Source organism: Argopecten irradians, chromosome 4, assembly GCF_041381155.1.
Source record: "Argopecten irradians isolate NY chromosome 4, Ai_NY, whole genome shotgun sequence".
Taxonomy (NCBI): domain Eukaryota; kingdom Metazoa; phylum Mollusca; class Bivalvia; order Pectinida; family Pectinidae; genus Argopecten; species Argopecten irradians.
The window spans coordinates 46,837,477-46,909,565 of NC_091137.1; the positions used below are offsets into that span (position 1 = coordinate 46,837,477).

General features: G+C 32.6%; 1 protein-coding gene across 1 annotated transcript; it reads left to right on the plus strand.

Moving 5' to 3' along the window:
* Window positions 1-25,103: 25,103 nt before the first annotated feature.
* Window positions 25,104-52,053, plus strand: LOC138321839 (homeobox protein Hox-A7-like). The gene is made up of 2 exons (XM_069265833.1): window positions 25,104-25,836; window positions 48,614-52,053. The coding sequence occupies exons 1-2, from the start codon at window positions 25,203-25,205 to the stop codon at window positions 48,922-48,924; spliced, it is 945 nt and encodes a 314-aa protein (XP_069121934.1). The 5' UTR covers window positions 25,104-25,202; the 3' UTR covers window positions 48,925-52,053.
* Window positions 52,054-72,089: the final 20,036 nt, after the last annotated feature.

The following is a 72,089-nucleotide window of genomic DNA, read 5'->3' on the forward strand; positions in this document are numbered from 1 at the left end:
ACTCTTTCATACCAAAAGTCATCCTCGATACTCCAGGGGTTCCGATCACATACGATCTCTACACCCCTGGTCCAGTACTGTTAGACACACCGACAGCCAATGTTTGATGTCACAGAGCTTAGAGTCAGGTTACTATGTAAACACTGGACCACCATAGATGCTCTCATTAATTTCCTTGTCAGACCTACCCGATGCTGTGTCGGGAATTTACCCTTGTATTGTCTGTCCGGCCCTTAATCTTATATAACACCTGTTCCCACCTCTCGATGTGGTCCCCATGTCATCCCCCCATGATGATACCTGTCGGGTACGTACAGGAAGTACACAGGGGATAATTTATATGTACTTAAATTTACCTGTATAATTAATTATAGGTGGTCACATTCCTTAACAGTTCACTCACTTCGGATTTTCTAAACAGGTGTACACGGGCTAGATGGTACCGCGATACGAGTACATGTGGTTCTATTGCTTAGGAGTAAGAGCCTGTCCTGGCGCCAAGCAAGATACATTATAGTACCGTTTGTATCTTATTTTCATCATTGGAATTTCAGTGAAACACTTATACATGGACGTTAATTAGTTGAGATGTGTATGCTATGCAGATTTCGGAATTACACAGTCAATTCTGACTCAGTAAAGTATTCTCATATTTGTTTAAGTAATGCTTAATCAGTTATTGGCAAGTATGGAAATTGTGACTTTTCAAGCAACCACTATCTTGAATGAAAATCATACATTCGATGTTTCTTGCTATATTTTCAATATCTGGTTTTGGAATGTTGTATTGTTGTATGGATAGCCGTGTCTTCAATATGCTTTATTTTTCCAATAAAATGGGCATTATTGATATTCCCCCAAGATATAGTGAATGCAACGATTTCTTAGTACAAGTGTATATACTGTGATGCTAGGAGCTTCAGCCATGACACTATAACCGTGGACAGTGTTAGAGTTCGGTAAACATTGCCAGTCAGTTTGATAATATCACTATGGTACCAGCTTCGAACGTGGATGTCAAACCGTGTAATCCTTAGGCTAGACTGGACTGAAGGCCATTGACAATTCTGACTTATTTACAACTACCGTCCACTACTGACGCGTGGTTCGAATATCTTGTAAACAAATCAACATTGACCGTCACGTGATTTACAATGACAGTACCGCAGTAAATAATTCTAGAGCCAAACGTCATAGATGACTGTAGGCTAGCATTTGACGTCATGGCGAAGAGGGAGTTGAGTCTATAAACTCCAAATATTCTCAGCTGGCTGGAGTTTGGAAGGTTTATGATCTGGCGCTAGTATATATATTTTTTTGTAAGTTGACAGGTTGGATACCGTGGTCTGCCTAGACAACGTTTGTCTGTAGTCCGGCTAGGAGATATATCCATCGGTATAATAGAATAGACTAGCAGGACAGCTATAGGGGATAGAGAAATGGTTCCGGGCTCCATGATCAGAAAATAGCTGAAGGGTAGATGTTATGCTATGGGTGGGATTATAATCGTCAATCAGGACTCTAGCACGGGAGGGCTCGGAATTACACAAGGACGGATATGGAGGTTTGGCAGTTGACCTGAATGAGGTTTTATTCATGTATAATATTATATGGCATATATTTCGTCGGTGTCGGGTTTTATATTGTATCTATAAAAATGCAAACCCTTAATCATAATAAGGAACTAATTTCATATTCTAGAATCCATTTTCAGTAATTTTGATTTAGAGATTAAATGACATAACTTTATCTGGGTGCATAATGCAATATGATGATAATTTAGGATTAAGGCAATTAGTATAATATATTATGTCTAACTTTAGCTATGAAAAATACTAGTGAAATATGTTGATGATATTTACATATTGTGAATAGATTTTGAACGTAAACAGTTCTACACACACTACGGCCAATAAACTGTAAAGTACAAATTGAAGAACTTTCATTTAACAATACGTCATATAAATATATAAAGTAATACTCTGGAAACATTTAGCAAATCTTTCGATACATAAAACGTTAGTGATCCCCCATTTAATCAGCTTCTGTTTTGAATAGTTAGCATTTGTTTACATTTGGAAACAACAGACAACGTTTAACATCTCTTTTACGTGAACAGGTCATGTATTAAATCAATAACACTGTTACATTGTAGATGGTAAACTGAATGAGGGCTTATTTTTTATGATATATGTTATCAATACTGTATTGATATTTCTGTACACAGTCGATCATAAACTATTAACAAGGCACGATTTTAGTACAGAGGGTTTACGCCACAGCTTTACGTAAAATCAATACTAAAACATTTTGATTCGTATACATAGTTTATCATTAAACAATAACAGGATATAATTATGTACTTGTTTACTTGATGACGATAGATAAATCAGTATTAAATTGACGATAAATGTTTACAAACAATGTATTGATAAACAACTTAGATAAAGTGGTACATATGTACGATGATTCGTTTCTTAGCATCATCGTAAAGGATGGCATCACTTCAAATTACAAGTTTGGATATTTTATAAGCAATACGTTGTGATACGTTTGCAATTCCATTGTTTTATAGCTTTGTACCTGTCTATACCTACATTTCATTTCATTTGGAAGAACAATGGGGGACCAGTTTGAATTATTTTCTACTATTTGTAGATACGCTAGTCGCTTGAGAACCGACAACACACTGACTTGTACTTGACACGGAATTTTTTTATTGGCAAACGATTAAATATCTTTATATGAAATGTCGAGGCGGATAGTTTATGGTTCCCAAGCTAACAACAGTTATTGTTGAACAATTTGGCTCTAGGTCCCGCATGTGTCGTCAACGAGATCGCGCGCCAGTCATTATCTGTGTCGCTCACATTCGGGTGAAAATGTTGACACTATAAATCATTTTTTTCACACGATCACATGATGATAATTTCAAAGCATCTATATCGTCCAAAGATTTAATCAATGATATAGACAATCGATTTCTTAGTGTATGCAATATTACACTTCGTCTTCTGCGGTATCGCAGTTAGATATATTTACTCTGGGTAAAATACGAGAGGCTTTAACTCATTCACTGATATCAATTCAATTTACATTTTAATTAAAATGTCTCCACTAAGGATTTATCGCCCTCTTCGAGTACCTTTAGACATTGAGGGAATGCAATCTACTATAGTAGAATTTACAGTCAGACATTTGAAAAAAAAACCTGGTACATAAAGTTGCAAATTCGTTCAGTGCACTGTACGGGCCCGTTGAACGGAATTCTACGAAACTAAAAAAATATATTTCCCTCAAATAACCGAATCGCTGGTTATTTTACATAAAAAATCCTTAAATTTATGAAAATTATTCGTAAAAGGCAGTTTTACTAGAGATTAAGATCAAGTGATTTTATTCGTATACAAAAATCGATGACGTCATCAAAGTTTGTTTATTTTCAGAATTACGGTCTAGGATACAGACTATATAATTAATAATCTCGTAGTGTCAGCTTCGTTTCCTCCGGTCATTGAAAGCAGGTCAATTATACGACCGAATACATCCTCCGCCCAAGTCAGTTGTGTTTCATAGCCCACCAGAGATGCTAATTAAAGGTTATAAATCCGTTCATACCAGGGACCGAACTTTTCCCCAAGGATTTTAATTGGGGGCAGACTTACATCTACAAGTTTATCTCCCGATTTGACAAGTTTAATGTTCACGAGACGTGATGCCATTCCAGCCAGACCAGACACAAATATGCTGTGGTCAGTTTGGGGCGGTTACCGAAGCTGTTGTCCACCATCCGGTCATTATGTGTATATGTAAATTCGACCTCCCTAAAGAATAATTATGGGCATTTACATGCTTCATTTCTTTCTTATTTCGGCCATTCTGTCTTTCTTTGTTTTGAAATCAAAATTGAATAGAATAGATGAATAGAAAGAATATTTTGGGAAATTATAGTATTTTTCTTTGTTTCTCCCTTCCTTCTCTTTCTTTGTTTCTTTCCTTTCTTCGTTTCTTTCCTTTCTTTCATTCTTTCTTTCTTTCTCTCTTTCTTTAAAAAAACAACAAGTCGATGACCCTGGCTGTTAATAGGACGTTTATTTAATCACACAAAGATAAACAAACTAAGATTATTTGGATAAATGATAATATATCATCTTTCATCTGCTTTAAATTACTTAAAATGTCCAACTAAAAGTCAAACACTAGGTAATATCGAAATGAATAAATCTGCGGAAACACGTTTATGTAATCAATGAAGAAATTATGAAATCTTATTTGAATATTCTAATTACCTAACTGCACATTAGAGTACGGTTGTAAGCTGTTTGTTTATTTTGTTTTCATTTGTTTTACGCCATCTTGTTTTTGTACCTGAAGCATGCAACAAGTAAATTAATTCTTATATTTTGAAGTCTATTTTTCCAAATTATAAACATGCGTGCATTTTTTAACCACTCAGAAGACGAAATTTTAAATATCGTCTATATAGTAATTATTTCTATTCGGAAATTTAAAAATATTTCCGTATTTTGCAATAGATTCCGTATGCGTTTACGGACGTAACGTCTGAAATATAGCGTACATCTATTTAAATTCTTTTTTATCAAGAAATATTCATTTATATTTTCAACTTCGTTTCAATACAATAAATAATTCAAATTGTATATGACTAGGTAGGAATTTATACACACCTATCATGAACAACTATTGGGTTAGAAAAATAAACAAGCATATTTATTGGTAAACAGAAGAAAATATATACCTTGTTGTCACGATTTGCAAATGCTACAGAAAATAAAATAATAAAAATCCCGCATATTGATAAGTTCCATTTACGCGTACTCGCTTTCCATCAGGCACACACATTGCAAGTAAAAACTATATACACATACGGTGAATCAAATGTTTATTTGAGTATGTTCGTTTGCATATCAAAATTAGAGTCATGTCCTGCATAATTAACTTTCTATTTTGAGCCAATCAGAATGTCTGTTACTTCCAATTATGGCATGTCACCAAGGGGAGGTAATTTTGATTTGACTACCTGTGCGATATCTTGAGGAAGTCCATCAATCATTTTGATACCACCTGTCATCCGGGGACTTTGATCTCCCGCAGGTATGACTGCTATATACTGAATTAGTATTGTAAGTATAAGATATATTTATACGTATAGATTAAGACCGCAATACCGGCTTATACTATTGGTATTTGTCCTGATAAGATAGCTTTGTCACTGCTACGGTATTGTGTCCACCTAGCATTGTAGGCTGAAACCGTGTTTATCATCAGGCTCAATGTAAATTCATGTTTTTCGTTTCTGTTAGTATTTTCACCGAGATGTAAGTTAATATACTTTTTTTCTATTTTTAATTATTTTCATTATTATGTTGATGTTATGTTATTTTATTCATATTTTTTTGATAATTGTATAATTCATAAACATATAAAAACAACCTGCCTGAAGACCTTATGAACATGATGTAAACTATTTTGACATTAAATGTTGTATGTTTTTTCTTTTTGATATGAAATATAACTTATCTGCATACACATATCTGAGTTAATCTTTCAATGAATTTGTTCACATTTTCCTTTACATAATTATTTCATGTTCTGCAAGTCATGATAAAACTACTGTATATTACAAATAAAGGTAGTAAATGAATCTAGATGTAAGTTTTTTTTTATCTTAATGTGCTTATAAAACCAAAAGTTTAATATCATATTTTTAACCCTAAGTTCAGATGTCTTCAAATTAAGAAAACGTTCTTTGGTTATAATTCCGCTTTCTGGATTAGCAATAGTTTCTTTCATGTAAATGTTATCAAAAGGTGCAGTATTCTTACTTAATTTTAAAAAATGAGTACACATATATGCTGATTATGCAATTAAGTTTATGATTGGATATGATTCATCATAATTTAATTATTTTTAACAATCAAGATGTATATATCAATGTATCATAAAAATAAACTAATTAACTATATTAAGACTTTGCAGAAATGACATTCCATTTTTTAGACTAAGGACTGTTGTATCTATAATCTTTAACTATTCATCATAACTATATATAATTGATATTTGTCTTGCATAATTATATATTGAAAATGTTTTTAATACATTTTGCAGTGTAATTTTAAGGTTGATAAGCTAAACACATCTGCACAAATAATTGGCTCATAATTCTTGTGGGCTTTTTTATGACACTCTGTTTTAACAATTATGTTGTGATGTTAGCTATGAAACACAAATTCTTTTTCAATGCAAAATTCATGAAAAATTATCAGATTTATTTTAATGTCTTATTAATAACATTTATAATATAAATTATTCAAGTAGCCTATCGGAATATAGAAACACTATAATACATGTACGACAATTTCTCCTGGATTGTATTTTTTTTTCTAAATATTTGGTTTTTAATGGGAAAACAATGTGTGATATATATATTTTTTTCGAATTTAAATTACTTTGTCATCCAGGTACATTTCAAAACAATATTTACATACTGGCACAGAAATGATCAAATGCATTATCATTTTGCTCTGTTTTTCCAACAGTTGTATAATTTATAATTATAATTGTAATGCTTGATTATAATTATAATGCTATTAAAAATGTATAATACTAAATCATTGCTATCTAACCATATATCATTATTTATTAAAATTCTGTGAAAATGAATGGTTCCTTTCATATATTACTGAAACTTCTATAAAAGACTATATCCACACTATATATGTTTACTTTATTAATTATTAAGTACTATAAATTTAAAATAAGAAATAAAAACAGTAAACAAAAAAAACCGTATTAAATTAAGACATAAAAGTGTAAAATTGATACATTATTAGAGAATGAAAAACATACTAAATAAAAGCATTAAATACATATAAATATTTATAACATGTCTGCTTGTGAGTACTGACAAAAGTCCCGTTAGTTTGTTTACCTTTTGTACGTTTCGCCGTGTGCGATATTCTGTGGTATCCATATTTCATATGGTTGCCAGTTATTAATATCTTTGGTAACACTCTTAGCGCGGAGTAATCGGTGTATGTTATCTACAACGGTGGGACGATAGGACCACAGTCTAGGTGGTATAAATCTTCTCAACTGACCATGGCAGAAGACAGGGACGATCAAGGATACCGGGTTTCGATGGTTAAAGGCTAAACTAAACATCAGTATTATATTATTTTGTGGACGAAAGCTAAAATGATATGAGTGAAATGTCAAAATATGTTTGCATTATATAAACAAAGAGTCATAATAGATAAGAAAACAAAAATTAAATTCAAAATAATAGTTTTTACCCTTGTTATATTATTGGGTTTTTTTCACAGTACAAATATTTTATTCCCCAAGCTTAGTTATATGATTTCTTTGTTCCTTATCATTACCTATCCTTTAAGTGATATTTGTCCAATGGATATGTTATTGTTATTTACTTTTATCATTAATATTATAAGTTTTAAGCATTATTTAGTTTGAATGTCTATCATTTATGTGCTTCACACTAATTTAATCTTTGAAATTCATTCATTTATTCATGGTTGTAATAAATCCATATATAGTCTTGTCTTAAAATGGAAAAAAAAAAGTCATGTGTTATATATTTCCATTCTCGTAAACGAACAGAAAAAATATAATTATTGTTTTGTGTTGAATTGATAAATAATGAATAGAGCGCAGACTAACCAGTCAATCCTACATCAACACCATTGTAGTTATAGCCCTAACGAATTGTCATCCGAGGCGGAATAGCGAAAATAGTTTATTTTTCGTTTAGAATTGAAAAGGGACCCTCACTTCGTGAAAACATTTTCCGCTACGGCCATTTTAGATATTACTTTAGTTGCCATTCTGACAGCAGGTCCCTTGGGACTCCTCTTAATAGCTATCTATGATTATTCTGAAATGTTGACCTAATGAGAACGAAATCAGCCCCTATGTATTTAGTTCTGTTTCGCTGAACTTTGGCGTGCTTTAACTAACTAATATTAATTCTAAACTAAAGAAATTAGCGAAGAACAATGGGAAGTGGTATTGCTATATTTCTGAGTGACTGTACTCTTAAGCAATATGGCACAAAAGCACAAATACCATCCATAATACTAGCTAAAATATATCTTTTCAATTTTAGTTTAAACTTTTTTTTTTGCTTTAAATGAAATTTTGAAATATATATATATATGATGAATAATTTTAACAGAATTAAATTAAATAAAAAAAATAACAATGATTTTTTAAGAAAGAATTTATTCTAATTGAATATATATTATATAGTTTTTTTATTTTCCCTTTTGCTTTTAGAACAAATTTGATGATATGTTTATATTGCTCATTGATTTCTTAACAATATACTGAATTGCGTGTATAATTATTTACATTTATAGATTAGAGATAGAGAGATAAGCGTACATGCGGGTCGGTACTGAAGATAAAGATAGGGTGATCGATAACCGACTATGCGGGTTATTTAGAATACCTAGCACTAAACGAAAGACAAAAGACATTTTGTTACATTTTTACTATGTTTTAATATAATTTCACTGCTTTTTAAAATCATGGTACTGTGTCTATATCAAGTTATCTTGTATAAAAATAATTCCTTCAAGCCAGTTTATTCGTTTTGAAAGTTAAACTGGCATTTATAACCAATTATCTCACGTTATGGTAGTTTTATCGCGACAATGTTTTACCGTAGAATTGGCCTTTTACAGTGTCGAGATAAACATAGCAGAATATAAACATAAAAAGCGACTATGATCAATCTGCGGCCATATCATGACAGCTATTTGCCGAACTGTTACAAGCCGCGTTTTGATTGGTCCGATATCTTACTACGCGGCCTAGTGAGAAAGTAGTTCGGTGTTCATTGAAGTAGAGAAAACGTGTGTATGATTGTTATAAAGAACTTAGAGATCGCGTCCGTCTCTAGTTACCTTCTGAAATCTGAGACTCCTCAAAATAACTCTTTATTCTCTAAACGAAACAGTGAGGCGTAAGTGGCTATGATTCTCACAAGGAGAACCAGTGCACCTTACCACTCAATACAGTTTTACACTTAGTGTATAATCTGTATGTAGTGTATTAACACTACAACATTTATCTTTATTCTTATAGAAATAATATATCATCATTTATTTTTATTTTTGTAACACTGGCTGTATTGAGACGTTATTTAATATAACGTTATAAATGCAAATATCAATTGATTTAACGATGATGACGATGATGATGATGATGATATATATATATATATATATATTAAGCCAAAATTATGTATAAAAAACGTTTTTTTTTAAGTTTTATTGTTATTTTAATTAAACAATGATCGAGTTTTTTTCAATGCCTCGAGGGGCCTTGTTAGCGGTTGAGTCACAGGTAAAAGTTAGCTAATCGATAAATCTGATTTAAGCCATTAATTATCAGAGCAAAAAGCATTGTTATCAAAATCTCTGGAGTAAAAAATGTGTTATATTTCTTCAATTTACTCCAACGTGATAATATCACAAGTGATTTGTTAACAAGGTGCTATAATCAAGTACCCATCTTTACACTGTACTTGTCATTAGATATACAACTTGAATATTTTTCCTACCATCATAAATGAAAAACTAACATCATACATTGTAAACTGTCATTTTTTATATAAGTAATATATAAATCCAATATTTTATTTTCTATTTATAGAATACTATTGCATACTTATTTTCACTCGTAATTGTCTTTGATATTTTATTCGCATATCAACTATATAACAGGACCATAACATCAAGGTAACTGTCGTCACACAACAATTTACATTTATTTATAATTTAGAAAATAATATCGTTTTTTTGTGTTAAATTTTAATGTATATCTGTATGTTTAGATTAACGTGTATGGCATTAATCACCCTCACATAATTAAACGTTCAGTATTTGCCCAAAACATCAATCAAAGTAGACATATTTGATTATATTACATATCTCGTTTACAAGATTGTGAGATTTCGTGTATATTTTAACTTGTTTAAGACACCTAAGCAATAATATTTCAGTTGAAGTGAGACCTTTTGGTTTTATAAGAGTATATAGAAATTCCAATAGATTACAATGTTTTATGATGTGGTAATAAATACATTAAATTTGGAAGAAAAAAGAATACAATACTAGGTTCTCTATTAATTTGCAATTTTAACCAGTTGTAACATTTTTGCTTTTTGTTTGAGATTTAAAATAGCATATGTTATATTTGATATATAGATATTCCTGATTATATAAATTTAATCAACATCAGTTTGGGTGCTTATGCTGTCGATACCCATGGGATGTTTTTTTTTTAATTTAGATAAACATTTCAAAAAGGTGGAAAGCACTGATTTGGATATATAGGAATTCTCCAAAAAATCAGTAAGCACGTGAGAGAGATAGGACTCAGAAACAAAAAAAAATGAGCGAGGATAAACCAAAAAAGCCAGGAATCTAAATTCTCTGCGTGAGAAAATTGGACAGCCGTACAAAGGCCCCTAAAACAGCTAGAAGCTAATAAATAAAGCCAGCCATATCAACCCGTCATGTCGCGATTCCAAGCGGCCATACTCTTGGTAATGTTAGAACTCTTCCTACAGTGAAAACCATAAAAATATCTCTAGCCAAGCACGAGCTTACATGTATTGCCAGTATCGCACTAGAAATTAAATTGATCTGTGTAACAGGCAGGCTGTTTTGTGCACTTAGTATTTATCATAATTTCCCTTGAAAATATCAATGTAAATTTCCTGTTCTGTTGTAGAATTTCAAGATATTTTGATTATTTTTTAAAGAATTAAATTGGCGAACAATGTGAGAAGGTTTCAGGTGTAATTGAACAGCAAATAACGACTTGAAACAGCTTATAAGTGTATAGAGAATGGTATTGTTAAAATAGTATAATTTACAGGTATCGGATTTGATATATCAGGTTAAGAAAATATAAATATTAGTTTTATTGTATAGAGGCAGTTATTCTATACCCTTCTTGTGTTGCAAAAAATACTTGTATTTAAAGGAAATTAATTATACCTAGTCAGATATCATTTAAAAGGTTGAATTTCACCACAGTTTTGACATATTGTGAGATAGGATTTGCTTTCATCACCTGAAGATAGATGTAAAAATATCCACTCAAAAATTGGTTTTCAATAACAAATAAATGAGCGTTCTGTTTACTAGACGTGAAATTAGACATACATTAAATCCGCTCACTGCATTGTAATTCATTGGTAACTTTGAAGGAATGCTTGGCGTTCCTAGAAGTAGATAGCGCCAAAGAAAAAAGAAAGTTATCAATTTTGTATACATATTTGCTTCCAACCTCGCACGTTTTAAATTGTTTGTATCTGTTTTTCAGCTGAATTCATACACAAACAGGAAAGATCAAAGGGCTAAGAAACTGTATATGTTCTAAGAACAGATGGTTAGCAATGGAATCGCATTAATAACGCTATTTCGGTGACGGGGAAGTTTTGTTTATTTTCACTGGTGTGAAAGACATGTTTGCAACATAGACTCTTGTCTGCGAGAGGAAACTGTAAGGCGACTAGACTGGCCTTATCTGAAGCCAGAGATCTCTCTGTTATTGTTCCACGATAATTGGCACAGAGTATATTTCTGCTTCTGTGAATAACGTTATATAGTTTACAAATGAGAGCGATCCCTTGAATGGCTGCGTGAGATGGGAACACAGTTGGCTAAAGTTACAGTGTTAATAGCACCAATCATGCGAAAAAAATAATTAGGTTGAGATAATTGTTTACAGATAGCGATTATATAATTTTAGACCATTATCTAAGCTGCCTAGATTATATCGTGCTATATATATATTTCAGCGGGGGGTTTTATTATTATTTATTTACCAACAGTTATATTATCTATATACACATTTAATGCAAATATGTAGGTAATGCCAACACAATAAATAACTCTTTTTATCGAATTCCAACCCATAAGTGTTAAGATTTTTATGTCATCAATTAGATACGAACTACATTTTTATGTATTGAAGTATAAAACAATAATGATTTAAAATTTAATCTTTCATGAAAATTAATAATTCTACATCTGTTTTAGTGGGAGTCAAAAGGGAAAAATCAATAAAACGTAATTACATTTTTTTAAAACTGTAAGCGTATAATTATTGTTTATTAAAGTAAAAAAAAAGATAGATCGAGGGGAAATATACATTCATAACATTGTTCAATGTGTTGTGATAACAATAAATAATTAATATTTGTTAATGGGTTTTTTATTTTATTTTTTTATTTGAATGCAACTGAATTTTAAACTTGATTTGAATTTGAAAGGAGGAATAAAAACTGAAAAACAGCCTGGTATATATTTGTATTTCTAGTGTATTTACTTCCAAATAAATATCTTTCGTATTTATACTTTTTATGTAAATAAATGTAAAGAATGTAAAATACTTACATTGAGTATTAACATCACATTCTACTTAATACAGATAATATTTTTTCATTAGTTTTAAAAATATAAATGACATTAAAATACACTCAGTAAATATATATACCAAAGTTCTGTATATGTTCTTCAAGTAGGATTTATATTAAGATGGCATTTATTGTTTAAAGTTTATTGCGTTTCTATTCATTTATGGTTTTGTCCACATTGTCTCATTCGGATGCTTTATCAGATCACTGAAAAGTGTCCAATAGTGTTTATGTACCTTTTGTGCTACAAACTGTGTAGATGGTAGTAAAAAATTCATGAAAATACAATAAAATGTGTAAACAGAATTAGACGATACTAAGCGATGTCGCTTCTTGTTAAAGAAACTCGCCTGAATGCAGATGTAAAATAAATCTTTTATAGCAGTTCAGTAAATAAAAATTGACTCGAATAACCAAAAGCTGATTTGAGTATGCAATAAAGTTTTGCCCTTAATATATAAACGTCAGTCGTGTACATTCGTCAGTCCTGTAAGTATATCTGACGCATTGATCACTTTTCTAAGACTGCAATGCAACTAGAGGCTCCCGTTGGGGAGGGTTACCAACAAGTCTTCAATATATGGGTACCCACATAGGTATCACATACCTTCAGTGGCTCGTATTATCATTTAAATGTGAGTATTTTGCGAGAAAATTAAGAGAAAATCTGCATGCGAAGGACAAGACCATTAGTGGCATACACAGTGATCACCAGCAGCGATAAGAGTCGTTTACACCACTCTGCTTCACTTGAGAGAGAAACAACCATTACAGTGCCTCGAGGGACGTACGGCCCACCTGTATTTTCTAAGCTTACCGCACTACTTTCTTTCAAATATCGACGGAAAACTGATGTTTTTGTCTCTCTGATTTACTCGATGTTGATTTGACGCTACGAATCAAAACTCGCGAATCACACGCGGATAGTATGCGTCTTTCACGCCTACTTCAAAACCAGGTCAGTTGTGGAATTTTTAGAGGAGAATTTAAAATAAGAAAGCAACAAAATTATACGTGTCGATTTGTTGATAGACTTGACCTGTTTTACATACATTAAAGTGTAGTTGTAAGCGTCCTGGTGTGGCCCGGTAGGGTTGGAGAGACCGTAGTGTTATAACTACACAACGGTACAATATCATGTGTAGCTCTTGACAAAGTGTTAGAAAAAGTAATATTAATGTTGTATTTTTATTGTAATTAATCGTTGATGACAGGCCTGCCTCATCGGGTCCCTTCTAATATATAAACCACCATTTCTGGACACTTACCTGACACAAGGATACATCTGCTAGGCTTAGTAGACGAGAAAGGGGATGTCATTTAATGTTTTTCTGTCTTTCTCTGTCCGAACATTGTATATCGAAACAGTGTTGACCTAAATAAGAAAGCCAATGGGGACCCAGCTAGAACAATGTCTATCAAGCATCTCTATCCAAAGTGCTCTAAGGTTTACTGTAACACGACATTTTACTTTTTGTACATTTTATTCATTGTATATGTTTTGAAGAATTCCATTATTATTTGCTGTCCAGTGGTATAGATATATTTAGTACCTGAATGTATTTGAATATAAAGGTATTTTTGTTCACGTCACACATATATTCATTTTCTAATTTTAACATGACATTATGTGGTAATTTTCTAATTATTATCTTGTATATGGTTTATGAAGTTTTTAATACAAAATTATTTCTTACAGATTATATTTTATTTGACGTTTAATTATAAACAATTACAAACATATGATTGGTTTGCTTATTTACAAATCATATTTTTATTTAACATTTGATTATACACAATTACCATATTATTGGTTTGCTGACCTACCAATTATCATGTTGCCAAAATAAGAAAACAATTCTCCGGTTTGGTTTGTTATAGTGTTGAGAGCTGAACATGTAGTAATTATAAAAGCCGGGTTAATTAACCATCGTTAATTAAAAACATTTAAAACCCGCCAGTTGAAACCCCATGGAACATAACTCGATGATAGAAGCGCTATACAAAACAGATACATCTCATGACCCCGATTCAGATCGAATAGCAGTTATGTGGTAGGTTCTTTCTTTAAATTCAACAAGGCGGCTCGAACTTTATTGTGAGCTGACCTTGGTTTAATTTTAGACTTGGGGGTATTATGCATGTGTTGATTTCTACACGAATAATTGACACGGCGATCACGATTATAAGCTCCGACCAGTATCAGGAGTGTAATACAACGCATGTGTTCAAGTGCATTGAGTATTATGATATTGTAAAACTGAAGTGCATCTATTATTAATTATACCACAGTGCTATAAATCACAAAATGACATAAACTATAATTTAGCATAGACAGTTAACCGGTTTTGATGAACCCTGAATTAATATCGTTCTCATTATATTTTTAAATTAATATTGCATATGTATATACAATGGTGATTTACGATGCCAACGTTAGACTGGTGTGCTCCTATATTTTTATAGCCCAGAGATGCTGATTAACCATTAATATTGGCGCTCAGGTGCTGCCAGCGCTGCGTTTATTATATCAAAAACATTGCATATACAATGCATTGGCTTGAGCTCTAGGGTATGTACATGCAATGTACCTCTTCAACGGTTGCATTCTTCAGCTAAGTGTGTTGTATTTTATTTGTTTTTTTTTTTGTCTTGTGTTTACGATTATTATGAATCGTAATTATATTCTATTTAAGCATGCTATCCTAGTAGATATCATATGATTTAACGCACACTGGTTTTACATTTAGTATATTACACTTCTATTACATATGACATTTTATTGACCTACTAACCGTGGGTGTTTTTCATTATCGTTATATTGTTATGATTCCTAGTACTCTGTATCCGTTTATCTTATTGTATTTTGTTAATTGTATTTGAATTATCATATTATCGCTTTTGATTACATAGCTACTGTTTCCTTCATTTAGATGATTTCTTTTTATTCTTAAATTTGCTACATGATCTGGATAATGTAGTTTTTGTGTATCATATGTAATACTACAATATATTTGTATAGAAGTAATATTTCCTTTTCTATTATCATTCTATACAGACATGACGATTTCTGATTAAATCGTTGTTCCAAAACGATCGATCATTTTTTTCCTTTGGCTTTATCTACATTTTTCTATATTTCACTTTCATACTTTTGTGTGTAGTTATATACCCCGTCGAGAGCCTCAATGTATTTGGCTCTGTCGTATTTACCCTGTAGAACCGAGCGAGTGCAACCAACAAACACCGTTCGTTTCTCGGGGTTAATAAGGTAGGGTAACTATCGCGTGATCAGATGAGGCTCAGTACGGGGTGCTTTAATAACTAGTCTTTATCAAATACAAAAGACGCAGTTTAATGTATAATATTTTATCAATTGAATATAACTATAAAATATACACTGTCTACATTTGCCAGTTGACTGTGATTAATACTGGTAGCTTGGACCTCTCTGATATATTTACCAATGTTATCGGGTATGACTTTGGAACATAAATGCACATTTCCGATATCAGCATTCACACATCAATGTAAATGATACCAGTCATTTTTCTGAATTATCATAGATCGTAAAAATATGGCTGCTTGCATCCCTATCAGTGTCAGGAAATTAAATTATCCTTTTTACAAAAACGCTTGTGAGTGTTTAGCAGTTAGAGTTACCGACCTTGCAAATCAATATCCTTGCATTATAGATGCACAGAAACACCAATGCTTCCCATCCTCTATTGTTTCTTCCTCTTGCCATTTTGAGTGGTGCCTTTTAATACCTGGTTTACTCATTTCAGAAATTATTATAACATCAGTTAAGATAATATATGTGTGCTAACCACCATTATTATTGCGAGTTTTAAAGTGTGAGCTTAAAAGGATGATTTGAATTTATGTTTCCGCAGTGTTGTTAATTCGAAATATTCCACGTCTCTTTATGTTATCGGTTTCTATTGTCTTTTCCTTGCGGACGCACTTTGCTTTGTAATTTCATGATAAAACGTGCCAAAGAAGTGAATGTATAGTCATATACGTACTATTATATTGAATGTATTGGTTAATTTTTTTAGTTTTGATGTAAGACCACGAGTAAGACTACTATCCTAAGTCATGTAAGAAAGCCAAATTCAAAATCAATCGAAGAAAAAAAATCTTTATTTTAATGCTTGTATTTTATCAAGTTTAAATTATTTCTCGGGAATACTTTTAACAATTTTTGATATATCTGATGCAGTGGACAGTGACTTATTAAAACTATCAAATGTTATTTGTAGAATATGCAATGTATATGCATGTATTAGTTGTTTTGAAAAAACAAAACTTGATTCTCACCCGCATTAATGTATGTCATGATCTGCTAGAGTGGGTCCGTAAGTAAAAATGGTCTTTTTTCTTTACCATATGAAAATTGTAACAATACTGTGTCCTGTAATTTGCCTCCACAATAATAATGGGCATTATATCTCCCCAAAACTTCATTGAAAGTATTGTTACATAGTATTTATTAATCTTTACTTTTCTGCTATATTGCAAATTTTGAAATTAAGAGAACGTGATAACTTGTATTGATAGGTTGATAGATACTATCAAGGAATGCAATGTGTCATTCATGAACTGATGATATATCTAAGGAGTACCTTGAATCTTGTGAATGGTTCTTATATCCCCGATTTGAAATTTGCTGACATACAAGCCATATCTGTTGAACTCTAGCATCATCAAAATTCGATTTATCTTATATCAATATTAATTTGTCTATCTTAAGTATCAAATAGTTTACATATTTATAAAAAAAATACTTTGGTAACATTATATATGCGTTTTGTACAGTGAGAGGTATAGTTCCAACTCTATCTGGAGGTGTGGGCTAGACTAAGCGGCGATGAACACGAATCCTTACTCTGGTGGCTGTCGAAATGATGCATTCGAAAACAGTGGCATATCGTCACAGTTTTGTATGCTTTGATACAAATTGCGACTATATCAAACAAATATGATTGTGTGTTTTGTTGTGTCTGTCGTCAGCTCAGCGTGTGCCTACGTCGGTATGTCGATATATAGGTGTTAAATGGGGTGAGATGTTGACAGTATGAACAAAGCTGCCTAGTAAACTGGCCATATAGGCTTCAGCATGATACAGAATCAACTCTACGAAAAAAAGACAAAATCTAGTATCATATTGCTTAATGATTCATACGGTATTTATCTACACCAGAAGGTCAAGGCATTAGACGTATTTGGGCACTTTACCTGGAGATTTATTTACTTACCTTGGTCTACCCCAAGGTGTTATGCACCTGATTGCACTTATCTTCCATTGTAATCATCTGTAAGAGGGCATTAGGGTATGGTTAATCTACCTGGATATTCTATACGAAACGATTGTCTTTAAGTGTGTATCAATTTCGACTGACGACCAATAATGGCGTGTCGAATAACATTTTAGCATTAATTGAAATTGGAAACCAATTTGATAGAAATGTATTATAAGTGTAACCTTTAGGGAATAAATCTGTATACTTCATAAACATAACACGATAAGTTTGTGAAGTGTTGTATATCTGCATGACGATGATATTCTATCACGTCATGCCAATGTTATTATAATAAGTTTAATATCGAATTTTAAATAGTAACATTTCTGTCCTGGAGTTTATTACTTTTGACAGGCATATCGGTTCAATTAAGCATTCTGTATTTAAAGTAATATAAAGCATGTCAGAATCATTATATTTTGAATATACATTTTTTTTAACATTTCATATTGGCATTATTGTTTCAAACATTTTCTACATAAAAAATAAACACAAAATCCTGTGATAATGATCAAAATGAAAGTTCATTAAAATGAGATTGACAGAAACTTATTTTTCCCATTGAAATATGAACCAAGATATGCTTGTATATGCTATAAACAAATCAAATTTACATGTTTATGATATATATATTTCATGGATATACATTGTATTTCAAGAAATCATTTAAATAACTATGTGGCAACTGAAAAAGGCGGGTTTATGATAAGTTTTATGTGGTTTCTGCAGTCGTCTGTATTAAATCACCGTGTGGAAGTTAATAATTCTTTCTTAGACTTATATAATATATGTAATTGTAGCTTAATGTAAAGTAGATGTGGATGTACTCGGCCTGTCAGTGAAATGTGACGATATAATACACAAGACCAATGAGTATGAAGTGATTAACATTCATCTCCATTGTCTTAGCCTAGCGCCAATTATACCTGCTATATATATCTATTTACATATATATTCAAATTTACTTATATAAATGTTACCAGGTTTGCTTCACACACAATCAAATTGAAGTCTGTTCCCTTTTAATTTGTAAATTGTGGCAGAGTTGATTTATTATTTGCATAAAGATATGCATTTTTTTCTCCGTTTTTAAATAAGAAGTACATTCGTCTAGACCACTTTCTAGAGAAAATAATTCGAGATCTTTCGTTTAAAAGACAACCATCAACGTCAAAATGTTCCTGTAGTTATTTTGTAAAAGTGCAAGCTACCTAAGTAATAAAGATGCTATGAACATTAAGTATATAATTAGAAGCTTTAAAGAAAAAAAATATTAATTAAAAACGACCCATGCCTTACGATGTTTAATGGGATATTTAATTAACAAAACAACACTTTTTGCTTATATACAAAGCAGGCTTAGATTCCATCAATATCATAATACGGCCTGACGAACGTGATGATTCCCTTACTATAATGTTCTTATTATATCATAAAATATAGAAACTATATATGCTAAATAATTTTGGTGATGATATGATTTACCGTTGATCGAATGCCAAATAAAAGAAAACGTACCAGATTGACATTCATTTATCCGTTTGAAATTTTAATGATATTAAGGTAACGAAAACAAATGTAGAAGATAATAGAATAATATTCATATTTTAATTGCTGCAAAACGATTGGACACAATATATACTAATATAATCAAAATATTCCAATTGTACATGATTTATTTAGCAATTTGGACAGATATAGCATCGTAATTCGTTGGAAGGATGTTAAATGATTTATAGTATGCCTGGAGGAATATACTCTAATTATTGAATAGTTATAGTGTCAGAATGTGACATTTTCTTTAACAATGCTAAGTTTTATCTATTGCACCTGCAGTAAATTACACCATTTATAAATATTATATCTGTAATTCTTATCAGTTTTTGTTCCCATTGACACTATTGTAACAGCTATTGTAACCATTGTATCTAAGTGTAATTATTGTTGTTTGTGTTATTTGTTCAAACAAATAAGTATAATTGTATGAATGGATGCATACATATTTTTAATTAAAACACAGCAAGCAAGCGTAAAGTAAAAAGGCAATTTTCTGCTTTCTAATTTAAAGACTATTATTATTTTCGCGTGTTAGTTGTACTTTTTTTTATTTTAACAAAACATTTTGTGTGGTTTTATCACTGAAATATTTGTGTGATCCCTATTTTCGAGGTAAATTTACATAATTCTAGATTCAAGACGTTCTAGAAAAATAAGAAAGGAGAATTAATGCATTAAATCACATCGATTTAAATCTGTCCAAGAGTACTTGGGTAGAAACTATAGTTAATGTGTGATGCTGCTCTCTGTTCTTACTGTATTGTCCACATATAATGCTATTTTATAATATATATATATATAAGCATTATCATTTTCTACGACATATTTCCATTTAAAGGATTTTGGGTTTTTTTATTTGGTAATGAATTGAGTGCAAGTTCTATGGAAACTAAAATTAGTTGATATATTCTAAGAAGGTTTCTTAGGAAAAGAAAGTAATTTGGCATAGAGAGACTTGTGGGCATTTGGAATGGACAACCAGAATGGTGGTTTTTACACAAGGGACCCCTAAGTGTAGACCGGCTTAAAAGACTGGACATTGATTTTGGCTTGAAATAATGAACTACGGCCAATCCCTGGCTAATCCACACGGTCATTTAGAGGAGTAGACTAGCGGTCACTCCACACTGAAGGGTACATAGAACTAATAAGACAATCTCCTCGGCTGATAAAGCTATCCGATATGTGATTTCTTTATTTATGGCGTCGAACTAATGACCCCGAGAAAGTTCGTTATTGATTGGGCTATGCACGCTGGTCAGCGGGAAGGCCGAAGTCTGGCCACTTGACCGTAACTTCGTGTGCCATTCTAACACATTTCTACTGGTCCCTAAGTGTTTACTTGACCGTATCGTCCAGTGCGGGCAGGCAGTCATTTGGATGACAAATGCATTTTTACAGTGACCAATGTGGCTGGTCTTATTTTAAAGAAAAATGGAAATACTATAATGTATGCATCGTTTGTGCAGTTAAAGTTTTTTTAGTAATGGTGTTTTCAATAAAATGTTTTTAATAAAAGATTATCTTCCATAGGTATTATATATTATCTGTTTGAGATGCCAAAACTTTTAGTATTTTGATATGTTTTGATATTTAAAACTTCAACTGAAATAAATAAATATGACTATTGGTTCTGAATTAACTTATAAGATATGTTTAACTCTTGAAACATATCACCACCATGGATTTTACTATCAACGTAAGGTGAAATGATTTTTGTATATATCGTAAACAAATAAGGGGAACCTCTTGTATACTAAACGTAACCTACCTAGTATAGCACTTACATACATGAATGTTTTATGAACAATGAGCCCTATAAATCTGACTATGCTAGTCTTTGTGTGGTCAGTCTTCCTTCCATATAAATATAATTAATATGGCGATAGCTATTGGACACCCATACTCATAAATATGATTTACCTCGACTGACAGTTCGGTCTGGTACCAGGAGTGTGAAATGGGGGTCAATCACTATTAAAGTTGGACAAGATAGATCATCACTTAGTTAGAAAAAAACCCTGGTCATTTCCACGTGGTTGATATCTTGCGTACATACATGTAACAAACAAATAACAGCGAACAGTGCCCAGATATGACCTGGCGACGATTGCTATGATCAGAAAAATCATAAGATTAATATATGACGTCCCTGGGTGGGCGACCTACCGCTCTTTTGCTGGACACATAGGTGTCGTGATTTAAAGGAAAGTTGGCATGGCTACTAATATTTGCTATTTGCTATAAAATACCTACTATGTAAGACCACAGATGTATGTCCAAAAATAGGAAACATAATAGAACGTTTATTTTATGATGAATTATTTGCATAATTATATCGGAAATTCGAATAGCAATAAATTGGATGGGTTTTGCTTAGATAATCTTTATAATGTATATCGTTATAAATGCACACAGCATTTATTTCAAAAGAGTTTTTTTTAGATAAATATCATGTGCATGGTTATATCGTCAATTGGAATAGCGATACATTTGCTAGGTTTTCTTCATTATGCATATTATTATTCATGAAGACAACAACATTGTAAACATATACATAATTCAATATCTATCAATGATTTTTTTGTATACATATACAATTGATGATATCATCAACACATAGATGTTTTGCATGGATAAAATTACAATGGCTTAAATGTATGTTGTATGAAACAGGCAATAAATACAATCCATTATTTTGCCTAAATAATGTACATTTTGTTTGAATTGTCAATTTTAAAAAAATCTGCTTTGGAAAAAAAATACAAATAAATCAGATAGAATTCACATAATATTTTCAGTAGTACGTATGTACGGATATAACCCATTGCACTAAACAAAATTCTGAAGGAGGCGTTATCATGATAGCCACATACATAAGATGAAAATGTCATATGCTTTTTTAAGAATAAAGTGTTTTGATACTATGTCTGATATATGCATGATATCAATCAATACATTAAGACCAAAAATGACAAAAAATGAAGAGTAAATCAGCATTGTAATATAGGTTAAGCATTGCATTTATAATGTACACAGTTTAACAAAACAAAAAATAGTATTTTAAAGTTTAATAGGCAAGTTTTTCTCGTTGCTTTAAATAAACATACTTTAACTTTAATGGGAGTCCTTATCATTAAAGTTAATGCAGTATGTATTAGTTTCTCATACGCCACATCATATATAATATAGAGAATCAACTACAAGGAGCAATTCTGTTTATTCATCCAACATTATAATTGTATATTGTACACTGCCCAACCCAGCAATAGGAACTCGAAATACAGGAATAGTGACTTTGAACATTAGTTTTATTGCCCGATATAGTTGTGTTATGGATGGCATCATTCGACGATGAAAAATAAAACAACATGCAACAAAGATAAAAATATTGATTCCATATGAAAATATAAGATATTTCAGAAATGTTACTACTTTATTGGGGTGAAATTTTTTTCAGTGTACCATAAAACTGATAATTTTGTTCTCCATTTCCCTCCCAGGTTTCTATTCCTTCCCGACTAGATCGATACCAGTGATATTTTATTCGCATATATATCATTATGAACATTTAAATTCCTCAGGGGATATATCATAAGAAATTGGACTAGAAAAACTTTGCCATGATTTTATGGCTGTATTTTAACTTAATCAAACATATTTTCAAAAATCAATAACACCTATAAAATTCAATATATTTGTAAATATCTTGTATTATATTGCCAATGGCTGTCAAAATAACGGGACATCCCACGTTTAGCATTCCACAGTCATTTGCTTTTACATTTAACTATTAGTTTCCAAGTGAATTCAAGAGTGATGCATATTAAATCCTTTATCATTTTGATCAATATAAATATATATGCTTATAACTGTATGAATATTTATTGTATATAGCAATATCAAACTGAATATGTCAATAGCAAATATATTTCTATTGTTCATACATGGGATAACCTCATAATGAAGTTTTTTGATAGATTTCTCTGAAATGCATTTATCATTTTTTTAATTTAAGGAAGCAGTGATTTATGTTAAAATGATAAAAAGTTATTATTAGAGATAAGATGACAGTAAATTATATTTTTGCGAAACAATACGTTATCAATGCATTAGAGGAGAAATAATATTGAGAACATCAGAGTCCTTTATTGTACTTCAAAGCCATTCAGTTACCCCACACATTAACGCCAAGCTTGGGAACTGTTTCCATGGTAACATTCTTGCAGGTGCCGAAATAGAACAAATATTGTCAATATTTTTATTTCGGTTCATTGGTTTTTACCGAACTAAATTAGGCCTATGATTTATGAAATAGCCCTGGGCTTGACCTAACACCGAGTTATATTGTCGCTTGATTTCACGTGGAATCTTCTCTTCACCCTAGGCTGTGAAAAAAGACATCAACGTTCCTTCTATCCGAGAGTTCACCATAAACTATGCACAGTCATAAAGATGACACATTCTCTGACATATCGATTGCCTGTCTAAGACTTAAGCAATAAGACAAAATATAGTACACGACAGCTAAACTGTAATCAAATCTTAAGCTTGTGCAAAAATAAATACCGAAATTGCATTTCAAATATTTGGCATTTTTCATTTGTGTAATATTTAGCATTGGGTATGATTTATATGTTGAAGAAATCACAGAGAAATGAAAAAAAATAATCTTGAATACATTTTCGGAAAATTCTCGTTCTTCATTTTGTTAATATTCAGCTAGAAATTTGATTTATACGCCCCTATTCAATTATATTAGGACAAAACCATTAATCTCTTTGGAAAAAAATGTCATGTTACAATTTGACATGAAAATTTTCGTGGATACTATTTTGACATTTGCAATGACTGAGCGTTAAAACAATTAAATTCATATCGGATATATAAACAATTTACGATTTACTGGAAAATATTTATTTTCTGTTTATATAATTTGTGTTACAAGTACCAATTAATATATGAAATGAATACAGAATAAGTTTTTTCTTTGTTAAATATTTGATATATTAGATGCTTAATATGGTTTACAAATAATTCGTTAATATAAATAATATTATAACAAAACCTAATAAAAAGTAGTAAATAAAATTATTAAATATAGATAAATAACAATAATTAATAATGTTGTATTGAATAAAATTTATACTGTCTGTAAGACATGACATCAATTGAAAATATCATAACAAAAAACAATTCCAGACAAACGGCTGAAAGTAAATGAACAAAAACCGGAGACATATCCATGAAATGTTCGATGAATAAGTCATAACTGTATACACACTACGACGTTGGACAGTGTTTGATGTCCCATCGCGGATTTACTAACCCCAGAATGGTCCTTCAAAAAGCACTAGTTTGCATTTATCTTTAGCTATTATTTTGGCTGATAGTTTAAGATTCAGTACGACTCTCCAGAGGAAAATTCTGCCCGTAATGTTGGTCTGTTTACAACAGGACAGCCATTTTGTCAAGCGATTAAGACTCAATCTGAAGAAAAAGTGAACAGATAATTGTATTAATTATCCTATAAAACTGATAGTTTCCACAAATCTAGATACCTTTTGCAAGATAATGGAATTAAACGTCATCACGGGATTGAGAAAATAACTGTTGAGAACAGTCGTAGCTACCTCACTAGCTAGGCACTATCTATGTAAAGGTGTGATTCGGTCAGAGCAGTCACTAGCCGAGCCCATTTTCTAACGGCGCCGCTGATTGGTCGGAATACGTTCGCTCTGATTTCCATGCAAATGATTTATTTGGGCCGACGTAAGCGATGGATGTCCACAAATCACTAGGTACGGTACAGAGTATAGGTCATGTTGTGAGAAAATAGCAAAAACGGCAATATATTCTCAAAAATGAATTCTTACTATCCGGCTTCGTTTTTTGCACAGTACTCTTCGGAAAATTCACATATTCCACACAATGTTGGTTACTCTTCAAACAATTTTGGATTACTAGCATCACGTTTTGCCGATCAAATTTCGGCATATCACAACAGTAGTTTTGATCCTCATCGTGCGACTCTTCCCAATGGATACTCACCTCACCACCAATCCGCGGACGGTTCCCATTACCCCTCCCGGGACGGATCGGGCGGGGGAACAGGGTCGGGCGGAGGAGGGGGATCGACGGAACAACCTGGGCATGGGGTAGGACACGGCCACGGGACATCACCCCCGGGCGGAGGGCGGATTCCGCCGTACCCCCAACCAGCCCCGGCACACCAGGGCTCAGAAGACTCGTCTTTGCATAGATCATACAGTTCGTGTAGTACAGACAATTGGAGTCCCCCTCCACATGGTGGCATACAGAGTAGTTCTCCGGACTCCGTACATAATAACCCGACACATAGTCCCTACTCTGGCCTGGACGCTCCTTCTAACTGTCAGTCTATGCTCCTACAAAAACATATGAAGTCGGACCAAGGCATAAATTCGGGATCAGAAGCAAGCCCCTCAACGCCTTTTTACCCGTGGATGGGAATAGTTGGTAAGTCAGAATATTTATCACATTAAAACTATATAAATGTCGGAATAATTATAACATCAAAATGATATATATCTGATAAAGGATATTAAACATAGACAGATGAAACAGATATATAAACCGGAATTACAGAGTCATGATATCTAATTGAATATAAATATTTTGTTAAAAATATATACACAAAATACATTCTGAATAAATACATAAACTGGTACTAGTGTGTCTATCATACACGTGCGTCTAAAACGACCATAAAACACTTATATTTGAAAGTCACTATATCTGAACGCACTCAAACACCAGGGTCCGCGGGACTGTCAGTATAATTGGCGAATTGAAGGCGTGTTATAAACAGATACTAGACTAAATTTTAACAACGTCTCCTATGCATTTTACACCCTTCGTATATCGCTTCTCTATGATGCACCAAATCCTATGATAGATTTATGTTTCTCCCGCCGACCTCCCTTCTAAAGTTGCCGAGGGAAAGCAGTAAAACTGTTTTATGGCGATATAACATATCACAAATGAGGCTAAAGAACTCCATAAGAACTAAGGATTAAGCCCAACGTAATTTTATTTGCATAAAGAAAACAAGTAATAAATACCACCAAAACAAGTATTGATATAATAACTATGGAGTTGAGATGAACTTCCTATAAAAGTAAATAAATCAAAAGAGATAGAGAAGATACTATTTGAATTTATTATTTTATGTTTTTATTTATAATGTAAGTTTATCATAACAAATAAATTGTAAAAAAAAATATATGAATGATATTTAAGTAATTCTCAATCTCGCAGATGTTTTGTAACTGGATACATACAAACTTGTCATCCATACGTATTTGATATCCGAGACACTAGTTGCTGATATGACAATAGTAAAAGCTGCCACAGTGTTATCCTGTTAAGAAGGATAGAAAATAAATGTGAGTTAAAGTAAGGGCTTAAAGCAATTTTCTGCAACTATAAAAATAACAGGTCAGGTAAAACGATGAAATGTACTATGCATTATTGCACAAAGAGAAGGGAATTTTAATGCATATCCTAGAGAAACCCATTGCCAGGGCCGGGGCCTCGATAAAAATATACATTATGTATTATTCACGAAGGCTTGTTGGCTTTGCTGAACATATTTTCCCAAGGCACTAGTAGAGAGGATACATTTAAGCTCGAGTGTTATTGCTATCTTGAGCTCACAATTCTACATAAGACTTGTCTACGCCATATGGAAGTGTGTGATGGAGTGGTTATGTTGTATAGTTCGTATGCAGGGCACGGTCAAACGTTGAGCCGTAAAATTAAACACAGATACGTAACATAGCCTTGTAAAAATTAAAACCTACTCAGCTTACATATAAACGGCCAACTGAAGCATGACGCCAGTATATTTGTATTTGTCATGGCCAATATACGCTTAGTACTCCATTTGGGTTTACACAGGCAAGTGTATGTTTTAATTTTGTAGTTCGGCTAGCTATAGGTTGTATGATTTAAGCAAACATACAGTTGATGATACAATTTAAATTTCAAACATGGGGTAAATTATAGGAGCGAGCAATGTGCACTTGTAAGGGTACTTCGTATCTCCTTCTAATTAGTTTTATATGTATGGGAATTATTTTATATATATATATTAATGAGTATCCATTTACCAGGATCTTACCATGGTGGAGGTGTGCCAATAACTCTCGAAATTGATATACTTAAAATGAAAAAAAAATATCTTTAAACTCAACGAAACATATTCATTTTATAAAATAACAAACCGTCAAAATAAAATTATTAATGTATGCAATATTAAAATGCCTAAATACGAGATGTCAATGTATTAATTATTCTTCTATTAAGTTTTACAACCAAAAAATGAAATGGAAAAAATGTAATAAAATCATAAATTTCTCTATAAAGTATATCATAATTATATATGTGAGAATTATACAGTCATATTTCGATATTGGGGCTAGAGTTCCTTCATTAACACACAGAGATTTATCAGTTCGAAAGTTATAGCGCACTGTCATTCATCTCAGCCATTAGCTTTCAATCACGTTCTCATCTATCTATTATTGTACATTATGTTATACAGAAGGTAGAAAAACAAATAACAATTTATTGTTTAAAAATTAAGCAAATAAATACAAAAATAAGCAAATTATCTTCACATGATTTCAAATAGTTTTAACTTTCAAAATAGCCAATGCCTCAAATGTGCGTTTAGACGCTACATCACTGCGGCTTAAATTCCCATAAATCTTCATTTTATTGTTTGGCTGAAATAAATAGGGCTTATGTAAATCTGTTTAAATCTGCCTATGTATTTCCATAATTACAATTCTTGGTATAATTTTACAAAACCTTGACAGTTACATGTAGCTTTCGAAGAAAATAAATTTATAAAAAATATAAGCAATTTACTATGTATTTTAGAATAATATTAATGAAAATCATCATGATCTAATGGTATATTTTTTTTGATTTTGTATCCAATAATCTATTTCCAACTCAGTATTTTTATGTATGTAGTATGAATAAATACGAATAATCACGTGTTATATGAACGCAAAAATGTATTTAACGCAAAAAATGATATATTTGAATACATTAAATTTTCACATAATTCGTCTTAAATAGTATTTTAATTAGAAACATATGCTTGCTCAGAAACAAAGTAATGCAATTAAATCATAATACATGTATAAGAAGCATAATGTATAAAAGGTCTAAATGGTTACTTAATGCTTTCTATATAATCTATTCCTAAATGTTCTTAAATAAAAAAGAAAAGAAAATAAGAAAAGCAAAAAACAAAAACAAAGTCAATTTTAGATACTTCAAGCGACAAATATTTCCAACACTCTTCTTCTGGCTGACTTATATATATGAACACAATACCAATATCTTAATACAATAATTGTGACTGGGTTCTGTTATGTTTTTGTCGTACACGCGTTGTCTTGTCTGTCCATGTATTGGTGAGATAGTGGCGGTGGAGGACACAATGTTACCCCTTGGAACTACTCAATGCTGTCGATAGAGTAATAAACACACAGTAATATCGACTATAGCCCAGTCTGACATTTATATGGGGTTCTTATCAGTCCACTCTATACAAATCCTTTATATTTTTGTTTACCGAATCTTGCCTAGCTCCCTTTGAACGTATAGTTTAAAATTAATCGAAAAGATTTCTTTTTCATATATTTCATTCCGGTATCAAAATGTAAATTTACATCAAAGAAATGTACATCTAACAACTGGGAGTTAATATGTTACCCTGATTAATAGCTAATCTCAATGTGGTCGATACAGATATTCGTGAATTCCACCAATAAGCATTAATCTTACAATGTCTGCGTAATCTAATTCAGGTTGAAATGAACACAGATATATACATTTCTATTTCTTCAATAACATGCAGTTTCACATTTTAATGTTTTTGTAACAAAGGCAAAAATATGTTTGAAATACATGAATCGCTATCACAACATGTAAATAAAAAATACATTTCAAAGATAAATCAATAAATAAAAAAACATCTTATATAAACACTACATTCACCCTTGTGAAATTGATACATAATGTAATATTGCGATCGATTTCACGAAAATTGCTCTAGGATAGGATAAATATCTTTTGATTTACCATGCTGTTTAATGGAATAAATTGAATATATATGTATGAACTAAACTTTTCTGGTTTAATAAGATAAAACAATACAATATTTATACCCGTGTCCTTGTATGTAATTTTGTCTATATAATTATGTATTTTACTTTTTTGCTACCTTATACCCATTTCTTATCAGTCTGAAAAGATGTGGATGTGGATAACAATATACTGAAAAATAGTCTGCTTCCCATCCTTCTTGTTTAAAATATGACATTCTCATCTCAAGAAAAGAATACATCTAATTACCGCTTGGACACATAACATATATTTCTGATGTATTGTCAATTACGATGACTCCTTTTAGTTGATGGTTGACTGCTTTGGACAAGTAAAAGACAATTTTCTATGTCGCGGTGACGTAATGTGATTTGACCGGCTTCTACATTGAGTTATCGAGATAATGTTTGAAAGCTGAAGTAATGGTCGTCCATGCTATCGATAAACCCAGGAAATGATAAATGTTCTTTGGAAAGAAAATGACGTTTTAATTATGTACACTTTAGGTAAATCAATATAGTCATGTTAGTTCCTTGGAGTTTGCTACAATAGCTGGAGAATCACTGCATTCTCTATAGACTAATCGTACAGAATATTGCACAGTTAAATGCATCATTCCTCCTATTATCAGTGTCGTATAAAGCACATGACGTATGGATGAACTCCCAGATGATCACCAACTTAAGGCAAAATATCAATATAACAATGATATCGCTTTTATGTGGATGTCTTATAATGTTTCATGTAAAGACAAATAAAGTAAAATGAAGCATTATTGTTTTACATCTACAACTACTGATAAAAAAGAAAAAAAAACATTCATATGAATTACTAAACTAAATTTAAAAGTATGTTGGTCTTTTTGTATTTGTCAATAGGAAATAAGCTAATGCCAGTTCATAAATAACTAAATGCTATTGACAAAATCTTAATCTGATATCGATAACTTATCTCAGAAATCCGTATTCCTTTCCAAACATGATATTTACAAGTCACAACTTTGCTTAACTATTAGGGTAATTCGTATATTAAAATAAGAATGAGAAACTAGCAGTTATTGTGTCACTATGGACGGTCGTCTCAGATAGCTCAGCCTGAACACAGGGTAGTATCTCTACTAAGACATGAGAGTCTCTCTCCTACAAGTAATCAATAATATTTTATGGGTGGTTTTATTTCAGTTTTAGAGCCCATACTCCCAGGAAGATGGGATTTCTAGTGATAATTTCTGTCTTTTATAATACCTTTCTCAAATACTAAACCATGATTTATTTATTTTGTTTCGAATTATTTTTACGACAATAATGACAAATTATTTTAAGATTTTGAATTCGCTATAGGTGCAAATGATACCTATTTAAATGAAAGGATTCGTGATATTTTTAATTGGCTAAAAATAAGTGAATAAGCAAAATTTTACACAATTTTCAGAAAATTGGAAAACAAAATGAATTTGGTGGCTATTTTTTTTAAATAATATTTGTTAGTAAAGCGAATTCATTGGCCATTCTTTACTATAAAGTATTTATCAGATACTATGCCTCCGCATTTTCTTGTAAGTTAACAAACAATATTATATTTCTACACACGTAGTATTTCAATTTTATAATTTTGAGGTTAAAAGAAAATGTTTATTAAAATATTTTATTTATTAAATTATGGAATCAGCGTTTTTAATTCGGGGATATTCGCATATTTAGTTACGTATTTAAAAGTGAAGCATAGAAAATGAAATCCCTAAAAGTAATAATTTGAAAATAACGAAATGGTGAGATGTCTTTATTTTTAGATAATGGATTAAGCAATATTAATAGTCTATTAAAGTCTTTTTATCCATTGTCATTATCGACGAACTAAAACAGAATTCAATTTACTCTGAAAATAATAGGAGCCACTTCGGATGTTTTTAGAGAGTTTGGTTTTAAAGTATATTTATTATTAATCATCAAAATATAGTTAGGAATTTAGGAGTTTCATGTCTAAAATTGAAAATAATAAAAAAAAATCAATGAATAATAAACGGCATGAAATTGCATATAAATTATTATATATAGTGAATTCATATGCGTTTGAAAGAATACATGCGATTGTCTTGCACGCACTTTTATGTTTCAGTATAAGCTGAATAATATCATGTAGTAAGTTAAAACTCACATATATATCTTTATATAACAATATTTTTCCAAACAAAATATGCAACGTTATTTGTATATATAACAATTTGTGCTTACACTTATAACTGAAAAGTATGGATTTCAAATAATAAAGGTATTTTCAAATCAAAACTCGAAAATACACCCATTTATACCCTCATTCATTTTCTACGGGTTTTTTTTTTCATTTACAAATTTATATACAGTAAAAAATATTATTATTCACTAATATTTTTGATTTACATACATTCTGGTTAAACTTTTTTTAACATTTTACATACAATACGTAATAGACATATGTCAAATAATTTTATAAAATAAAATTGCCGATTCGACGCAAAACTCTGCAGGCCAGTAAATAGAAAAATAAAATAACACAAGAAATGAATTGCAAATAGATAGAATAAAAGTTATAGTTAGTACATGCATGACTCAGTCATGTCATTGGAGCAAAAAAAGAGGGAGAAAGATTTTATCCAATGGGAAGGCTATTTTTATTATCTTCGCCTCTCTACCGTCTTGCTTGTATAAACTGGCTATAGTAACACTGAAAACACATAGCAAGTAATTAATAGTCTTGTATACGTAATGGCAGTAAGGATTCCACCACTGACTAGTGAGTACATCACTTGAGGCGTTCTCAACCGAGCGTGACCTTCACAGTTCGGTGACATCTATTTGCATACCAGGTCGCTCCCAATGTGAATAAAATGGATTTTGAATAACGACTGCGAAATTGGGATCTTAAAAAATTGTCTCCGGTTGATGTATCAGGTGACGAAACCGTTTTAATATTATCAGCTCATTCATTAGAACCTTCGCCGCCATTAACACGCTAGGCTAATATAAGCGACAACTAGTCAGCAATTCCATATATAGGTATTTCACACATGGGATATGATTGTGTCATGGCCAATAATGACATCTTAGTTGGTTTTATTGTAGCTTGTGTCAGTTTCATCTCCTAGGAATACAAATTTTAACTAATTAGCATACGTTGTTTCATTAAGACAACCTTTTATGGAATTTTGTAAAAGACATATAGACATGTTCATGTCAAACTTTACTCGATTTTGTGACACATGTTATATGACTTGTTCAACATTTGCAATGTTATGAGATATGCGCATGCGCTAAAACAGAATTTCTTTTGAAATAATGTTACTAAACATATTATTTGTCCCATATTTACCATTTGAAGTAATTCTTATCCTACTGACTTAAATTGGATCCGCGTCATCTGGAAAATCCTGTTGATATTACTTCTTTGACCCCTAAAAATAAATATATATAATTCAAATTAACACCAATATGTCCACTGTCATTTAAGACAGATTTCATTCTTTCATTCTGCATATATCACTTAACGATTAAACACAAACAAAACATGCTACAAATAAGAGTGTCCATTCTCTCAGTAATACAAACTGTATTTATTAAAATATACCACGTATTCAACTCTGTTATTGAACCCTGAGAATGTATTTCTGGTTTGGGATATAAAATATCGAAGAAAAGCCTGGTGCGATATCGCGAATCAACTAATCATGACTGAGGAAAAGGCGCCAATTTAACGTATCATAAACTCGAGAGGTGAGGAATTGGTTAGCTATGAAATAACCACTAAACTAACTCCAGCGATGTTATACCTAGTACTGCAGATGTATACCTAAGTACCCACCCTTTCTCAGTTTTATGACTTTTTTGTCGGGTCATAAACTGAACGGCGTCACCGATAGAGCACAGTTGGAATGAGATACAGTTTTTGAACAGATCGTGTATCTCAGATTCGTTAAAAAGACACGAAACACTAAATTAGAAGACGTACAGTAGATGTCTGTGGTTCGAGATGTTAAATGGATCCGGAAAAACGATATACATGTATATGGATGCAAGCAGTGTATGGTGTTGCCGTTTTTATCCATGAGAAAATAGTTACATGTTGGATCAAATTATAGATAATTAATTATCTAACAGTTTGCTAATAATGCTATATTTTTTCAAGAGTAATAAGTTATTCATTAGAACTTTGTTGCGTGTTTTTCACACGCAGGTTTGATGCTGTTGACTCGATTATATGATAACCATAGAAAAGACTAATTGCCTAATGGGTTTGAAATGTATCAAACGATGTGCAGTCCACCGTCAATGAAAAGTTATCTTCTCTTGACTTGCCTACTGGTAGTTGTATAGGATGTTTTATTGGAAATCACATTGATCTGTTTTAATTTAACCATGGAAATCTTCGTGAAATCTCGAGACAGGAACCGTCGATTCTAATTGATTTGTTTAGTGCGTTCTTGGTATTTAGCACAGCAAGCGAATGCTTGACTGTAGATATTTATATATAGAAAGTATTGCAACATGTTTAAATACATTCTTAAAATTGCGGTTAAGATAATCTAACATTTCCTGACACCTAAACATTTTGAATTACATATATAAGATATCTTAATTGATCATTAGTGGTATTGATTAAAATGACGTTTTTTATACGAATATTAAAAATAAAAACATACATATGTTGATTTATATTATAAAGTAATACATTTACAGCAACAATACCTAGCTTATCATAGCTGCATTGTTTAAAATACAAATTGCTTCGTTATTACTTGTTGGCATTTGTAAATACATTTAACAGGTTTTGCAGGATGAAGTAATATTATCATCCGTTAATAAACTGATTATTCAGATAAGTTTATCAATGAACAAACACGATACTGATAACATATGCATTATTCAAACATCAAATGCAATTAAACTTTCAGCGGGATCTATTTCACAATGGAAATATCCTCAATTTACATTGATAATGCATGTATGTATACAAAATGCTTCAGGCAATTGCTGATAGCGATAAACGAAAACATACACTTTCTCATCACAAGCCAATTGTGTTCAACGGCGTAACTATAGGATATATGTACGGTTAATATCCCCGCAGCTTTCTGGGCTTAACAGCCATCCACCATTAGTTGTTGTCTCTTGCATTGCAATATTGTATGAAACATAAGTCATAATAGATATACAGTTCCTCGTGTATGAATCTGAAATGAACCGAACGAGAACTTAAGATAAGCTCCATAAAAACCTTATGTAATTTTACATTGATTTCTCGAATAGCTATTTACACACATACTGAATACATGTGTTTTGTATCGGTTAGGCATTGTGAAAGAAGACTACCAGTAATACTATAGTCTGATGCTAAGTAGGCCTTGACTAGGACTTACACTCCTAAACAGTGTACACAAGATGACAACTATAATATAAAAAAACACAGAAACTGTCAGATAGTGTATGTCCAATTCGTGTTAGTGTTTGGGTTGATGTATCAACGAAAAAACGAATTTCCGGTTTTGAATGATTATTTTCAAAAAACAAAAACAAAAACATGTAAACTTGTTTATTCTAATGATTGCAAAAAATATTGATCATCATAATCGAAAAAAATACTGGCAATGCCAAAATATTATACTATGTTTAAGCTTTCTACCTGTGCAAGAATAATAAACCAATAGTGTACTAAAGTATACAAACCACAGGCCTCTCTGTCATCATTAAAAGAAATGAATGAGCGTCCGATCTCTCTATACATGTTTCTGCAACATGCAATTGATACAATCTAGCAGTATCCATTCATGTATACATCACAAATCAAATAAGACCAGGCATTTCACAAACATAAGCTACCTTTACACAACAGTTGATATAAATCATATGAAAGATATAATTGTATAAATCAACAAACAACAACGATATCCTTCATCATTATATATTTATATATTATCATGAATATATCCCGTCAAGCATTTGCGATTTTTGGATGAAAAACCTCGCGTTTAAGCAATCATTAGTTGATATCCTAATACAGAAATTAAAATTTGTGATAAGGCATTCATCCCATATACACAAATTTACTTATCTATCATGTTGTCAGAAGAATGTATCCTAGTTAAAACATTGGATTTCGGGATATCTTTACAACAATAACTGTATCACTGACTTCAATAGAAAAACATACATTGTAAACAGATGTATGTAATGTTCCGCTTATCTATAATGTAATATTTAAAACAAATTTTAAAATAGGTAATGTTAAACGTCTGTCAAGCTCTAAATAAACACTTATATATTATAGAAATAATGTTAAAATGCAAAATATAAGATGTTCAAACCTCTAAAATTGTAAATAAATAAATAAAATATGTATCATTCAGTGAAATCAGTTAGAATGAAATAGTTGACCTATTGACCGTGTTGGTACAATTAGTATTTATGGAGGAATGTTGTGCTTATCACACAATATCTAATTAATATTGGAAGATTTAACGTCACGTTCTACGAGCAAAACAATTAAACTGAAATAGAATTAAAAAAGTATATTGGAAAAGTAAAACATAGTTATACATAGTGAAAATGACATTTGTTTTCTGGATTAATGATATACACTTTTCAAGGACATATACGGCCTTGTGAAATTAAAGTAAATAATTAACCATGAAGCATCAAACAAATGACGTTCATATCATTGTCAAATATAAAATCGCGGTATTGTAGCCTTGCATATGTACCAAATATTTCATCTGAACATATTTTAATCTTAAACATCCAAATCCGAGTACTGCACCACGCACAATGTCCTGTTCAAATCGTATTTTCATTGATAACACATTGGAGTTGTGTTTCATAAGTGCTTGTATAATCACATGACCGGCTTAGTCTCTTAGAACCCTATTACCAATTATCAATGTAACCAGGTAATTCAAGATAATACATCAGAGCTCTATAACAGCATATGATCTGTTATTGAGTCAAATGGAAGTATCACCTTAACGTATGTTTATATTGACCGACTGCCTAAGGACGTTCTCCATATAGTGAATATGTCCTTGTGGTAACTTAGCTGGGTAGAACAACTTTGTGTGGCTTTAGTCGGAGTGTGGCTGTATGATTTGCCATGAAATCAATCTCGTAAAAGCTTCGAGATAAGAAATATTTTACTCTGCCATACTGTAATTCCCAAGTGCAGGTCTGAACTGGAAATCAATTTCAAAATTCACGACGTTCTCCATAAGAGAAGAGAAAAGAGGGGGAGGGGGATCTACTAGGATGTTTGTACCAAAACAACCAATCAATTAGTAAGAGTAAACAAAAACTAGGATTACGGGTATAATGTTTTGAAAAAAACGATCTTTTTAAGTCGATAATAGTAATCTATTCTGTAACATGTGACAATATCAGGGTAAACTGGAGGAAAGACGGAAATTGAAAATGAGAGCTCACACACAACGCTTTCGACAAATATAAATGTATCATCATATACCATAAAACAAAAATATATTTTCCAATCCACATCAACGGAATAAAAGGTAGAACTTATACAATACCATTTAATATTAAAACTATTTACATTCAATGAATTTAAGATAACTAACAGTAAATTGTTAATATTTTCAGAAATATTCTCCAATCAAAACTACTTATTCAGAATTTATCAATAAACTTTATTTACTGAGGATGAGCACGCTTTACCAACGGCTTGCTCAATATTATATACCGATTGTGTTGATCATATATAATGACACTGTGGTCAATTCAACGCAGTAGGGCTATGTCAATGAAGACGCTTGACAGATTGGTCCAACCAACAGTCGTAAATAGTGGTAGAACCTACACGTGTGTATGATTTAGGGATGACACGACAATGTGTACCCCCCGTATGTAGTTTGGACAGGTAGAATCAACTATTTATCATCACAATAAAAAAACATGTTAGGCCATCGCAGATCTGGAGAGGTCCAACCTAATTTCACGATTTCAATTTAAAAAAAAAAAAGAAAAATGGCTAGAATTTCCGTTCGCAGATTTAGAAAATGAAATTGAAAATTTGAAATTTTATTATTTATATATCATTACAAGGAATCATTTTCGCGAATTTGATTTGATTAAGGAACACAAGCGAGTATATGACACTGAAATTTACAAATAAATGGTCTACACAACACCAGTTAATGTACAAATCAGAAGAAAAAAAATGAAATCTAAAAGTTTCTCGTTTCTGTCATAATATGGTTAGAATCATTTTGAAAAAAAAAGAAAAATCAAAATATCCAGCAAACACCAATCGAGTTGACAAACATTTTATATCTTATATACATTTGAGATTTGTTTATAGATATTAAACAACATCGATGGAGTCAAAAATGTTTCGGTAATATATGCAATTAGCATTAGCGCATTCAAGACAATGACAAGAAGGCCGCTACATTTGCTGAATAGGTTTAGCTGTTAGCTTAAAGTTTCTATTCATTCTTAGGTACGTGAAATACTATCAAAGAATCGGGATCGATTTAGTGGTGTCCCCTTAAGCCATACTGTACTGAATATCTCGAGGCAGTTTGCAATTCAATAACAAAACATATGAGAAGTGGTTACTGTGGGCGTTTTGTTCAATTTGTATCGATTCCCTGTGACATTTGAAATCTTCAAACGAAAATATGAATACAATTAGATATTTCTGGAACGTTAACTTGTGAAATTGCAAATAAGAGACTTTTTTTGTGTCAATATTGCAAGGAAGGCAATACACTTTAGCGCAATGCTATGCTCTCTATTCTGAATTAATGATGATTGACGAATTCTGAGAATACAAAAAATCTCGTTGCTCTTGCTGTGATGCAAAAGAATGATTTAATTTTAAAAAGCAAAGTATTAATAAAGCGAAATATTTATTACCCAAATTATTGAAATTACTAAAATATAACACATAAACTTACGAACTCAGATGGATTGTGTATTTCATTAAAACAAACAAAGTTAAGGTAGAAATACACTTTCATGTTATGATACATAAACAATACATATGTTGTTGGATTATATGGTTTTTGGAAGTAAATGATTGATTACTGTGTATGATGATGTCGTTACTGTCTGCCAACCAAGTGTAGTCACCATTAGTATCGTAATCGTTATCATGTGTAACCTGTTTCCACTGGGTGGGACAAAACAATCGATATACCTAATCCCATTACACCTGCCAACAGCCAATTAATGCAAAGTCAAGGTCACATATCGATTATTTGAATAATCAAAATGCATTTAACACGTATCGATTGTACTGTTACCACACTGCACGTGGCTGCATCGCTGTCACGTGAACCGTTATCTCTTTAAGGAAAATCCTTTAATCTATAAAACATCATTATATTTATTTACTTTATTTATTTATTAAGCTATCAAATTTTGAGAAACATTCATGGGTTTTTTTAAGATTCCGACCAGAACAGGTTTAAATAAAAAATACATAAACTGCTCTATCTAAGAGATTCTTTTTAAAAAAATCTTTCAAGTTGATTTTTTCCGGGCAATTTGGTATTTTATTTTCAGGTTCAGAATAATATTAACTTGTATCTAAACTTCTAAAGGCAATCCATTGCACATGTGGTTGAATGACATCTGGAAACATATTAAAAATATTTTATATTACACTGTAATATCTTTAATTGAATATTCAATATGTTTACACAATGATATGATATAATACACCATAATACCATGTCATTCTCATTCAATACATATTCAGCAGATCCCTCAATCGTTACTACATATGTATAATTAATCCAGGCCGTTCTTAGTAAATGCTAATGTACACAGGAATCTTAGCGGATCTGCTAAACGTTAAAACACAAGACATATACAAGAAATATGATCCGGCAATAAAAGCAGGCATTTCGAAGATCCGAACTTGAGATATACTTTGACAGAATGACTACTGGATATAGGTCTTATGTGAAATTCTTATTTTATGACCAGTCGCTACCCCTCCCCGTGTACGATATGCAGTAAATAGGTTTCTACAAATCTTTTCAATATGGCATAGCCTAAAACAAAGTGAATCCTTTACAAAGTTTAAGTCACTTAGCCAACTGCCATTAAATCCTCAGTTGAATGATATCTAGCTGAAAAAAAACATAACAAAAACAAGTTACATGCATCAATATTATTTCAAGACTTTAAGAGAATAGATTTAAAAATCATTATTTTTTTATTTCAACATCAACATTATTATTTGATGGTGAAAACTCATTTTAAACGCAAATTAAGTACAAAATTCTTAATATCCAAAATGTTTTCTTTTCAATAAATTTAAACCTAAACTTTGGAGTAAGGTATCTTTTTTCATTAAGAATCTCTCTCTTTCTGTCGTAATATATTTAATATGATATGAAATAACGGCATCTCGTTTGATTTATTCTTGTTGTTATTACTTCGTTTTATCAGTTTCTTTGTTAGAAAATAAATCTACAATAGAAAAAGTTGAAGTTTAAATTCAAACATAAAAGGTGGTTGCGCTTCTACTTTAGACCATGCCCGAAATATAACGTGCGTGCCGTATGTGAAGAATGCAGAACGGAAACGGGAAAGTAAGTGGTAGCAAGAAATGCATGGAAAGAAACATATCATTGCGCTCCTAAAATTCTTCAATTTCATTGTTGGATCGCGAAGAAGCCAGGACGATGTATTATATTTTGTTAGAAAACACTAAACAACGCATAAAACAGTCATGTACAAGACTATTCGATAGCATTTCGTGTTTCCAGGTCTTGTTAAATTGTTATTGGTTTACGTTGGCATCTGTTGGTTTTTAAGAAAAACTATTTCTGTTCAACATGTTAATCATACAGACAAGAAACTCTATGTTATAAATTATTTAAACAAAATGGCATTAATGGATACTTACGTATGACAATATTTGCTTCATAACTTCGAACGATAGTAATAAAAACACAAATCGTAAGAAAACAATGCTTTAATTGTTGAATGTTTTAACAGTATTGTGTGTCTTTAATTACATTATCAACACTATGAGAGCCATACGTAAATGATAATTCAATGTTTTTTTTTATTTTTTACTTTTTACAGTCATTTACTGTCCATACCCTTAGAATCATCTTCAAATGCCTAAATATAAAAATGATATTTTATTACATATGAAATTAAGGACACATTTTCTTTCCATGTCTCTATCACAAATAGAATTTGAAAAGCAACATCATTCGCTACATTTACGTTTCAGTGAACCGTGTGTACGTAATTAAATTAAGCTAATGGTAAGCATTGTATAACAGTATCAAATAAGTTTATGTTATACTAGGCTAAGAGGAGTGTACTCTCTCTCTCTCTCGGATTTATTTATCATATACCAATGTGGTCCTAATGAGTCATTTTGTCAATTATCACGAGTTGTTTTTGTATCTATTTCAGTTAGTCTGCGAAATATCTGACATGGTTATGATAATGAGATGATCTATATGAGGGTTCGCTAGTCTGTATAAGGATGCGCTAGTCTGTATAAGGATAAGTTAGTCTGTATAAGGATAAGGTAGTATGTATCAGTGATACTAGGCTGTATAAGGATGCGCTAGTCTGTATAAGGATAATCTAGCCTGTATAAGGATACGCTAGTCTGTATAAAGATACGCTAGTCTGTATAAGGATGCGCTAGTCTGTATAAGGATAATCTAGCCTGTATAAGGATACGCTAGTCTGTATAAGGATACGCTAGTCTGTATAAGGATACGCTAGTCTGTATAAGGATAATCTAGCCTGTATAAGGATACGCTAGTCTGTATAAGGATACGCTAGTCTGTATAAGGATGCGCTAGTCTGTATAAGGATAATCTAGCCTGTATAAGGATACGCTAGTCTGTATAAGGATACGCTAGTCTGTATAAGGATACGCTAGTCTGTATAAGGATAATTTAGCCTGTATAAGGATGCGCTATTATGTATAAGGATACGCTTGTCTGTATTAGGATACGCTAGTCCGTATATGGATGCGATAGTCTGTATAAGAATGCGCTAGTCTGCAAAAGGATTCACTTGTCTCTATAGAAATAAGCCAGACCATATAAGAATAAGTTAATGTGTATACGAATAAGCTGGTCTGAAAAAGAATAGGCAAGTATACGTTTGTCTTTATAATTATTCAGCCATCAATAAGAATTAACTGGGAATAAATGAGAAAAAACTTGCTCATATAAGGATAACCTATTCTGAACAAGAATAGACACATAGTATGAATAAGGATCATAAGTTTGTTTAAGGAGAACAATTATTTGTATGAGGATAAAACTAGTCTGCATAATCAATGATAAGCTATAGCTAGGTAGTCTATATCAGGATGAATTGATCTCCATAAGGCTTTGCTTTTCAAACTGTGTGCCGGCTGACAATACCCACATGATGATGATAACATCAACGTCAGTTATCATTTTATGATAAGTTCAAACACAGTCTTTCAAGTGTTATCTTATTTCAAAACTCAGAAACATTTGTCATGATTTGCACGTGAGTAATGGTTTACTATGATATAATACTCGTGAATTAAAGTCATTGAGAAATCCGAAACTTCCATAGAAACTACAACTACTGATGTAAACCATTTTACTCCACGCGAACAGGGGTATAAATTACTGATACGTCAACATGGAAATATTTCATAAAATGTCATGGCATGAAATAGCCCATAGATTAGTAGTAATTACGCGGAATTAATTAGCTATTTTGTGAGATTTGCATAAGTTTAGAATATATAATAGGGTAATTTCGTGTCAGATAAACAGTGAGAGTGGACCGTTATGTAAGCCCTATCGTAAGGCGAAAAAGATCTCTCTTGCACTTAATTTTTGTTTACACAAAACATCTAGTAGTGTTCGGTCTGTCTATCACATAATAAATCGGTTTATTCAGTCATCCCATAATCCATGTACATGATGCCTGATATCATAGTTTACATGCAAGTGTTGATGAACACATACATTATATTTTGCGATAACTGTAGTTAGAGACTCGTGTTATTGATATGTTTATCCTAGTGTTGTTTTTATGCGCAAACGAGTCGGTTATTTTTTACCTCTACATGTGGGAGACGTATGTTTATGGACGCTGCCAAATTAAATACACATCTGTTTGTTTTAGCTGTGAGCGAAACATGTCTCTATATACATATACCGCCGTGTTATCTCTGTAGCGGTACGTGATAGCCTTATGATACATTTGAATATAATTTTACTGACGGTGAAGATAGCTGTTTTTTACCATTAGTTATCCTTAATAACAGGAACACGTGTGAACAATTGTATACAGACATTCTTTACAGTGTGACATTTCACATTTCCAGCAAACATTTAGTTGATCCTGATGATAGTGTCCCCAGGTCTCTCTAGCTTATCGTAGAAAGAAGTAGCATCAAACCCAACAGCTTTCATATATTGATGTATATAATATGAAATTACAAATATATCTACACACATTAGTTTACCAGGTGTCTTTTTAAACAAAAATGATACATTTGTCATTTTTACAACTAAATTCTTTTTAATGAAACAAAACGAAACAGGAATTGTAGTTTTTTCAGAGCTGTGACGACTTGTAAATGAAATCATTCGTACGTTATACAAAGAAATCGAAAACTTATATTAAGGACAGACAGAATATTCCAGCGCTATTGTTTTCAATTCGTTGTAATTAGATAGAGTGCTGCTGTAGCCGAGAGATCATATCTGATATACGCACTGAAGTCATTCATTAAATATAATCACCATTATCGATTACTTTCAAACAATAAGGATTTAGTCAGCGATATCGAGTCAATGATAATAGCACAATGCAAATACACGCACAATTATATACATCCGTAAATATATATTAAGACAGATATTCAAATATGTATATTCTAATACACATATAGAAGAATGTTTATAATGCTAATAGGGTAAGCTGCAGATCGTTTGAACCTATCTATTTATTCATAAAACACCATTTATTGATATCCGGTTCGTTCGATGCACTGCGACATAGCGTCCATTACAACTAATAGCGATGCTTTAGACAATTGCGATGGAGAAGCCGTACTGTATAGACAAATCACTGACCCATTTACTCACTGATGTATAAAAATCTATTATTTTCATTCAGTCGTTATCTTCAATTTCCCCCGATCATTATCTGAGCCAATGATACAAGTTTGATGTGTCATCATAATTACCATGGTTACGTTTTTGTCAACGCAGATATATTATAAATTACATTCACATTCCTATCCAAACACGCTCTGATAATAGGCAATTTTCATTGTTAATGAATAATTTATAAAAATCTATATGTAAAAAAAAACATTTCTAGAAACGCTTATACAGGATTTGATGGCTTTTTGTCGACTGTGTGTCTGATATGTCAACACCAGCCGACTTGGTTAAATGCATCTTTCTATGCTATAGATATAGTCCATAACAAAAATTACTAATGAGGAATACATACAAGTTTATTCGCATTATGGCATTCTTTGGTTAAAAGTTAACATAACTGCAATAATTGTTATTTTTTTCTAGCAAATAGACTTATTATTTTACAACTTGTGATGCGTAATGTTCGCCTTGTATTATCAGGGCTTTCACTGCGGGACCTTTTACAACTAGAACAAAGCTATCCCCATTGACATAGGGCATATAATGAAGGATGGTATGTAATATTTATAAAACGTATTGCGAAGGTCTATTGCAACAAAGGCTTGTCAATCCCGTTTACTGGTCTTATAAGTAATTCATTAGATACAAGACACTGACGTTTTAATGTCAATATGGATATACATATATAATTGCTGTTACATTCATTGTTGCAGAAATCGGATACAAGTCCAGAAAGGGAAAGCTTAATTATTAACCTCATCCAGATAAGCTACACAGAGAAACTTTTATTTCAAAATAGCCTCGGTATAAATTGGAACAAGGGGTCAGGCACACAGGAAAAAAATAGCTAGTTATTCAAATAATGTAAAATGTAAATTGTTCACATCTGGGCATATTACACGGATGAGCAACCCCAAATGTAACAAATTTACACAAAGTTGCTGGACGTTTGAAGGAACTATCGGTACCATATAGTAAGTCGTAAAGGATGAATGGTCTATTGCATTTTATGTGGAAGTTATAGGGCTAGATAACAATGACATGTCACAGGTGTTATCGTAGTATTGTAATGAAGTCAATATTAGAATTTCATAAACGAGTAGAAAAACATGAACACGAGCTGTCGCAGTTGTTTTCAGATCCTAGTATCATAGTTGTATAGACAATGTCGAACAAACCCTTAAAGAAATATCTATGTTTAAATTATCATGACAAACCTTTTACGATGTCAAAAGAGGCCATAATATATCTCATATAAATTATATCACAACAGATATGTCCAAAATATGTATATTTACACGTGCGCTTAGCCATTTATCAATGATAGTGACAAGACACCTGCACAGCTTTAGTATATGACCGCAGGAATGTCCAGTTACAAACGGGCGTGAAAGTATCTTGATCCCCTTACACAGGAGAGAACGAGTTTTTAAAATATGTATTCCTATCTTGTTTATTCTTTAAAACAAATCTTGAATACAATAACAACATTTAAATAATGTTTCATGCTCTGCATTTCAAATCCGATAATATTCAAATTTTGTTTATTATTCATATATTGCCTGTGTCTTAATTTACGTTTTGGTACGTACAGAAATGTATTGTGCGCTGAAAAGGATATGGATTTTAACACAAAGCTACATGTATGAAATGTATCAATATTACTGATATCATAAGGCCCTATACTTACGCAGTACTTACTTTCCATGTATGTTTATAAATAGAACAACAATACAAATCAACAACGTATTACATCGTACAACCTGTGTACACGTAACAATTGAGGAGGTAGTTTATCACTGTCGGCTATTCACACCTCCAGGTAAAACCTTATTAGGTGATGTGTCTTCGATACCTATCAATTGCCAGTCACTGTGTCAAAATTGTTCACTCTGCGAACGGCGGACTCGTATCTAACCAGAAACAACATACGGCGAAATGTCACTTGATAAAAACAAGTAGTACATATGTACATGAATACATGCGTGTATGTGGCTGCGTTATATTTCAATTAGGTATAACATGACTATCTATTTCATCTAGAAATTTTGTTGAACCGAGTTGCTTCATCTAAAGCACATTAAAATGGATTATATAAACTTATTTTTAAAAAGAGTATAAAATAAGAATCAAAACAAAATTACTTTGACCTCTAATTTAAAGTAATTTGCAATCGTTTATAAGATTGTATAAAAAAAGATATATAAAAAGTAGAAATCCAAACAATATAAATTTGATCTATTTTTACTCTATAACTGATACATATAACACTTATTTACACTCTAATAATATCATAAAACAGTTGATGTGTCCATGTGTAGTCCGATCTAAAGCAGGAAGGTAGGCAAAGTAGCAGACCATCATGCACTTCCGGATATTCTATATTGACTGAATCCGTATAGGTGCAGATTGGTTGCAGCGGAGGCTAGCTGACACTGTTAAGATCAATCAAATCGTATTGCCTGTTCCTAAAGCTTCTAACGTAAATGTGTTCGTCTCAACTGGTTTACTGTTTGTTTGACACTAGGTTTCGTTTTAACATTTAATGAAGTATTTAAAAAAAAAACTAATAAAAAGACAATGTGTATATGATATGATGTAAACATCGATTTCAATTTAAATATCTTTTGAATATTTTACACATATCAAAACAAAATGTTTGTTTCAAAATACTGTTCAGAAGTAAACGATACCTATGATATATTTCACTTTGCAATAAAATAAATTAACCATCCATTGATTGAAGTGTCAAAGCCGCTGGCGAAATAACGGTTTGAACCACAGGTATTAAAATGACATTTCACGTTCCGCTGACATAGATGACACTGCAATATTTACTGCTTGCACCGTGACGTTTCCGTTTGGTCTTGTATGCAAATGCTTTACAACTGTGCCATGCACCATTCGGCGATTCCATATAGAAACTGAAAGATCAAAATTGGATTAATTACATATTTGTTTTTCTCAATATATTATTTTCTGGGTTTTTTTTCCAAACTTGTACAGGCAGAATGCCATTTGATGTGGATTTGATAACATAATAAAATCACGCAGTGACTGATAAAGAATGACTCCACGAATTCCAGAAACATATATCTATTATGTATCCTTATTTATGGAAAACGCAAGGGACGAAAAATATTTGTATGTGTATATAACTTCGGTCAATTTGTTTTCAATTTCAATTTTAACAGAATTTTATTTTAAATTAAATTGAAAAGAGATTGAATAACAAGCAATGCTAATTTGAGAATAAACATATTATTTTTTGTTATTGTTATCCTAACTTATAGTTGAGGAAGTACATTACAAGCCTATCAGTTGTAAGAACAGTATAATAAATATTACAAGCCTATCAGTTGTAAGAACAGTAGAATAAATATGATCGTTATTTTGTAAGTTTTGCCTATATGCTCTCAGTTCTAATCAATCTACAATTCTTTCTACTCCCGCGATCCACCCGTATTCAGGACTATGATGAATTGCTATGATATTTATTTATCCATACATATATATATAAAAACTTATTAAATCTGTACATTAAATTTCTATTTATATCCATAACCAGAAATAAGTTGCTAGGAACTTCAAGGAAGGTTATAGATGATAAAAATAAACACATTTCCACCTCATGTGGTATTCATATCTAATTTCGATTTAGCTAGATATACCGTATATCACCTGCTCGGTTGTTTAGGTGCAAAAGCCCGATACAGGAACTAACCCCGAATGACACATAACAGGTTTTCCCTTCCACACACCTCACATATCTGATTGCGTTCAAAAACTTTGAAATCATTAGATACAAACACTTTGACAGATGCGTTTTTAAACTAATCACGACATTTCTTGCTTGCACTACCTTGCGTAACATTGTGAACCATTGACACTCATTCAACTTTACACCTTTGCTAAATCGTCTGTAAAAAATAAGAATCTTGACTCATTTGTAATGTAATTACCCCAGGTAGAGGGCAAAGACGGCTTGTGATAGCCTGTTACCAGGGTCATTATACATTAACATAGGGTCAAGTTTATAGTCAACCTCTATTGTGAACGAATCAGTAAAGGTTGCCGAGGGGAAGGATAAAATTACTTTTGAGAAATTGTTAGAGAAAAGATATACCCGACAAAGTCACAGGCGATCTGGAAATGATTTATGTGTTTCGGAGTAGAATTGTTACAAATGTTTTGCTGCGGTTTGCTTCGGGGTACGTGAACAAAAAAGTACTATACTGTTATAGATGGCTAACAGATATACTTCTTGTATATGTCGTTTAATCAAATTAGTCGCTTGTTATACATATGTATCTAGTGATAGATGTATTCCGTTGCATCGAATTAATAATAAGACAATTAATCTACAGATAAATCTGTTGGTTGAAATACGCAATAATACACTGCAGATAGCATTTGTAGGTTACATGCAAAACCGTGAAGGACTAAAGCAATTAAATAATGTGTAATGTACTGAAAGATATTACAGATATGTTCAACTTCTAATTGACTGTAATTAATGTTTGTTTTATCATTTTTGATCAATACAAACTCTATTTAACGCATTCAAAATGCAGCAAATACTACATGAATTGGTGTGGTTAATTTCGGAAATGTATTGAAATTGATTACCTTTGTTGATTTAAATATGTATACTCAATAAAAAAATGAAATAAAACGCTTTTAAATATTGACTTCACAAATTGGTAAAACTAGATCAGCCAGTTCATAAAAATAATAATGTGAATAGGTATATTAACTGCTATTGGATTTAGGTTTGCAGAACTAGATTAATCAGTGAACACAAGTACGCATGTGAATACGAATTATTATAAGTTGTGTATTAACCCCTTTTGAGTTTTCAGTTTAAAAATCTGGATTAATATGTCGACAAAATACTAGAGTGAAATTATAACATAAGTTGTAAATTGACTTTCTATTCATTTTTTTATATTAAAACCAATTTGTTTTGTGTCTTTGCAGGTCCTAACTCTGCACACAGAAGGCGAGGACGCCAAACCTACAGCCGATACCAAACGCTAGAACTGGAGAAAGAGTTCCAATTTAACCATTATCTGACACGAAAAAGGCGTATAGAGGTCGCCCATTCGTTATGTCTTACAGAAAGACAAATCAAGATTTGGTTTCAAAACAGACGCATGAAATTAAAAAAGGAAAAAATGGCTATCAAAGAACTTAATGAAGGCATCCCGTGCGATTTGGACACGAAAAAGTCAGACTTTAAGGAGACAGAAGAAAAAAGTGATGGAATAGCGAGTGATGACTCCCCATGATCGTAGTTCACTAAGGCAAGAAATCTTCGGCAACGAGAATGTATTATAAAATACTATTTGTCATATTTCCTTTACGCCAGGAGCGTGAAACACGGGTTTTGATTCATCGTCAACTCTTGCCGAGTATATGATTTGCATTCTATTCGTCATGAACATATTGTGCGTTGTTTAATTTATTCTCAGAAGAAGCTTGTACGAGTGTGTATCGTGTTTGAAAGAATCAGACGATTGCTCGGACTCGATATCAATGAGAATGTGCCATATTGTAACATTTGAAACAATTTTCGTAAAAAACTTCATCTTTTTTTATCTGACATACGTACGATTTCATATTATATATATGTGACATAGATACATGTATATAGATCGTCTATAGAAGTATGTACTTTTTGATCTAAATCGGTCATGGATATCATGGCCAACTCGCGGTTCGGACAAGTGTAATTTACTGCTTCGCGGGTTCTTGTCATGATAAGTATGTATTTGTGCTATATGGGGGTCACTTAGTACAGTTCACTATTTTTTATGGGTATTGAAATTTGAAATACTACTTTACCTATTTATAAAAACTACTGCCTGCCGGGTATCGATAACACATACATAAAAATGAAACATTAATACGATTTTATCACATTGAAATATAATATCAATTGTAAATATGTAAAACACACTGATATATGTGCAATGTCTGTTATGGCTAGTAAATGTTTTTTATGGCTATGTAACACATTGGGTGCGTCCGATAATGTCTATACATATCCCAGTCTTTCCCTGGTACTTAGGCCATATATAACATATATATTTGTGTTTCCGGTAACCTAGACTACCTGTGTCCCTACTGATTCTATATAACCACTCAATGACCAAGCCAAGAATAACAACAAAAATACTAATAAAAAAAATCATTTTTCACGATAATATTAGAGTAACAATATAGGATATCATCAATATTTTGCCCGCCAGCTTGTTGTAAAGGTTGCTACTGGAAACATACAAATTATTTTATTTGGCCTTACTCCAAGGTAACGAACTGCTGAAACCTAGCAACCTTACAGATCTGTAGAGTGTGCCAATGGTGATAGGGTCATGACCTCGAGGCGGCAACAATAAACATGTCAAATATTCTTAGGCGAAGATAACTAAAAAATGTTTCAAAATGGCTCCGTATCTATAACGAGTTCCTGTGTGTGATCATATATTGTACTTAAAGTCAATGTATTACTCCATACCAGGAAGACTTTTACAGATGCTGAGAAAATCTGGTAATAAATAATAACAATTATGTACACTTTTGTACTTTAACGTCAATTGTTTTCTTCGTAACGGTACGATTTTTATAGAATCTGTGAAACCTTGGTAATAAAATAATCAAATTTGATTAAATACGAATAAACTGTTATCTAGATATTTTAAATTGAATTTCTTTATAACGTATCATTAACTTTAAGGTACCTAGTATGGTCTCTAAATTTCCTGTAGACTTTGCGTTGGTACATGTCATAAATAATATATAAATAAACTCATTTAAGTTTAAGGATATAAGAAAGGGGGGAAACCGCTTTAATCTCCAATTGCTTCAGAATGATCTACAAATAATATTTCCATTACAAAATTATTAAAACAATTTTTTGTTTGTTAAATTCGAAAATGTTTATACATTTAAATATAAATGTAGTACTTTCCCATAGAGCAATTCAGCAACTGATCGCTGAGGTCCGATTCAAAACTGAAAATGTAGACAATCTTACGTAGGACCCCGAAATGCCATATTATTACATACTTACGAACGAGATCGACTTAATGATGTTGTTCGTGAATCGTGATGACTTTTCGATATAAAGGGTAAAATGTGTGTTTAGCTATTTGTTTATCAGAAATTGTATGTGTTAGTATGTAAATAGATAAAAACGTGTATTATAAACGAAATAAGGGTAATATAGCATTTTTCACAGGTTCTTGAAATTCATGTTTCATCATTTTTACTTATTGCTATATATTTTGAAATATAATTTTACATGATTTCTATTGTTTATACTTAATCACACACTACGCATAATTGATATTATCACATATATATTATCTATTTCGATTAATTTTTCATCTAAAAATAAAGCCTGTTTAGTTAAACAATTCTATTGGATTGTCTGTGACAAATATTCAAAAACAGTATTCGAAAAAAAACCACATTTGCACATTTGTGGTTACGATTTTTTTTCGAGATTTCTTCATGTTTAAACATTGTTAATGACCTATGCTAAGTTTTGACCTCTGACATTCCTTTTGCATAATGCCTGCCCAATGAGAACACATCATTTCTTCTTTTCTTCAATTTTGACAAAAGTGGTAATTAAGTGTATTTTCCTGCTGTGTACTTTACGGCAATTTTGTATTCAAATCATTTTTTACACATCTTAATTGAGTCTATGTATATGAAATATTTTATTTTCTACTTATTGATTATAGCTTTTGGTATTCCTAGAATACAACACTTTGTATGTGTATTTCTGAAGTGCTGAATTGTATATCTGAGTTTATGATTGGATGCGAGTGAAATCTGAGAAAGTGTGAGATATGAAGAAAACTATAGATATTATTAGCGGAATCTCCGTTTTTTGAAAACGAAAATATCCATATATATATATATATGTAGAATACATATAAAAAGTATATGTCACTAGTTTGTTGTTAGATAAAAATCTTTTTTGTGTAATATTGAATTCTGAATATTCAATTCTTGCAATCTCCCCTTTTTGTCTCAGGACAAAGTGTACTTCATGGTTTGTCTTCCTCTTTTTTCGCTTTGCCTGTGGTTGTTGAGTGTACGTCAAGGTATCATATTGTCTACTAAATTTGTAATATTGTAGTGACGTCATCATGACGTCATTAATACCATTTCGAATGAAGTCACATGCTCATAACACTATGAATGAATCCTCAGTAATGTGCATACCAAAAACGAGATATAGTGAACTTGTATTGTGTTTGTTAAACTACAAGAAACAGTTTAAAAGATATTTTAAATCAACTGCCGTATTGATAGGTGCATTTAAAAGAGAAATGATTTAATTAGAATCTATTTTCCTTGTTGACTATAATTTGCTGTATGAAATAAAAATGATAAATACTTCACATGCAATCTTCTCTTATTTATTATCACGACTGGAGCATTAATATTGGTATATGAAAGAGTTATCTACCCAAGGATGAGGTATCCGTTGTGACGTCATTGTTTTGTGAGCAAAATTCATACCGTTTTCTCTGGAAAGTATGACGTTACGCTAAAAAAACCAAGACTTCACAATCAGTACCTTCCAGAAAGGAAAGGTGACTAAGTTATATGCAAGTAAAGAATATGTGAACATGGTGATCATATGAATTCGTTTCTATTAGGTAGTTGAACGCTCGGAGCTTATGTTGGTGTGTCTGTAGTGTATATGTTTGTAGCAATTGGAACAACCAATATGTAATAAGTTTACGTATACTTCCAAAACGAATATAATACGAGAAACAGCAAACTGAAGAAAAAGTGGACAGACATATACTGCAATGTATTTGTCAAAAGCAAAAAAAAACAAAAAAAAACTAATATTAAAGAATAATAACAAAAATGTTCGATACATTTTACGATCAAGCTGATGCATGAAGCATAAGTTAACTTTAGACATATCAGTGTTTTCATACGAACTACCAGCACAATGAAGAAGCACTCGCATATCTTTTTAATGGACATGTCCCCTGGTAGTCATTTATTCTATCATATGTTCATGTTTTTCTTATAAAAATAAAACATAATGCACTCAAATGAATCCTTAATCACCAATGTTCTTCGGGACTAGATTTCACCGATAATAATTTTATAGCAAAATAATTCGGGTTAGAACATGGAATGTTCAAGATCCAATCTGACCCTGGTGTATTACCTGCAATAGACCTAGTTTACATACCGATTTTGTGATGAATCTATCTCGACATGTTACAGTCATTTTGTAACATAACATCAAAACACCTATATCTACTGTGGTCCCTTTGAGGCAGGCTTGGGTAATTACAGCTGAGAGGAACAGTTTTTTTATTAGTTATATAGGCAGATATGCCAAGTTTAGACGGTGTCACCGAAACATATTCTTCAATAACCTGGCGCTAAAAGAACAAATTGTCTCGGTTTGGCAACCCACTAGTCGCATACAAAGGTTATGGGAGTAAAACTATTCAATTCGTTATATAACCATTTCATGCTTTTACACATTTTGTAAGACATTATCATTTATGAAAGGTCAACGAACTCGTTTTGATAACGATTATATTAAAACATACGATTCACATTGGAAAGGAAATAAAACGCCTTTATCTTTGAAAATATTTTGGCTTTTATCGATTTGCCGTGTTTAAGACACAAATTTTTTCCCATCAAATTTCACAGAAATAACAAGGCATAGCACATCGAAAATATATTACATCTATGACTGTTGTAGTCCAAGCAATTCCTCTTTCTATAATTGTGCGACTGTGCATATCAGTTATTGCTTCTGTGAAATATAATTTCTCGTGTTAAGACGCTAAGTTAATTCAAACTCCTGACTATAAAAGACCCTGACATTATAAATGTCAGCAGTAGATGAAGAAATATCAAGAAAAAAAACAAGCGATTCATGTGGATGGTGTCATACTTTACTGACTTTGAATGATATTCTTCGTAGAATTTATCATTTACCGTTGACATTCATGTTTCCTATCTTCAGGATAGCACATGTCATAAATGATGTTTTCATTCAAATGAAGCCTTATACAGGCATCAGATGAGCATTTAAGCTAATAAACTAAGGCTTCCGATCATCCTGTGACATGATTTTGACAAAATATTTGCTGCATTGAGTCATCTGTATTAATGCTCTCATTCATACGACAGCCGTGTTCCTCATCCAAGCTTTTTCCCATTGAATACCGCTATACCAAAATGCCGACAAAACGGGTCTTCTGGAAAGCCAGCCATCATTCGGAACGACTGAGGGCCAAGGAAACATGGAAACTGTCTGTGAAGCCGGCCATTAGGCTAATCTGTTAGAAGAGCTAACTGCTCCATAATTGCGTTAAGCTCTATTTTATTGAAAGAAGCTTGTTCATAGCGGGTTAATCTTTTCTATATGATTCATATAACCCAAATAAACCTCAGGGAATTTCACACAACTTGGTAATTAAATAACATCAATATAATGGGACCTTACCCCTTCGTTCTGGGTATCTATGTCACCTGTGTTGTTCCGTAACCTCCCGTGGTCTATCTTTTAATAGACTTTTACCAGTTCGTTAAAGATTATCGAGAAGAAGAAAGGCGCCTTTCCGTAACCATGGGACACTGCTGTGGAAGTGAAATCTCTACCGTACCAGACTAATGGCGGTTCTATAGAAAAGACATCCATCCTGATAATGTGGATTGATGTTGGGCGCTGCTACCATCATTTGTTTCACTGATCAGCTCATCAAGCCTAATTCTAAGTATTATTAAACGTGTATTATTATATTGTTTCTGATGTCTTGCTTGTCATCAGTGTCATTTAAAGTGTATTATTTTATTATTTTTTATTTCTTTTATTTTCATCATTATGACATGTATTTAAATGTATCCTTTTTGTTATTTCTTTTTTCTTGCCTGTCATCATTATCATTTAAAGTGTATTATTGTATTGTTTCTGATCATCGCTATCATTTAAAGTGTATTCTTTTGTTGCTTCAGGTGTATCATTATCCCTGTTAACAAATGGTACATTTTGAGTTTGTTGTTTTCTAATCGCATATGGACTATCCATCTATAGCAAGCCCAAACGGAAAGCTGAAAATGAAATCATAGTACGCCAACATCGATGTTTTTGTCATCAACATATAAGTGTTTGTTTTGATAGTTTTAAAATGTTATTAAACTATATAATTTCTCGAATAAAAGCATCTTGCAATCAAATGCTGACCCATCCGGTGTCTTTAAGCACGATCGTATTGCATGTGTTTCGAAATTATCTTTGATTTGCAATCTGTAGCTACTTAGTCAACTATGGAAACTTTAGATGTGTGCGTCATCTGTAAAATCGAATGTCTCCTTACTATATTTACAAACATTCGGAGTCATACGATCTGTATGGTGATACGTGATATAGTATACTCCCTTAAACAAAGCGCTGAAAAAATTCATAGTGTGTTAAGATTTAAAGATTTGTGAATTTGCGGTGAACCAATGCCCCATTAATGCAGTGTGCCAGTGGGACAATGAGTATTATATAATATATGTTAATTAGCTATCGTTCTTACAGTTACATAATTATATACTTGTGCAAATAAAATGGTTATTATCCCGAAATAATTTTGTATCTGTCTTTAAATCTTACAGTAAACAAACGAAGAGATTCTGTAGAGAACTCATTTAGATGTCCATGTAGTATTTTATGTGTAAGGTCTAAGTACCTTTGCCGGACATTCTTTTCGGATGTAGAAGTATATATGGCCTGGAGGTCACTTAGTTCAGATTTACCACAGTAGATTTCTTTTTTTCTTCATGTTGACGAATTCATCGCCATGTTCACACCTCAAAATTCAGTACAATCATTCAACGCAATGCTTAAAGATCTTTAGGGGCCGGGGAGCGTGCGGACCCTGATGGGGCATTTGATATAGAAGAGCTTAGTTCTAACGATTGGTGTACAAACACGTTAATGGACATTAACGCAAGGTAATAGCTTATGTTCGAAAAGTCAGCGACGATCCATTGTGTCTTAAATCGTTTGATGGTATTGTTGTGAATTTAAATGGAGAAAATGTTATCGGAGTAGTAGGGACATTTGTTAATCCCGGCGAACCATTGGACAGCTGCAGGGCAGGTATACCCTGTCGAAAACACCCGGTCAGCATGTGGATATCCCATAATAGTTTACCTGTTATATAATTTGTTAAGTTTTATGGAATTATATCACGTGCGTAAATATACTAGTATTAGTAGGTTGTCAGTCATGTAAGTCGTTTATCAAAGTTTACAATCTTAACTATTGTCAACAACACAATACATTGATTGACAATACTAATATGTTAACAATCTACAAAGACATTGTATATACGGGTAGCTTGATCTATTGTTGATATGTAACATTAATGAAATTACCATAATCTCGCCCGTTAATCATGTAAAAATCAAACGATATATAAAAACATAAATATATGCTCGTAAATAATGTCATCTGGAAAAATATGATACATATTTAGCTTTGATTTATTTCATTATTTTGATCAAGGAATTAACAAACAAAATTAATGATAATGTGTAAAAAAATGAAACCAACTTGAAGCACTGTGTAAAATATACTGTAGTGAGAGATCAATAGGTTAAATAGCAATTCATGCTTGTAGCCTCGGCAATATACACATTAACTTATGTAATATGAAAGTTTTGTTGTTTTTTGTTTGTTTGTGGGTTTTTTTCAATGTCGAAAGCAAGGGGAATACATTACAAGTGCAACAATGTAACACACCCTTACATAACTGTCGATTTTTAACCTATTATTATTTATCTTAAATTTGCATTACTGTTGTTACATATATGTGTAATTATGTATTGCTGAACACATTCACCCCTGAAGACACATTTAGACTCTTTCAAATCAAAGACTAGACCAGTCCATTATGACATTTAAGGAATGAATAAGTTGACTTTTTTATTTTTATCAGAATGTATTTGCAGTATTACACTTGTTAATGACACGATATATTTTGATGAAGACGCCAACTATATTTTACATGATGTCAAAGACCTAATTGTGCAATGTATTAAACATCGTGAACTCGCTTTATGTATCATTGTACACTGTACACAAAAACAATGATGATACATAAACAGGACTGTATCTAATGCTATAAATTTAAAATATCTCTTTAGAAAAAAAAATGAAAATCACAATTGGCTGTTACATAAGATTCTGTATATTATTGAGAATATAAATCGAAAGTGAAAGTTGAATTCCTATCCTTCTGGTTTGATTGAATAGGACAAATGTAGAACTTTCAATTGAGTATTCAAAGTCTAGAGATATGTTTAGCAAATAATGTTCCAAATAGGTTTAGAATACAACGAAGAACACATATATCTTAATCATAATTGTTCGGAATGATCAACTGCGGTAATTGCCATATGTAAAATCATCACTCAATTCACAAAATGAATGCCTTCTGTTAAATACCCACAAGTATAGCTACTCGGCTTCTGCGCCACACTTTCAGAATGCAATCGAGGCGAAACAGCTGCACTACTTTTGCAGATGACGGTAGAGACAACTAAGTCCATCATCCACCGAGATGGCGGAGTAGCATACCCACACAGAATACTGCCGTTGATCTTGAGTTAATGATGTTCAGAGACTGTCTTTTTTCATGAAAATTGAAAAAATATAAACTGAACAATCCACAACGCAAGTTTGTGTTTAGAAGACCGCTTGGAGTACACTCAAAATATTTTACATGTAAACGTTTCTATTTTTCTGACACCGTTCATCTATAAATAATCATTTAAGCTAATTTAGTTGATGTATCATGTTGTCTTTATTATAAAGGTAAAACCATTCATATCTAGAACCTCATTGTAAAATAATATTTTCTTTTTTTTTAACCTACAAAAAAAGTTATTTAATAAACGAAGGCATCAACATTTCACCTTGTGTAACCGTGAGTAGAAAAATGAAATGTTAAAACAAGTGTAGAATTGTAGCGCGTGACGGTCGCCGGTAAATGTTTATATCTCAAAAACTCTTGTAAGAAACGGAAATATACATTGATACATTGATACATTGTCATGTATTTTTTTAGTCAACGACATGGAATGGCCTAATTATGTTATGATCCATGCGTGTAGAAACGTCAAATCTATATCAAATATTGATATCAGGCGCTAGCTCCGGCGAGCCACACAACCTATGGCATTTTATTCTAGGAAATAGTTGATGACTTTCAGTCACGTGAACTTGCGTTTCTGCACTAGAGACTTTATGCACGCGCGGATTGTGATAGACTCACGTGTTATTGTTTCTGTGTCGTTCTGCCGTGTAGCCATTCAACCTGTATGACGTTGAAAATAAATGAAATATTTATATATGTCATGCAATCGATCACTAGAGTACACTTACTCTAGAAAAAATAACATGTTTATTATTTACATTTGATAAAATCAAATTACTTCGTAATTGATAGCATTGATACTATAATAACTTTTAGAAGCATGCAAATAACTTTGCATCGTTGGAATGCACCTACCACATATATTTACAGAATATAGATACGGTGTTGTTGGTTTTTTTGTTTTTTTTTTTCAGTTTTAAGGATCAGTATATGTAGGATAGCAGCACGCGCACCGATTCGACTGACCTATTTACAAGAGCAAATATCGTTTGAAAAGACCGACATACAATTGAAATCTTATAAATGTAAATATCATCTTCAATATGTTGTTTTTCATCAAAATTGGAAGATAATACCTATGTATGTAAACAATAATCAATATGAGCAGTACTCACAAATATGTCTTTCTCAACCTCAAGACATTGACTATTAATTTATTTTATGAATCAAATTGATACTGTATATAAACAAGTTGATTGCAATCCTGCAATTGTGAATTTTGACATATATTGTTCATCAGAAAATTAATTCGATAGAACATATTTTACATAACTATCATCCGAATGTGACGTAGTATTCTTTTACAGACATATGAACGCTCTGGAATATTTTGACTTTAAATCAACGGCACATGTTTTGGAAAGGCGTTATTAGATTCACCAAGTGCATAAATGGACCTTCGTCAATTAAAGTCGAATTTACAACACGCAATAATATGCCGATGGTATAGAGTAAATCGCCGTTTATGAACACGTATGTTAACTGTATTGGTGACCTATTCTCTTTGTTGTGCTTTCAGAACCCTGTCACAACGGGAGGGGAAGGTCTAACATTCGTCCCCTCGACATCAAATCCCTTTCAGTTACTTCCCCTGAATCCCGCCGTCCTATAGGAAATGGAGTGCTCCCAGCAGGAGTGTGTTCAAGTTTATACACATCAAATACATTCCTTGTGTTAGATGGCGCTAAAAGGGAGGTTTTGCAAACGCATTGAAGATTAAAACATATTTGCGTTTCAAAACCGAAACATAATTTGATCTCTTTACGAAAATTATTCTAAAAGGTTTCATAACAGATAATCTTGGTGCCCTTTTTCCTCTCTCTCTGTGCTCCTTGCCGTTTTATTTCAGCAAGTACGGCGTTCATGGTAGGAACCGCTACTGACAAAGGTAGCGCAATATCTTTGTACAAGTGATATAACTCAGCGATCTAGACACGGAAGGTGTAGAATAATCACACATTAGTTTTATCGTTAATCTCTGATGTCCTTTTACACTCCGTGAACTCACCGTGCAGAAATACAGTGCAGCATGTCAAACGCGCCTGTTGTGCGGAGTCGAACATCTCTGAGATATCGCGAGAAAATGCGTAGTCTGCTTTGAGTGGGTTAGAAATGTACATTATATGTGCATACTTTTCAGGAAATATTAAAAAAAAATATCTAAAAAATGTGGAATGTATATGCAGATTCAATCTAAATGCCACAGCATATATCATATTTTAAAACAAAAAACATATGAATTGAATAATATCTGAATACTTCATGGTTTGTTTGAGTGGTCCATTTCGTAGATTTTACATTGGTCGTGTACCAAATACTGAATAATTGGTACATGTATGCATAATGACGTCATCAACGTATGACGTTTAAAAAAAATGTCTGTTTAGTAATGCCTCGTCATAGTTAATGGGATGGATATCTACTTATTTTAAAGTTCTGAAACGATTTTACAGCATTGGTATAATCAACTTTCAAGCGTAATTTTAACATTGATTTTCAATATATATCTAATCTTAGTCACTGTTTTCGTTTCTGAAGCTTACACTGCGTTCTTGCTACGCTTATCCGTCATGCATCTTCGTCTAGATTCATTCCGTTTTAAATATACATATATATATAATGAATCATGATGACTAGTGAATGTTTTTATTTTTATTTTCCGACCTTGAAGATCAAAGAGAAAACTGGAGCACAATGAATAAAGGTGAATATCGACATGCAATGTTATGTTGCATACAAATGCGAAAAATAAAATACAAATATGCAAAGATGTCGCCTTGTCGCAACAATGTCAATTATCAAACAATGCAGTACCTAATTACATTTAATTCAAAATATAATTAATGTACTGTCGTCATTTTTGTGTTATGCTTCACATCATCATACATGCAGATATTACAACAATGCGTGCACTGCAGTTGTTCTGAGACGTACACATGTACATGTATAGCTTTGCGTTAACGACATACAGGAACTTGTTAACGACTACTATATAGATCGAGAACTATCTATTTCTAATAATGAATACAGATGTTGCACCAGGGAATACCAATTAATCTCAATCGTTGTCAACATAGTACGGAACATAATACCTGTGTCGTTAATCTGCAACAGTTAGGTTCGAACGGCAATAATATGTAAAGCACGCGCATAAAATCCACTACCACATGGAAATATGTATGTATTTACGTGTTTTACTGTAAGTGGTGCACGTGCACCTGTTGTAGTGGTGTCACGTGTACCGTTACTACCCCCCCCATGTCTTCAACCCACCTCTTCTGATACATGTAACTCCAGTGACTACTGAATGTAATTCCATCTGTCATGCTCTTATTAGCAATAAACTGCTCTTTATTGGCTCTTAAATAATCATTATATACAATGTAGGCAAAGATCATAATTTGCATTTACTTTATTTCGAAGATACAGGACGTTTGTGAACAAATTGTAGTCTGTTCGGACTGGGCCGACCACTCGCGATCGGGTGTTGTCCAAGTAGCAGTCGGCTGGTGTTTGGAGGTGCTAGGTTCAAAATAGGAATAATTTCATTTATACACTGCATGATGAAAGAAAACTTAAAGGTCCACTACCTTTCCGATATGGCTTTTAATTTCATAAATCGGAGCATAAAGCGAAATTGATAATTTTGTAGAGTCACAAAAGTTATTAACTTAATGTTTATACTACAATTATCATCACCTTCTGAACAATTCAAATGAAATAAATTAAATTTTAATTTTCATAACGCGGGTCGTTTTATGTTTCCCGCCGTCGTCCTAATTACCGCACGTTAATTTACCATCACAACGCTAGACGGCAAAACAGCCAATTGAATCTTCGCGAATTACTCCGTGAATGTTTTTTGGTGTTGTACCCCAATCTTAGGCCATTGATAACAATTTATTGTTTTTACAAAACTTTTCATTGTTGTTTCGGAAAGGTAGTGGGGCTTTAACAGAACTATGCTACGCCATTTTTATGAGATCATCTTTTTAATAAAATATAAAACAAAAGTGACTTATACGTCTTTATTTGATTTAAGAAGACACCATTGATGTTCAGAAAGTGATAATGACATCATATCAACGATTTTATAACACACATTTATAACGTTTGACAGCAAAAGTGTGGCATTTCTGTCTATAAATGTATCCCGTAATAGAAACATCACCTTCGGCACATATTTACAACATATATACTTGTGCACCAAAGTACCTTAACTGTCGATATAATTACCCATAATACTTGTTATTTACTACGAAAATTCAATCCACCGTAACAACAATTAATATGGCCAACGCTGCATTACAATTGTGACAAAAGTCATTTTTGTTGCTAGAGGACACTAAATGTCCGCCGGTTAACAAATCGTGACGCTCACTGGTCACGTGCACGTGCCTTTTCCGTACATATATAATAGCTTACTCACTCGCAATGGTACATATACATTCTGTATAATGAGATAAATAAACATTAATATTAATGAATATTGATGTTAATATATCGTCCAATGGAATTCCTAAGACATATGTAGGATAGATAAAAGATTGATATTGATGAATATCGGTATAGTTATGAATAAATTTCAATGAAACTCCTTCACAAGAGATATGACCTAATTATAATGCTTTTTGTGTTACGACATTTTGGTTGACTGGATGTATAAAATCACTTGTAGTTGGTCTTTTGGCCACGGCGCCGGCGGGAAGATTAACACAATTTGTAAACAGGCTGTTCCTTAGTGCTGTATTCGACAGATAATAGTCGTGGAGCTGACACGCATTTTGTGACACATCCAGTGAAGAAAGTCATAAACATAAACCGTGTAGTGGTCCACGAAGTACGGTAGAGCGCAACCCTGATATATCTCACATATCATGGGCAAACTGCATGAAATTGGACTGTCTCGACAAAACCTGGCACACGCAGTCAAAGAGGGACGTTCTATTTACAAAAGACATTTATTTCCAAAGAGCCACAAATGAACGCTCTTGTTTGGCTCCGTACCAATAGAGTGACGAACTGTTTTAGCGTAGCTTCCTGATTATATAGAGGATTCCCAACACGTTTTGATGTCCGTGTGAGGAAGAGGGGTGGGGGAGGGGGTGTTTTGGGATGGGGAGGGATATTTAGAGTTTACGCGGGCGCATCCTCCATCCCTTATTACATTGAACCTTGTTCAAATTTATTTGTCTTTGTTTTAAATCATCGAGATGAGAATCAGGATAATACAGAATGCAACATTATGGTTTCTATCAAACTGAAAAATGATAGCATTCGTTTGCATTTCTACTTGTCGGTTTTCCGTTTGATGTATTTCATATGCATACGGTGTATGATCACATGTCAAATGTTAGCACATTATAAGAAAACTCAATCACCACGCAAAACCAAATCTAATCACAGACGCATATACAATGCTAACTTGATACCTAAGTGTTTCCAGAAAGTAGTGCCAACTGCTAAGAGGCTTAATTTCATTTTACTGTTTACAAACGTATTCATAAATGATATAAATATGTTTTAAATAAAGAGATGGGCAACTCTTACTCTTTGTACTGTAAGCGAAGAGCTGCATAAGAGTTAAACAAACTCACTGTTACTGCTTTACTCTGCTTTTTATGTTTTAAATATTTCTGCATCATTTTATTGAAACGTTGCATTGTCTATACTGAAAACGACACAAAATCTTCGTATCAATTTCAATTACCCAACGTAAAGTTCAGACAAATTTAAATTCGTTCATAAGGGAAATTACTTCTCTAAATTTATGGAATTCTAAATACCTTTTTATTCCAACTGAAATCCAAGACAGCTGCAATTTTAAGAATAAACCCATATGGCTCCCTAAGGGTCCACGTCATAATCTAGACACTTTCAAATAATTGTATAGACTAGAAGGCTGGTGTAGGTAGAGAATAAAATTGAAAAAGCAAAGTAATAAAATGTATTTAATGCTTAGTGTTAGACATCGTGTGAAATCATCACTCACTTTAGTACTGAAACAAAGTGAGCAACCAAAAGTAAGCGTCGCCATTTTGTGACAAAGATATAAACCATTGTCTATCGTACCAATCTTCAGAAGGACGATATGATGGTCGATGGTAGTACCTCAGGTGCTGCCCTTCACTAAGAGGGCAAGATTCCATTTCTTCCTTAAGTGAATAGGTGCATCATTTACTGGACCAAGTGTGTTTCTATATGGATTAAAAACCGAATTATCTGGCTTAGTATCGATTGCCCCCGCTAGGCTGCGCTCACAAATGTGAGCGCGAAGCCGCCTAGCGGATAGTAGAGGAACTAGGACAGATAATCTAGTCAAAAGAAATTCTGATATTTGTAGATGTACAAGGTTTAATTTTCACATACTTCAATATGCTAGTTTCACAATCTAATAAAAATTAGACTTGTAATTGCACTCCACTTCGACGCACTAGGTTATGCTCCAAATACAAAATCTACCAACATCCGATCGGGGTCACCTCAGTATGACCCCTATGGTTAGCCAATCAGCGTGTCGCCTATGGAATCTTTGGTGTGGTTGATTCATTCGGAAGTGTAAACGACCAAGAATACATCCCGAGATGTTCCGACTGTAGGCCAGAGGTCGTGCTGAGGTAACCTCGATATATTGGCTACAAGGAAATTCTGCCAAATGTGTGAGGGAGACTATTGGATTAAAACGTGGTTCATCACTTGAAAAATATAATATGATACCGTAAACCAATTTTTGTTCGTGTTTTTTTATATTTTTATTTCATGGTGATAAAAATCAATTGATACTGATATGAGTCAAAAAACAAATACAGACGAATTTTCATGCCTATATGTTTCGCAAAGAAAAATAGTAATGAAAAACTCCGGCATCTGAAAACGCGTAACGCCGCGAAAAAAATAAATAGTTTAATGAAGTCAACATTGTGATGAACGTCATGGACTAATACCATCCATTAGCATAATTTCATACAGTCAATAAACATTCTTTTTCTTTATCTTGAACAGCATCGTGCACGAATTCTATATCGCCATGCGATCGATCGTAGTAGGCGCATATAGCACCTGATGTTTAATGACACAGCTGCACATTTAATTTGCAACGTAACCCGATGACTTATTTTCCGTGTTAAATGGGTCACTGTGCCAATGGTAAATCAGCCAGGTAAATCAATCTTAATTTGTTTAAGTAGCTCCTTTCAAAAAATCTTTTACTACTAACATGTTTAAAAGCTGCTTAGTTAAATATCGTAGGAAAACCAACATGTTCATCCTAATTGCACTACGGCTATTAAACAGGTACATTGTACATTAACATTCAACCTATTTTTTTCATGCATATGTTGTATTAACCCTAATTAACGATGCAAATAGACCATATGATTATCATTAAGTTTTAACAAACATAGCTGCATGAACAAAAGAGTTTATGTCAATATAAGTTTTTTCCTCGAAATTGTACCCGTTATCGACACTGTTCATACTGTATGTAATCATTTTACCTACGGTGACTTGGAGAAACATGAAAATAACGCAAAACTTTACCTTGCAAATGCAATATACTTTCTCATGCGAAGTCATTTACTTCCACTTGCGAACGCAATACTTTCCAGTGCAAACGCAATGCTAATGTGAGCGAACGCAATACCTAAGCATGTGAACTTATCTTGACGATGTACATGTATATGTAAAGTTCTCGTCAAGAAAATACTATTGCGTTCTTATGCAAAAAGTATTGCGTTTGCACATTAAAACGCACAAGTATTGCGTCCGCAGATTCACACGCGCAAGTATTGCATGCACATGCAAAATGTATTGCTTTCGCACATTCAAACGGAAAAAAAGTATTGCGTTTCCACATTCACACACAAAAGGATTGCTTTGCATGCAATAACTTTTCCCAGCCACCATATTATTCACTTTGTCGCATTTTACATAAGTAACTATCCTCAAGATATGATTTGCGATTCATGCATTTCAAGTTATGTTATCAAGTAAGGTTAAACGTCCATACGGCAATTATCAGAAAATGAATTATCAATCTATCTGTATCTGGGTTTATGAGTTGATGAGGTTCAAATTAAGGTGACATTAACCAGGTCATGAACAGCCATGTGACGTCAATAAATGTTGTAAGATTGATACATCGAGGCGTGGTAGATATGTCATACCAGGCCAGACAAATGTCACACCTTGTACTAGTCAGCTGACAATTTATTGGGATCAATCAAATAGCTCAAAACTTCTTAAACCAGTCTAGACAGAATTTGGGAACTTCCGAATTATCCATTTTTTAACATAATTATGTTGAAAAAGCTTATGAACATAAGATTGGTTAAAAGTTCAAAAATCGTGACGCCAAGATGTGTTTTGATACATCAAATAGTCGCCTCCTTTTTTCTATATAAAAGTCCTACAATGATAATTAAAACAACTTTGTTTGCCTAAACCGTCGCTAACGTGTACATGTAGATTATATTTGTATGTATAGACCCCACTTCCTTAGGGGGATGTAAAGAATGTACAAAGTGTATGTAACTCACAGAAACTGTTTTGATGTATAATGTCTATGATCGTGGGACATGTGTGTAAAATTTGATCTGATTGAAAAGGGAGTTTTCTGCACATACTCCTGTCTCGAATTCTTGTATTTAACAAAATAGACATAGGTTTTCAAGCTAAGATCAAACATGTTGCGCTCACCTGGGCATACGATTTAAATAGAGAGCGATAAAACGTCTGCAAAAGTGCGAGTATGTGTTTGCATTAAACGGAAAGCATGTTCTGCGGTACATCATTAAATGTGCATAGTGTTTATAAACAGTTTTTAAAATAGTTAGTAGTCATTAGTAGGGTAGCAATTAATTACATGGTTTATTGCCGAAAATTTCATTATCGAAACTCTAATGATATTGATGCAACAAAAGATCTAGGTATATGCCATGATCATAAACCAAAAAGATTTCAAGATAACTGGCGCGAATTAAATTAGGTGAAAGGAAATAAGTATCTATCTCTGTTTATTTTACATATATCATTCAGTATAATAAAACAATAAAAATGTAATGAAATATAGTTTGCCGCGAAGGGTATAAATTCAGCAGTGTCTACATTTCACAGACCTATGACACACACATTTACAGTAACCCGGATGGGTCAATTTTTTTGATCGAATTCCTCTCGTCTCGCGCGTACAAAAGAAACTTTGACGAGCGATACAGCTCTTAGTCGTTTCTAGGACAATTGTCGATTGATCTCCTATGGTCTACATGTATCTTATTGTCGTGTCGCCTTCCTCATACAAATAACACCTATTTGGCTCTATTGTGGATCGCGAGACGGATACAGCGTAATCCAACCACAAATATTCAAGACCACCTAACATATTTTTCTAGAGTTCAAAGAAAATCCCGAGTGGTAGGGCCATTCTTGGTAGTCATTTGTTACCAGGATCGCTTACAACATTGTCAACTGCAAAGGCGGCTAGCACAATACTATCTCCAGTTGTAAAGAGCTCTTAATACATTGGATGGAGAAAAAAGGGACAGATTACCGCTGACGATTATGTGTAAATACACAAAATGAATTTTCAGCGTCAATGGCTCAAGCGGCCCTCCCAACAGTTTAAATCGGGAATACTCGAGGTATCGCCTACCCGGTAGAAGCCTATCGCGTGTCGGACTACTTTTTTATCCGGCCTTCAAAGAAAGTTTATACCCTATCTCATTAGACGCAGTAATGACTGGCGAGATGGCTATCTCCCAGCAACATTCAACAGGTAGACCAAACCACTAGTCAGGGGAGATAATTCGTCCATGACTACCACAGGTGACTGAAAGAAACGCGAATGTGAAAATTGACATCGATTTTAACATAACTGATCGTTTATGACGTATAAATATAACAATAAGATATAGGTATACCTGTTGCTTCGAAAGATATATTCAACTTTACCGTTTTGTTATTTTACGATTTGGTGATATTCTCAAAGATTTCGCCGTAATATAAATTGTTCAGTTCACAAATAGCATTTGGTATGTTTATTAAACAAGGCCCAGACTATAATTAAAATGTTAAATTAAGATATAAGAAATAAACTGTAAATTTAAAACATGACAATAAATGATATGCGGTGATACACATGGAAGTATAGATACATACATGTATAATGTTAATTAATGATAAGAAATTATATCTCGATTATTTTCCGATGTTTATGGAAAATATCGTGCTCCTCTGCTTTTTATTATTGTATTCTTTTCAAAAAGATCAGTAAAGCATTGAATAATGATGCTTATATTGTAACTTAATGCATGTATAATTCGTCGACTACAGAAATCTTTTGATTTCATTATACATATATTTATTTCCGGTTTGTTGTTATCAGAGAAAGGGATTGAAATGACGAATTACGTAAATGCATGAATAATTCCCCAACCACCTGCCATATCGTTGATATCGTAAACATGCTAATTATTCACCAGAAATAAACCACAGAAATCCTATTTCATCCGTTAGAAATTAGAAATTCTATGCCGAATCACGTCTCTTGACGTGCGGAGGCGTTGGTCAATACAAACAGGAAACTGTAGCCCGTGACTGTCATGGACCGGAAGTATGCTTCAATCAAGTGTCCAGCATTAGGGAATTCTTCCAACACTGTGTTTTAAAGATCACATAACAGGTCTACTGGACCCCAACTAGCTAATTAGGTGAATAAATGATCTAGAAAAACTGCGAACATAAAAGGTCATTCTCTTGTAACCTAATTTAAGGTATGGCATTGCCAAGTTTGTCACGAGGTTGTGTTTGCGTTTGGACACTGGTCTATATCAATGACACCAGTCAAGCGCCGATAGGATCGTGACCTGATAGAATATGTCAGAAACACTGTCACGAAGGTCCGAAATCGGACCAAGAGGCCAAATAGAGGATTTTAAAACATGATCTGAAGATAACAGAACAACAATATGATTGAAAACACTACATATTTACCTAATATCTATCATGGAAACAGTGTTGAATTATGCAAGGCTAAAATATGCAAACTTTACAAAAGAGAGAAGCCATCATTCTCTATAATATTCAAAACAGCACGTCATGTAATATTTGGCTTGATATTTTTGTTTCTAAGTCATATTTGATTGTAGTTTCGAACTAGGAGAGATACCCTATTATTATAATTTGACTGGGAACAATAATTTAGGGTCTGAGGAATTTACAAAGTCAAAGGAAACATAAGCTATAAGCTGTATGTAAATATTTGCACGCAATTACAGATGTACGTTTATTTTGTCCACAGTGTCATACAAAGCAATTAGCTTTCTGTACTTGAATCATGGACAAATTACAAGTGTAATAAATGAACTTGGTGTTACGCCTAAGGTTAGTTTGACTGTAATACATCTTGTTTACAAGGTTGTAATGGTATTATGTAGATAGTACATAAAAAACTACACCTAAGATCTACATATAAACTACATACACTTTTCTGTCTGAGTACCTCATCATGGCTATGGCCTGCTCTTTTTATCAGGTGTAAAGTGCCAGCAGCCACATGAGAACAATACAGATATCGTGATACACACTGCATACATACACACGTATATGTCGTTCAACATTTACACTCATCTTCTTTTAAAATCACACTTAATTTTCATTCAGGTTTGCCCATTCATCAGACATGTTCACGTAATTTATAAAAGTAGCAGATTCGCACCGCTACACATGCCTTCATATTTTCTACAGTTAGCACGTAAAACATACATTTTCCCCTCTGAGCCGGAAGTGAGAATAATAGAAAACCCCCGGGAGCCTTGCCTCAAGTTCAGGTCCACGGAACGGAAACTTACAAACTTCAATAGTTAATTGTGCATCCACGCAAAGCATTCCTGTGACCACGATCTGCACCCGCACGCTTTGAGGAGGAGAAAAGGGTTTAACCAGGTCAAATGTACTCTTTGAAGAGGCTAAGGTCAATGACGTGGCCGCAGAAAATACTGTTAAGGTTCCATGCTCCATGGATATGTATAATTAAAATTTACATCATTTTGTTCAGTATTTCATTTATATAGTGTATTTGTATGTATGTGAAGATAATGAAAAGATTGGGGAAATAGAAGTGAAATACATCCGTGGAAATTACTTACCATTTGTGTTTTTCGATTCGAATGTACTAGGACCCTAGAATAGCGTGTGTCAGTTTCTTCCATGCTTAATATTCGTGTGTAACGGTATTAAAATGTTTAAATAGAGCATATCGCTTTCAAATAGCCCCGGTCGTTCATTCATAATTATTGAACGAAACAATATAATTAAATTTCATATTTTGAATTTGATGTTTATCTCCTTCTAACTTGTTACAGACGATCGATTTTAAATTTTAATTGATTCATTTGCTAAACAATGTTATTTATTTTGATAAAAGTGTCAAGCGAAAACACGATCCCGAATAATAAGCCGTTGTATTGGAGGCATCCTCGTAAAACGTCACAACAATATCGTTGAGCCATTACGAAGCTAATTTAACAATAAAACTGTACTCTTTGTTAAAGTAACCGCAACATCTGACAATAGTACGTGTATAGTAAACGAACATAAGTTACTCATTATGAACTACTCATGATAGTCCTTTCACTATAGAATAAAATGCAACGTTAAGATATTTTGGCTAGAATTTCTATTTCTGTCTTTGCATATTCTCAATTTTCGAAACATATATGTATATTAATTATTTGAAGATTTTGGCAGTTCTCGCTAGGAAGCGGTGCTAGTGCAAATCTCTTTTGATAAGCGCGGTTTTCTATAATTAGAAACGGCATTGCCTTTAACACATTTTAAAGTCAAGAACAAAGCCTCCTGAAGATAAGCCATACATAAAACCACACCAACATCTTAAGGCAGTGAGATTATCACTAGATCAACTGGTGGGTTAACGTTTACATCAGGGCCTGCAAAACGGATCAAAGTTGTAAAACCCAAAACTCATGTGTTTGTCATAACTCTTAGCATGGGGTATCCACGCTCAACTCCCAAAACAATTCCTCCCAAAGGCTATAAACGCTACAGTAGCACGTTCTGGCGGCGAAAGCCTCTACGTAACCACATTTACACAAATCTTTGACAATTGGTTAGAAATTTTATGGAGCGGAACGTCTTCCTCTCGGCAGTTGTGAAATGGTTTTAGCAGGCGGATGAATAAGTACGTTGTCATTTGTCTTGTTCGTCAAAATGTTTAGTCTGAATCTCAGGAAAACCATCAGCAATCTCAGCTTCCTGCCATGTTGATTGCTAAGCCATATTATTTTTTTTATTTCGGTTTCCGCGTGAAAAAAAGATTATTAACCATGATTGACAAGTCAACAAGACGAACTTTATCCTCAAAATGACACACGGTTTTAACAACATGATGTACGTAAAGTATGCATTAGGTTATTTTTAGGCCTGATTCTCTGTCATAAATGTTAACTTTATAAAGGTTATATATTTTTGCAATTTGCATATTATTATACCGCATTATTGTCACATTATCCATCCATTAATAAATATTTAAACCCATTTTTCGTGTACGATATACTTTCGCGAATTTTGCGATCCATGTCATTCGCGGGAGTTCATTTATGCAAAGTAAGATCTACACCTTTTATAATGAAAAGAATTCCAACTCAATTTTAAATCTGCGAATATTAATTAATCTTTGACCGCGAACTTCGCGAATTTTAAAACGGAAATAAGCTGCTAAAAATGTTGGTTCACTATATCCCAAATCAGGTTATAAAACATGTATATAAATGTAATTAAAAATCACGACGTTATCAATTACGCAATCAGTTTATTTTTTTTATTATTTAAATTTAGAACGAGCAATGACGTGTTTATGATCTTACATAGCAGTTTCAGGAAACAAAAAGGGGCGACCTTATAATTGTCTGGCTAGTAAGATGAAAGTGGTCAAGATACATTTTACAAATAAACAAACCTTTAAAGAATGCGTCTTCACTATGAATGCAATTCGCAGAAAAAAGTAATGTATTATGGTATTTCATAATATTTGCTACCTCAAAGCTAAACTGTTTAGTGTTAATTCAATCAAACAAAACAATATGACAGTCGACAGTGTTTCTCTTTGTTAAATTGAAACAAACATATGTTTCAGGATAGAAACGGTAACATTTAGTGTATCATGAAATAAGAACATATTACACTATATTTTTTTCAATTAACTTTTTTGTTGTATGTAGCACATGCTTGTATCGGTTTAAGACTTCAAAAGTGTTAACTGAAATGATGAAACAATTTGGCAGAAGTTATTACAACTTTGAAGCCATGAAGCCATCCTTTACAAAATTACATTGACAACATATGGCAGTAAAGACGGAAAGCATATGCATACACATGAAATAACTCACATTAACATACACAAAACATATCATAAGTCAATATTACATGAAAACGTATTAAAATATACCACTGCATCAGCACAAATTTGTACTTTGTTAAAAACATCACAATCTAATTTCATAGAATTATTACTAGAATGTCGCCCTGCAGAAATTTCAAATTGCAATTTCAAATTGCTCACTGGCTTAAAAGATGATGGTGTTATTTCAAGGATACAAAATAAAACTGTTCTTAAGCTTAACGATTGATGAAACTAACGGTGTGCAGAAATGATATCTATCATTGGCCAAGGCCATTGGTGCAATATCTCATCTTTCATGAGAACTTTTTGGCATGATTTCATTCCA

Excerpts from the sequence above, each read along its gene's own strand:
- LOC138321839 (XM_069265833.1), top strand. The coding sequence starts at position 25,203 with ATGAATTCTTACTATCCGGCTTCGTTTTTTGCACAGTACTCTTCGGAA. Across the intron at positions 25,837-48,613 it reads CCCGTGGATGGGAATAGTTG|GTCCTAACTCTGCACACAGA; the intron begins GTAAGTCAGAAT and ends GTGTCTTTGCAG.